This window comes from Amblyomma maculatum, chromosome 1 (genome assembly GCF_055883805.1).
Source record: "Amblyomma maculatum isolate TAMU_Amacu chromosome 1, ASM5588380v1, whole genome shotgun sequence".
Lineage (NCBI taxonomy): Eukaryota > Metazoa > Arthropoda > Arachnida > Ixodida > Ixodidae > Amblyomma > Amblyomma maculatum.
Window position 1 is genome coordinate 147,661,562 of NC_139344.1, and position 72,089 is coordinate 147,733,650.

Genomic DNA, 72,089 nt, shown 5'->3' on the forward strand with positions numbered 1-72,089 from the left:
AACAAGGGCCATTATAAACAGGCGCCTCAAGTGCAATATTTCCACTCACCACCTGCCACCTCGGACGCAGAACAAACGATCGTGCTCAACACCCGGCCGCTCACGCGCCTGGTCACGGCGCGCCGGCTCCGGCACCACTGTTCATTGTCTGGCCACACGGAACCATGAATGGAGGCAGCGTCCGTCAGAGTGCCTCGTTCAATTATACGCATGGACTTATCGCGAATCATCCGTTACATGCGCGCCCCTCAGGCGATTCATTATACAAGCGGGTTGCACGCCCTTGTTGCCCGAAGTGCGCTCGGCTGCCGCGTTGCTTGTACGACACGCCGGCGCACATGCGAGGCGTTCCGCCTGTGGTCACCGCGGCGCGTGGCTTTTTAACCCCCGAACGACGCCGCCCGTAATCGCCGCTTTAACATAACGGGAAGGACGGAGTGATTTACTCCGCCGTAATTGCCCGCTCCGCGATCTTACTCGGGTGCGCGGGGCTCCGCCGAACGCTCCAGCAGCGGAGGTTGCCCGGTTGAACCTCACGACGGATGAGCGGCGACGCGAAAAGCCACCGCTATCCTGCGTAAGCGGTTTTCTTTTTTCGATTGCAAAGGCGTCCCTTTGTCGTTTGCGTGCAACGACCGAAAGCCTTTTGTCTTCGCTTGATCTCTTCATTGAATACGAGCTCGCTCGCATAGCTCTTCACCAGGTATGATGGTTGCAATTATTGAGGGTGTTTCGCTTATCGGAGAAGCTGGTCTAATTGAGGGGAGGCAATGAAGAGCTCGGTAGAAACGGAGTGCTTAGATAATTACTGGCTAGATGACCACAGTAAGTTCCTGAAGCAACTCGCTTCCTGCTAATTGCGCCTTGCAGTTTCATGAGTGCACCTGCGCTGCTGGGCTTAAACCTGTTTGTATTATATTCAGAAGAGGATGCGAACTTGTTCAGAGATTTAAAGGGCATCAGACCGCATTGTTCGGCTAACTTGAACGGATGCTAAGAAATGGGTTGATAGCTCTCCTGAATACTTTGTATTTTCTTTCAGCCCATATAACGTGTTCGGAAAGGTCCGTTTTCGCGTCCCTTTGATGTCATATCTAGCAGCTGAATCGCTCAAATATCAGGCTAAGCCATTCATGTTTACTATTTCTCTCTCCTTTCTTCTTGATTCCCTCCCCTTCCCTTGATGGTGTAAGAAGATGAAGGCATGCTCCTCCGGCCAACCTTTCCCCTTGGACTTATAGTAAAGCCTTTCTCTTATTCAGGCGACCTCCCTGCCATTTTCTTAAAAAAAAAAAAAAAAAAAAAAGACTCTCCCCTCTCTCGCTTTTTCTCTCGCTCTGACAGCATCCGCCTCTCATTGTGTTGGGTGTACAAAGAAAACACACACCATATTGATTTCATACATATTTTATCATCTGACGGCCACTCGATCGTAACATCAGAAAACGGGTACTCCGTGCGTATTCTCGAACTTATCGCAAACATCAGCCGTGCTATCGAATTCAATGGAGCTACTAGAATTTAAAAAGTGATAGCTTCCAGGCCACTGTGTGCGGTGCTTCCACTGCCGGCTAAAAAGAGTTGTAGCGAGTCCTGGCATGTGATGCCTGTCTAAAGGGCCACGGACACATATCCAGAGTGTTTGTCATTCTCGTTTGTAGTATGTTGCCGACTGTGCGCTGAGAAGATTACAACCTCTAAGCGCAATTTTTCCTTCAACACATTCCTATATTTGAAATTTGCCATATCCGTGCACTACATTGATTCCTTGCTCTCAATTAGAGTCATTTAGCGGAATTCTACTCGTTTGTTGATTGAGCGTTGTCATTTTATTGAGTCACTTCCTAGTATACTCGTAGGCTCTCGTATCTGTAGCCGGCGACGATTTGCGTTCTTTTTTTTTTTTCTTTAATGGTGGTTGACAGTGGACACAACCTTCCTAGCTTATTACCCAGAAAGTGAATCCGTGTTTCTTTTTTTGGTTTTTTTTTATACGCGAAATAAATAATTCGCACAATCCCTTTCATACTGACGTTTATTAATTATCGAAAGGTATTTGTTTTAGTTTTATGAAAGTAACTAAAGTTGATGCTAAAGTGCAGTGCAACGGCTGGAAACGCGGCCTATTCGCTTTTCTTTCCTCTTCGTTTGTTCCAACAAAGCGAACTGGAAAATTCAGTTCCATACTGGCTGGCTTCAATAGTTGGTCAATCTTCGTGTCTCTTAGCTATTTTACAGCCCCCCCTCCCCCTCTTCCCACCAGCGGCTCGTCAAATTCTGCTCCATTTGTGCAGTCGGCATTGTAATAAAAAAGATATGGTGATGAACTAGGGAAGTTTTGTGCCAGTGGAAATGAAACGCTCGCTTGTGCACGAGGTTTTTCCCCTTTTCCGACTAATGAACTCCTGACCCCAATACCGTTCTGGACAAACACCTGCGCCTTCACGCACGAGCGTGCTTCTCGTCTCGCAGCCTCGTCTGCTTTCGCGACTGCCTAATAGCCCCGTGCACTAACTCAAGCAGTCAACCTACTCGAACGCCGCGCCGAAGTAGCCGGGAGAATCCGGGATGGGGGCAAATATTAAATGAACAGAGCGACGGCGGGGGAGTCAGTTTTCACCTCGGCCACCGTGTCTCGCTTGCACAGTGCCAATGCCCGCCGCTGCCGCCGCGCGGGGCGACTAGACTAGTCGCCTTCCGGGCCGGAAGCCGCCGTCTGTGTGTGCGTACGTGCGCTGGAGCAGTGAAATTTCCGGCTTTCTCTTGTTCTTGTTCCCGTCTCTTCGGCGCGAGACCGAAACCTGCCGGTCGGGTCGTGACCCCGCGAGCGGTGCTGCGCCCGTGCAGTCGTGCGCTACGACCGGTGCGCGCACTCGTGCTCGTCGACGCGTTGTGCAAGCGCGCAGTGTCACATTCGACAGCGGCTCCGCTGCCGCCGCCGCGTCCCGCCCGCAATGATCGCCGCCGGTCGAAACGACTGCGCGGTCGTATTTCGCTCGCCAGCCACAAGGGCCTTTCGAAGGAACGGCCCTTGTCACGCTTGTCTCGCTTCCGGCGTTTTACTTTCGAACTTTCGAGGAAGAAGGTACGGTTGTGCGCGCATAGCACGTCAGCTGGTCCCGAGGTGCGACTCTCACTTGACAACGGCTCAACAGCATCGCGTCCACGTCAATGGCGGCGAATGCGCGGTATTTATTTAGTTATTCGGGCTCAGATGCCCTGCCACTTTTGCTTGCCTTCAAAAGATGCGGCATCAGTCCTCCCAAGTGTTTCCCTTTCTGCACAGGCTCAAAGATACAAAGTATGCATATGAAGCGGCGGTGCACAGTGCTATGACACATTAAACACACGCCGCCGCCACCCTACCAAGATCGATAAGTTTTAGCCAAAATCGGTGCTTCGGAGGCGTTTGTGGTGACCTGCTGCCGAGCATGCGGCCACGGGCTCAAATTCGGTTGGTCGGTCGCATTTTGAGAAAAACAGAATACGAAAAAGTTCGCGGGTTCAGATTTAGTGCGATGTAGACGGAACTACAAGAGGTGAAAATTTATTCGAAACCTTGCACTTGTGGTATAGCAGCCTTTTTGGCTTTGCTTCGTAAGAATCCTCGAAAGAGGAAGACGAACAAGATATGAGACCGCAGGGGACAATGTACAACTGTAAGCTTCACTTGTGGACTGTATATTAGCCACAAGTAAGCTAAGCGTCCTCTCTATCTGCCGATTCATGTTCGCGTCTGCGGCCGGTGTCTGAAGGGAAACAAGTGACTGATTTGAAATTGCTCAATAAGGAAAGTGTCACTACACCACCAAAATAGCACATACTTTCGAAGTCGTTGGTGCACCACAACTAGGCCATTCATAGTGCGACCACCTGGCAAACAGCAAGCTGCTGGCGATGTGGTATCCTTTACACGCGCAAATGATCTGGCGGCTTCGCTCTGTTAGGCAAAGGTGCACCCTCTTAAGAGAGTTTCATGTTCAAAACATCGACTCGTTATTTTAAATGTGTGAACAATGTTCTTCTGATTGAAAAGGCGGAATTTAGTTTCAGACGTAAAAATATGGCCAGTTATCTCAAATATGACCAAGCCGTACGAAAGTTTCAATATTAAATGTAATCCGAGGTCAAATGCCGCGACTCATGTGTGAAATGGGAAATTTCAAGTCTCTGGTTCTTAGGCAGGTGGCATTTGACCACGTGTAGCCGTCGCAAGTGCTGCAGAGAGAGTAAGAGAGAGATTTACAAGCCAGATCGAAATCTCGTTCTACAAATGCGGTCAGCGTCATAAAAACATCAATGCTTCCCTTCCCTCTTATCCTCACCTACTAGGAAGAACACGATTTACGACCGCACGACAAAGCTTCCCGCGCCCAGTTTATCGTGTGACGCTAGCGAAAGCTGCGCGCGCGTCATTAAGCAGGAAAAAGAAAAAAAAAGTCTCTATTGACGCTGCCCCGCGCCGTTAGCTCACGTCCCGGCAAAGCTGTTAGAGGAGCCGCGCAGGAGACGTTTCGGCTAAACGCACGGGGATGTGTCATGATGCGTCCCGAAGAGCTTTCTGCATCCGGTGGCGCCGCCGCGGCGTCGCCGTGGGGTTCGCGCGTTCATTCGAAAGCGCGGGCCGCGAGTGGAGCGTACGTTCCCGGTGGGCGCCGCCGGTCGCCCACGCCCTTGCAATACGTACACGATGTTGACGTGCGTCGGTGGGCGAAAGACGGCTCAGTGTTCTTTCGTTCACGCGAGAAAAACATTTAAATTCTACCCTTGTCAAGGCCGCGCTCTAGAGCGGACCGCTTCCTGGCGACGCGGACGCTTGGGAAACAGCAACCAAATAAGGGAGGGAAACAAAACGAGACAAATGCGCTATTGGCACTACATTGTGCGCCAAAAAGTGTGAGCGAGGATCCCACGGGCACGCCCCGGGCATGTCTGCTGGCCCTGATTCTCACGGAAGACGCGTGGGGAAGGAAAGGGGGGGGGGGGGGGGGGGTGACCAGTTTGCATCCTTCGTGTGTTGTCGGAGTCATCGTGTTACGCTTACTTACTGTAAGCCTGGTTTCGTTAGTTGCCTGTTGCGTGCATGCGCATATAACAGATTTCATTGTCGGAGTCGGTTCCTTATTTATCTCCCTGAGAGAAACGCGAGTTGTTCCTTTCTCTCGGCGGTAATAACAAGTCAATCGTGCTGTCCCAGTCGCGCACGTAGGTAGGCGCAGCTTTGGAAGTGATTGGAACAAGTTTATTGCTCTCTTCGCCAGGATCCGACTGACCTCCTTGGCCGGCAGCCCTCCTGACGCGCATCTCCAGGAACTGCGCCCCTTTGCGGGAGTGTTGAAGACCATGCGTGGTGCGTACATTGAACGAAGTTTCTCGCTGGGTGCCTGCTTTGCGTATTTGCTTCATTACTGAAGAGAAGAGGAAATGGAAAAAAATGACGTTAAGCAGGGCCCCAGACATGGCCAGACATTTCGGAAAATATACCAGCTGATAAACGTTGAACATCATTGAGTATCGGTTGAAACTTGCACGACCTCCTTCCTCTCTTTCTCTCTTTGGCTCGGTGTGTATGTTGTTGCTGCTTTTTTAATGAATTTACGTGTCGCATGGCTAAATCCTCGAAATACATGTGCAGTTTTAGCACGCGCTAGAGCTGACCAAGCACTAAATTTAAGGTAAAGCATCGCCAAGAAGTAAAGTGGACTGCATGCTTGCGTGGAGTACCCACAGCACTTACAACCCTGAATACGAGTGAAACAGGAGAACTGCTTTATGCGTACAAGCCTCTCTGCGGTAGGATTACCACAGAGGAGTTGTCGTTGCTCTCCGTACAGCACGGCACGGCACGGACGCAGTACAAGAAGTTGCATTGAAAGGGTTGTCACTAACTACTCGACGCAACTTCTAAACCATAGCTGTGTTTCAGTAAGATGTCAATTTATCGCCTGGTCTGCCCGCCTGAATGGAACACACGAAACTCAGATAAATCCATAGCACGAGCGCAACTGTGCGGCAAATGACGGCACTATGGTTTTGCTTACACTGGCGAATTGTTTCGGGGCCTTGCCTCACCTTTGTTTGCGCTGCTTCCTCCGGGATACTTTAAGAAATTTCTGGACCGTTTACCACGGAGCGCCGCAGGTCAAGATAAAATTATCGAACACAATGGTTTTGCAAAGGCAGAAATGATTTCTGACACTTCGGTGTCTCTAAGATTAAGTTGTCCAGGCCCGCCAGGGGGTCTCGCGTTTACACATTTCATTCCATTATCATAGCACGAAAGCAGTGTGCACAACACTGGACGATATGCCTTCATTCCTTGATTAATCTTGCCGCCAGTATTATTTGCTAATTTTATTTTAAAAAAAGCATGATTATCGGATAAAGGGGAGGTATATTCTCTATCTCTCTCTCGTTAGCCTAGCCCGCTGCTGAGCCTACTGCAGCGACGCTCGAATAACTGACGGAAAATATTTTATTCATATGCCACTGAAGGAACATTTATAAATGAGCGCTGCCATCCCCCTGGCAAGTTATCTGTGTCAATGGGCCAGCTTCAGTGCAAGCGAATACGGTGCGTTCTTTTATGGATGAAGTCCCGATGCCATTACGTGTCCAGCCGTTTGTTCGTGTATTCGTGTTCGCCTCCTCCCTGAGCGACGGCGCGTGCCCCTCCGCTTTCTTCACATTGGCACGGCACATGTGGGGAATTGTTGAGAGGTCACGTGTGCAGCCACGCATCACAAAACTTTCTCGCCTCGGAGCCAGAGCATCCGTAGGAAGCAGTGTAGGAGGGACAGCGATGGCGTCTGTGACGAAAAGGCTGGAACGTCAAAAATACGTAGCGCCAAGCCCTTCAGTCTCTTCCTTTCCCTTACTACTGTATTGCCGCCCACTGCTCGTTGCTATTCTGTTCACCGTTCAAGAAATGAGGCAACGTGCTCGACGCCGAAAGCCACTGAGGCCCACAGGTGACTTGACTACTGGAGACGAATAACTTTGCTTTGCGCTTGTTTTTTGAACGAACGCCTTATCGAGCGGGTCGGACGCATCTCTTTCCGCCATCACGGCTGTGGAAAGAAGCGGCCGCTGCGCCCTCGATTTCGGTTTCGCCGGCCCCGTCGCCGTCCGTGGCGGCGACAGAGGCGCCGGAGAAAGGCCCGCGAAATCGGCGGCCATTGGTGATCAACGCCCTCGCTCCGCGGCCGGCCGGAAAGGAGACCCCGCAAAGGTTGACTTAATGAAGCACGCTCGAAAACAGGCATGAAAGCCCCGTTCTCCGAATGACCTTCAGACGACCCCTGAACCTGGTTGCCGCAGCATGACCCGGGGATTACGGTAATAGACGAGCGTCACCTTTTGCGGGACCCATGACGGTTAAAGTCCCGCGCCTCAGCGTCCGGCTACCACGTGCGCCGTGGCGTAGCTCGCCTAAAGGCGCCGCGCCGCGGCTTTGAGGGCACCGTGCTCCCTCGCAGCTCTCCCTCCGCGAGCTTTACGCCGGCTGTACCTGTCACATACTGTGCTCAAGCAGGCGCAATTCGCATTTCATTGTTTACCGCGGAACGTCTTTCTCGAGGACTGGTAAAATGCACTGGAAATGTAAAGTCCGTAAAATCAACATCCGTTTGAGCTGCACAAGCTCAATCAACGGAAGAACATTATGCACCTCCATCTCAAGCCCGGGCCACGCGTTACACCTGTTCCTTTCTACCGGGAGTCCGTTCATTAATTTTCATTGGCATGCACCACGTATGCCACTTTGCGATCAGAAACTGCGTGACAGTGACCTTCAAAAATACTTACCTTTGATATCTTCGCAAGCGATGCTCACATGGACAGAGTTGTTAATTTTCCACTGCGCACATGATAGAAACATGATAGAAGCAAGGTAAACCAAGGTTTTTAATTCCCACTAATCCCTTTATCTTGCACCTAATCGCACAAATACGAAAGAAGGTGCAAAGCTGAGGAGGGGAATCACGGATGAAAGCAACTTCCTGTGAACCATTAAACCTCCATCCATGTAGTGACATGCGTGAGTGCGCAGAAGTAGGAATGTATATTTCGCTGATCACGGACACAAGCAGCTCACTTTCAGCGCGGCGCCGAGAAAAGCAACAGTTCGTATCTTCGTGGGCTGGAGACACAGTGGTGCGTACAACCCCCGTGGTCGCCCGCGAACGCCGCATGCTAGCTGCATTCGCCATCTCGTGCAGTGAGCTTGGTCATGCTGAAGTTTCACCCATTCTTACGCCACGTACACCAATACTTAGAAGGACAAGAACAGTGTTTCTACCACCGAAGTAGCTATGTAACCATGTTCATAAACTCATCGATGACATAAATGAATGAATGAATGAATGAATGAATGAATGAATGAATGAATGAATGAATGAATGAATGAATGAATGAATGAATGAATGAATGAATGAATGAATGAATGAATGTTTATTCCGCTTTTGTCGTACAAAAAGCGCGGGTGACGAAAAAAAAGCAGTTCGCAATGACCGCTTGACGGGCTTCGCCACCCGTAAGGTCGACGGTGAACAGCAGAGGCAGTTTGTGCGATATAAAATGAACAACTCACGCGTTACAAACTGAGACAGTGCTTTGAAACAGAAAAAAGTTATACAATGACAAGGAAAAAGTAAAAATGAATTGTCGATAGACGCATTTCTTATCAATACAACCTAATCAGTGAACATTTCTCGGAGGAAAGAAAAAGTCATTTTGTTCATGTTGCTGTAAAGAAAAGTGTTCAAACACATTGGCAGTATATATTTCAACATAACAAAACCATAGTTTGTTCTACATCTGGGTACCTCAAACATTTCAGGGTTTCTTGTAGCATAGGGCGTGTTGTGTGGCACCAGCTGTACAATGCGGGACAAAAATGGGTTATTTCGTGCGGTATGTTTTTTATAAAAACAAGCAAACCTGTACTCGAACAGCTTAAGTACTGGAATTATTTTGTATTTCATCCGTATGGGACGGGTTGGGGCGTCGTAGGAGGAATTTGTTATAACGCGTAGCATGTTCTTCTGCAGAACAAAAAGGTTTTGCAAATTGGACATAGTGGTATTTCCCCACACCAAATAGCAGTATCCTAAGTAGGAGACAAAGAATGCATAGTAGAGGTCAAGCTTCGTTTTCGTTGGTAGAATATATTTATTACGAGAGATAATGCCTATGAATTTAGAAAGCTTAGTGCAGACTTTGTTTATCTGAGTATCCCATGACATTGTGGGTGTAAAATCTATGCCAAGTGATGTGAATGATTGGACATATTCCACTCTTGAGCCGCCGAAAAATATAGATGGCGCATTCCCTACTAGCTTGCCCTTAGCATGAAATATTATTGCCTTTGTTTTTTCTTTGTTTACCGTCAAAGAATTTAAGCATGACCATTCCTTCAAAGAAGCGAGTACCTTGTTCGCAGAGTCCGTTAGTTGATTAATATCAGTAGAGGAGCAGAATAAGCTGGTGTCAGCGTAAAATAATAAATTTTATCTCGTTGCTTATATAAACAATATCATTAATATATGGCGTTTTGTATTTAAGACGACGAAACATTTTGGCACCTGCTGGATACATGGACAACACTGGCCAGCATGGCATCTGTTTCGAGTGAACATATTCCCCATACTATAGCCAAATTTTTCTAAGGACACAAAATATAAAAAGTTGCCGGCAATAAGCGAACATCATCATTTCAATTTACTATATGACGGGGTGTATGGCTGGATGGACTTTGAATCCAATAGTCCAAAGAATGTCACTTAGGTTCAATATATAAGCCGCTACGTTTGCAAGTTCATCTTTGCCTGGGAACGCATAAGCTGTTACACATAAGCACTCGATATACCGAAAAACGTTCACGGGAGCAAGATTACGTCGTTGATTTCTGACTCGAGAGCTGGTAAAAAGAAAAAAATTAGCAGTGGTTTCGCTCGTGGTTAAACCTGCAGTTACTCGAGAGAAATCTGCATGGGTACGACGCTTAGGTTCGGCTTGAAAGTGAAGACATGTCTTTTGCACATAGTAGTTTGCTCTATGGTTTCAGCTTTATTTGTGCCATAGGGGAATCACTTCACGTATGAGTACCTCTTGCCTCTCGTCGTTGACCATTTTCATTCAGGTGTAGGAGACGTCTAAGTGGTATGACATCGTCTCTACATCGAACTCCGGGGCACATCGCCATCACAACGTTCGAAAGAATCTTCTGTCCTAGCAACTCACTGTTATCGTTCGCCCTTACCAACTACCGACCTGTTTTCTTCCTATCTGTTTGTCTTCTTCTTCTACTTCTTCTTCTTAATCTTTATATTCTTTTTCTACTTCTTATTCATATCTTTATTGTTTCTCTTCTTCTCCTTTTGCTTCTTTCCCTTCTTCTTCTCCTTTTTCTTCTCCCTCACGGACTGGCACGGACAGTCACGGCGAAATGACGAGACTGTGGCCAAAGCAGCTCTCGCTACAAAACGCACTGAAATGGTAAGCGAAGTTTGCTTCCTTTTGAATACGGAGCGGTAGATATTTTGTAGGTTTGGCTTGTGGGATTTAACGTCCCAAAGCGACTAAGGCTATGAGAGACGCCGTAGTGGAGGACTCCGGAAATTTCGACCACCTGGGGTAGTGTAACGTGCACTGACATCGTACAGCACACGGACACCACTCCGTTTCGCCTCCATCGAAACGCAGCCGCCGAGGCCGGGTTCGAACCCGGGTACTCCGGCACAGTAGTCGGGCGTCTTACCACTGCACCACCCTGGCGGTGCGGTAGATATCTTGTAGACGCCTGTCCTTTTTTTCACGCGGCGGAACGTACTCAACGCGTGTCTTCCATTAGAAACCCAAATCATAGAAGGTTATATAGATGCTTGAAATCGAGGAAGGCAAAATAAGTTCGAAACATTTCGAAAAAAAAAAACAACTATATCTTATACCTTCGTAATGCTAAGTCAATGCTGAAAATGCTTAAAATATGTCTTGAAATATAGCCGATACACAAATAAATGACAAAATTGAGCTTTTGGCACTAAGCTGGCTACTTGTAATGCAAAGGTGGTCAACTGCTAATAGGCATCAGTAGCCACTGGGCCGAAAACACATTTTTTTGTTTCGGTTTCTGAAACCTTTGCACCGACCCATGGCAAGGCAGTATAGAGCCTAGGAGTTTCATATACGCGCACGCAATGCCTCTCAAGTTTTCAAAGCTTACTGGCGCAAAACCTCTTACCTGAAGCGTCCTAATGTTTCCACCTACGAGATGTACTACATGACGTCGTTTTTAACAGACTAATTCCCTTTCAGCGTGACAACCTAATTTTGTAACTCAGCGCGAAGATCACAAACTCGAGCCTCCGTGATTCATTAATGAAGGATGTTTCCACCTTGCACGCTGGGATAAATTCAGAGCTACCAACATATTTATATATTTGTTTTTTACATGGCCTCGAACTGAGCGTGACTATACTGATGTTGTAGGCCTGCGCCATCCACCTTGCTTGAAATTTATGCGCAAATGAAGCTGTCTTGCACGCTCACGACAGCAGATGATGTGTGGCCATACCCATCAAGAAAGCAGGCAATGGGTAGACCTGTGGCTTTAGCATGAATTCAAGTTAGCCTCCGTGATTAATTAATAAAGGATGTTTCCACCTTGCACGCTGGGATAAATTCAGAGCTACCAACATATTTATATATTTGTTTTTTACATGGCCTCGAACTGAGCGTGACTATATTGATGTTGTAGGCCTGAGCCATCCACCTTGCTTGAAATTTATGCGCAAATGAAACTGTCTTGCACGCTCACGACAGCAGATGATGTGTGGCCATACCCATCAAGAAAGCAGGCAATGGGTAGACCTGTGGCTTTAGCATGAATTCAAGTTAGCCTCACTGCACTCACGTGCTAGCAATTCTCATGCTCGTTGTTCACCTTTAACTGCAGCTCCTTGTTCCGACATGCTTCCGTGACGAGAAATATTTCTGTGTCGTCAGCAACTTCGTGTCGCACTTAAGAACACGTTGCACCTACGAACACAGACTTGCCTATGGCACCTGTAGACGTGACATTAAGTCAGTAGTCTGAGCATATTTTTTGTGTTTGTGTTTGCCCTCGATTTGTTTGAGAAAGACAAGCGTTGTGTCCACTTCTTAATCACCCTGACAACCGACCTCTGAAGGAGCACAGGGTTCTTGGATGGAACTCGCCGAGCTCATCAACTCTTCTCCCGGTTCTTCGGGGTCGACAGGCTTGAGCGATTTTTCTTTGCCACGTGCTTCTACTTCATTTCGTTTCGTCTTCATATTTGTGTCCCGTCTTTTTTTCTTTTTCTTCCCCCAGTGCAAGGTATCCGCCGTCCCGCTCCTTTTTCTCACTGCTTTCTTATTTTATTCGAAGGCAGCTCTGAAGTGCTTGCAAACAGTCCTGCGTTACGAAACCTCATAAACAAGCTATACTCGGAAACGTCCAAATTTACCACCATGCATGTTCGTGAAGGAAATTCACAAAAACTTTTCGATGCTTACTGGAGCAATGTAGCCGCGAGAATCACATGAAAAGAAACATTTTCCTACATACATCACATACTCTGTAAGAAAGTTTCGCAGTCCAGTCTTTCGTCATTATAATGTGCCAGCATTGCTTAGCAAAATTTGAATGAACTACTGCTCTTTCGGAAATCGATCAGCCACATTGAGCGCCCACGTCTGTTGGTTATTTGCAGCTGCATACGTCGAGCACGTCTTTCTCTTCACTTTCTTTTCCTTCCGTATCCCGTGCCCCTCCCGCCAGCTTAGATAGTGAAGCGGATGTTCACCTGGTCAACCTCCATGTGTTTCAACCCTTCTACACTCTTCTTTCCTGCGAACGCAAGAAAAAAGTGCGAGGTGGGAAAAGTAATAAGTTGCAGTGCTTTCGGCTTGATTTTCGAAGCGAAAAAAACAAGACAAAATAATGGCCTCGAAAAACTTGCTTTCGCGGTTCCAGTAGTGGGGAAAACGGTGGAATAGCTCATGCGTATGCCGCTTCTCTGGTTGGCCGTTTTCTGGTTCAGTAGCCTTGCCGTCACGGAGCAACCAGTTCAGGAGCAAGCGGAGCAGTATCTATCATTTATAAAAGCAGAAATCTGCTCAAGGTGCATCCACGCCGCGTAAAAATGCGCCAAGAAACATGAGCTAGTCGATAATATCGTGTTCGAACGTTTTATTTCCCGAGGACTAAGCAGGGCCACCTACGCTAGGACAAGGCCGCTACATATGATTGATGACTTCGCAACACCGCAGGCAAACGGAGCTTCGAAGTTAGCGCTGTTGAAGAAAGAAGCACGCGGAAAGGGGAAAAGGACAGGTCGTGTGCCCCACGCTCATATTCTTAACCTAACTGTCAAAACAAAAAAATACAAATAATGTTGACAAGGATGGATATGCCCGCGTGACGAGTGGTTTCAGCGTAAGGCTACGGGAGCCTCGCGAAACATGGGAATGAGAAAAAAAAAAAAAAAGGAATGAGCCCGACGTGCTAGATTTTCTGCAAGACCAGTAAACTGCGCCATCCGTACGTGTCTAATATGCATATGTATACGCATATGCATATGCATATGAGCATGCGAGACCTGGTTGGTCAGTCACGATACCATGAAGCAATACCGAGTAATCACATACATTTCACACAGGGCCTCAGTACCAAAAATTCGTAATTGCAGTTGCCTAAATTTGTTTAATACCGCGTTGCATACTTTGTGTACCTTTCTGATGTATGTGCAGATGCTCCCGGCACTTGTTGAGAGTTCTCGAACGGCGTATTGCGTTGTGCGTTGACAGCTTTACGAAAGCTATAGGGGTTCAAAACAATATCCTTCCGAGCATTAGCTACCCTGTGGTCCACGACTGCTTACCATGCCTCAAAGCGCTCCATTGAGCAGTGACGGAGACAGAATCTTTATACCTGAATGCGTCAGGTTTAAGGGATACGTGATGCCGCTGTAGAATTGCTTCGCATAAAGATGAAACCATCTCATACGAAAATATCTGCAGGACTGAGTTAAAAATACGACAAAATTCTGCAGTTCTGTCGCAAACGGCAGAATTTTATGTAATTCTGCAGAACTTTTCTGTTTGAACTCTAGAAAATTCTGCATTTACTACAGAAATCTCTATTTTCACAACAGGTTACCTGCCAAAAACCGCACAGAAATTTTGTCGTGACAACAAAAAATTTTCTGTAGTTTTTTTCCGACTGCAATAAAATGAACAAATTAAATACGGCACCGATAGCTCCAGATATACCAGCTTATCAGCGGATGATCAGCGGAGAGGCCAATATAAACCCCGAAGAAAAAGCTTGGCTTTTTTTCTTTTTTTTATAAGGGTAGGCAACATTGGGTGTTGCACTCGCCTGCCCTCGCCACCATTTGGTGCCTTCACGTGCTATTGAGCCGGTAAGAAATAGGCAAAGGCCATCAAAACGCACGTGAACGCAATATTCCTGCGCTCTATAGGCAACCATGTTCAAAACTTTCCCGCTATACAGAAATTTTGTATGGCCCCGCCGCGACGGTGCAGTGGGGGCCGCGGCGGCCGTTTTTCGAGGGATGCGGAAAGCAAGCCACCCGTGTGCTGTGCGATGTTAGTGCATGTTAAAAAACCCCCGAGTAGTCGAAATTTCTAGAGTCCTCCAGAACGGCGTCTTTCATACCCTACACTCTCTTTAGGACGTAAAACCCCACAAATCAAACGAAACCAGAAGTGTGATACGGTATGGTGCTGTACGCTGTGATATGGTATGGTACGCTATGATATAGTATGGTATGATATGGTATCACAGAACCGGGTTAATTGGAGAAATATGGGAGAGGCCTTCGCCCTGCAGTGGGTATAGTCGGGCTGATGATGATGATGATGATGATGATGATGATGATGATGATGATGATGATGATGATGATGATGATGATGATGATGATGATGATGGTATGGTATGGTATGGTATGGTATGGGTACGGTACGGTATGGTATGGGTATGGTATGGTATGGTATGGTATGGGTACGGTATGGTATGGTGTGGTATTGGTATGGTATGGTATGGTATGGTATGGTATGGTATGGTATGGTATGGTATGGTATGGTATGGTATGGTACGGACACGGTACGGTACGGTGCGGCGAATAGTGTTTAAAGTACGTCCCTAAATAACGTCTGCTATGCGGTACGCCGTAGCGGAGGGCTATGGTAATTGCGATCACCCACACACAGTACGCGGGCACAGGCGCCGGCGCAGTATCGCACAATACGCGAGCGCTTTGCGTTTCGCCACCATCGAAAGGCGGCCGTCACAGCCAGCCAGGATCGACCCTGAGTTCTCGAGTTCAGAAATCAAGCGCCTTAACGTCTAAGCCACCGCGGCGGGTGGTCGCAGTGCGATCCACCATCTTTTCACAGAAGTTCACAGGACAAAGCGCTCACAGAAACAGGTGAAGCGCACGAGTCTTTTGGTGAAACAGGTGCGCAAATCTGTTCAAGAATATGCCAGTGATAGTGAAATATTCCCTCGCTATAATTTAGGAACAGGCTGGGGAGCTGATCCGGTCAGCGCGTCGTTTTTCGACTTTGATCCTCCCACGCCATTCCGGTCATGATAACAGTGGCCTTGGAAGTTTTGCGACTGATAATGCATGAACTGCCCCATTGCGACTGAGGAATGGGACGATGAGCTACTGAAAAAGCAAGCAGATATGCTAAAAGAAATAATCATCCCATAAGCTTCCTCCCCCTTTCACTCCAGTGTATAAACTGTCCCACACCCATTTTCAGTTGAGTTTTTGTAGGACTGCAACCCATTCACTCCTCTCCCCATTTCAGGTAGCAGAGAGTTCATATTATCTCTTGTAGGCCTTGCCTGCTACCTTGGAAAACAACCATGTCAGTTGTTGTGGTGAATGTGACGACTCAACTGCATGGATGTTAGGAAATCATGGACAATAAACCATAAACTTAATGTATTCGAGAAATTATTCTCTTTAATTCAGTGCATTTTTTTCTCTTTTTAAACCCTTTGGTGCACAACTTGATCCCGAAATGACGTTCCGGCTGCTGACTGGACTGCAACGACAGCACACTCGTCTCGCTTATACTATTACTGGGCGTTGCATTTACGTGGCGGTACCCGCACATCATCTGCCGCACTGACCATTCCAGAATAGGATTAGTTCCAGCCCCTTGAATAATAGATACCCGATACTTTGCGCCTGCCTCAGGTGCGCGCGCGAATGGGATGTGGTAGCTGCTGCCTGGTCAACCGGCTGCTAACTGACAACGTCATAACATTACGGCCGTGGCCTGACTCGAAATCGTTTTCTTTTTTTCTTTTTTTTTTTCAAGTTACTCGGGAGCGTTCTTATGTAGCACAAGCATTGACAAAACCCATGCAGGGGCTTGCTGACGTCACAGACTCACACGCCTTCCATGCATACCCAAAGAGGTTCGAGAAGTCCTGAGAAATAGTTCGTAAACTCATTTTTATGCGTTATATGACGGCGCCATAAGAATCAATATACCCGAAGATCTTTCCTCAACAGAGGTATAGTTTTTACGATTCATATTTAAAGATGCACACCACTGGTCTTCTATCAGCGTTTTAATTACTGTTTGTGAGCGCAAGGCAAACTTTAAAAATGTATTTTTGCACGCATAGGAAGTTTATACCATTCCCGTCAACGTGCACATAAAAGTATAATATCCCACGGTTGCCTCACATTCAAATGGTTTTCCAGCAGGCAGGATTCTCTATATTTCTGTTGATCGTCACCCAACACGACTCTCCTTCCATCACGCTCTCAGAACTTCTCGTGATGTGAAAGGTTGGAGCAGAGTTGAACGTGACGCGTTACAGGTAATTGACTGCGTGTAATCAATGAAATGTTAGAGTTACTTTGCAATTAACAGATCACTTTTTCAAACGGTAATGTTCTTGACAGACACTCGTGCTAGAGGGAATATTCCTGCTAGGAAACACCGCCGTCTCAGATCGCGTCCCGAATATCAAGCGACCGTGTTATTTAGGGAGCCTCCACTGTGAAACAGCGCTATAAATTACTTACAGTTGCACTGAACTCGACAGTTCGAAAAAAAAAAAAAAAAAAACACGACGACCCAGCTATAAACCTAGAAGGCGCACAAAACAAGGATTCTGCTGAAGCCAGCACTACTGTTTTGCAGTATCAAAAGGAAGAGTATTCAGACCATGTGCTCGGAGAAGTATGCCTTTTAGTCCTTGCCTTCCTTGGGCTTATATTTTTTCTTCGTGTACGTGAAACTAGGTGCCACTAGGGTCCTATAGTAGAGGCGCTTTATAATGCAGAAAAATAAAATCAAGATCACGCAAAGGGCCGCCCTCCAAAAAGGGATATTTCTACAGACAGAGTGATCTTTCCCTTCGACGTCAAGTTCATGAGACAAAACTTTTAGTCTGCTTCCTTTGTCAATCTACTTTTCTTGTGTCGGTTACCCATATATGTGCGGAACGAAAAGTATTGATTTTAAATCTGATTAGGCACGGATCAATCACAGCCGCGCTCCACTCTATGGTGGCAGGTAAAGTTACTAGTTTTTTGCCACTGAGGTTGCGTTGGCAAAACATCCTTCTCTGAAGCACTTCACCCCAGAAAAGCGAACGCTAAGGCACCCCCGCCGGGGCGGCTCAGTGGTTATGGCGCTCGACTACTGTGCCCAAGGATACGGGATCGAATTCCGGCCTCGGCAGCTGCTTTTCGGTTTAGGCGAAAAGCTAGGCGCCTGTGTGCTGCGCGATGTCAGTGCACGTTAAAGAACCCCAGGGGGTCGAAATTTCCGGAATCCTCCACTACGGCATCTCTCATAGCCTGAGTTGTTTTGGGACTTTCAACCCCATAAACTAAACCAAACCGTACGATAAGGCGGAAGTATTCTTGTACGCAATAGAAATCTCGTAGGTGCCAAGAGGCACTGGGGATCGAGCCCAGCACCTCTCGAATGGGAGGCGGATGCTGTGATCACTAGGCCACCGGTCCGGCACTCCATGTCCCCAGTAACCACCGGTTTCTTCAAATAGGCACAAGCCGAGCGGCGAAGCCTGCTGCTGAGCTATCTTGGCTAAGTTGCTTGGGTAAGGAGCCCACTACTGTGAGCGACCCTCGTGCCTGACGTCTGTTTCCGCTATTGGCTCACTGTCAGATTTTCAAGATAGTTTTTGACACCACCGGTTCATCTCGGTCGGTCAGATATACCTCGAGAATAAGATTTGAAGTTCGCATGACCGACTGGGTGTTCGGCTCGTAGAGCGGAAATCGGTAGCAAAAATACCGTTCGACAGGACTACTTCAAAAATGTTAAGCTCCTTCATGAGTTTGGAGCCAACTGCCGCAACCCACACGTGAAGTACTAGCATTAAATCACTGCGTAACTACGAGCTGATGCGTACGGTGTTCATGCGTCGCGCAATATTGAGAGAGGGCTCAGTGTGGCTTCTAATCTCTCCTCGAGGAATTAGGTGTGGATAAATTTGCGATGACAATTTCGAAGTACAACTCCTCGGGAAAATTGACAACGCATAACAAAATATCAAGCAAGCTACAGTAGTTCATTGTACTCTGAATAAATTTGTGTTATGGCAACGAAACCTTCAACGCAAGTAACGAAATAGTAATCGATTACTTTCGTGTGACACTTCAGCTACTTTTTAGGGGATGCAATTGACCACTGTAACTAGTGGCATTTCAAAAAAAGCAATTGTATTACCATCGGCTAATTATTTTCTGTAGCATGTGCAAGATTGCATTAAAGCAATCTGTGTCGAACCAACCTTTTTCCCTTTCTTGTTACAATTTCCCCCTCTTCTCTCTTCCTCTAAGAGCACAAAACTCGCTCAGCTCTTTACACTGAAACCGGCTTAGAAACGAAGAATAAATTAAAAAGCCGTTACGCTTTCCACATCCATTGTTTTCCTTTGAAGCTTGTTTAAGCAGCAGTGTAGTGACGTTCGAGAGAGAGAGAGAGAGAAAGAGACAAAGCAGTCCTGCAGTAAAAGTAAATACAAGATATTCAAACATAAGTGCGCAGTCCTCTCCAGAATGCACTCCTTACGTTCACGCCACCTTCGTATAGTCGAGGCGTGGGCGGAGAAATGCGAGATGGGTCTTCATTTCATTAGCCTTCTTATCCACGGGGCGAAGTAACGAGGAAGAGATGGGTGTTTCAGGGGGCACCCCTAGAAATGTCTTGATTAATGATCCAGAGCTGTACCACTTGTTACATTCGCAACGCCAACGCTGCCAGTGGGGTCGTATGTCTATTAGAAACGGTTGCTGAGAGGTCTAGACGTGTAATGGGCGCGTTCGCGCGAGAAAGGCTTGGTGTTTCAGTGCGTACAAACCTACAGCAAGTTTTGTAGTTGCTGGCGAAACTAATGAAGGCTGACGTTTTTGTGACCAGAGGAGTCCCCTAGACATCAAACATGACAGCTGCCAACGCAGAAACTCTCAACCAGCATGATTTTATGGCGATGACGCTGAGGTTGTCCGTAACATGGTTTCGGCGCTGCACCTGACTAGAAGGCATACTGTTTGAGGCTAGATATTTGTGGAAAGAAACTCGCGTTACAATTTGATGTATAAAACACTTATGCAAAGAGATCGAGGAATGGTGCTGTGTTAGTATCTTCATCGAATCTTTATGCTAAAAACATTGAGCTTCGCCAGGCTTAGTACATGTTTCGATTTTGTATAAACAAATTTTTAACTTCCCTGCTCTTATCTGCGTTGTAATCGCAAATGGGCTGCAACTTTGTCTCTTACTGCGTGCCTCTTTTTTTTATACCACTGCCTTAATTTCTCCTGTTACCCTCAGGAACACTGCATGTTTTAATGTTTTCTCAGCAATCCCAAAACCGCTCCCATTTCCCCGTTATCCAGAGTGCAGTTTACTCTCTGCATATTGATAAGGTTTGACAATTACATTTCTGCATTATGTGTGGATTGAGAGTCTCAAGCTCTGTCGTTTCTTATCATTACGTCCCTTCTTACCTAGGAGAATTTATCAATGTCGAGCGTATAAGCTTAAATAGCTCCTCTTGGTATCTACTTCAGTTGTGCACGTCATGATTAGTTCGGTAAAGTTCCCTTCACTGCCTAAAAGCCTCGTCATTTTGCTCTGCACATCGACTACGATGAACTGTCATTTCAATCGGCAGATGTTCTTTTGTTGCAGACTGCCTTTTCATGTCTAGCTGGTATAGCAGCGCTTGTATCGAGTACAATGCGAAAACCATAGCGGAAACAAGCAATAATTGAGCATAACCCCTCAGAAAACATTCTTAAGGTGAAAACATTTTTCTCTCTTTCAGTTGTCGAAAGTTTGTTTCCTTTCCCGCATGGAATTCATGACCTTCTGATAACACCGGAAAAGCGTTCCCCCCTTATAGCGAAAGAGCTAATCTTGACTCCCGGGTTCTGATAAGGACAGGTTCTTGCCAAGGAATAGCGAAAAGCAGTGAAACAAATCAAACAGTCGGACATGACATTTCTATCCAATCGGTTATGCTGACCTCTGCGATGCTCGAATATGTCATCCAGCTATCACGACGCACGTGCCTACGTTTCAAGAATGCTTGTTTCAAGAAGCTGGTGGAGGGGGAGCCAGTGAGGAAGTATATTAATGTCGCATATGAAAATAAAACGAATGTACACAAGCATACGCATCGTGTCGTTGTATCGCAGAGGAAACGAACCGCAACGACACTCGTGGCTTTTTGGGAGCTGCTTTCGCTTTCTTTAAAGAGCCCGATACAGAGGATGGCGAAACAGCCGCGCACTGTGCTGCGCGCGGGTAACCTGTGACCCAGATTCGTCCGCGGAGGCCTGGTGAGGTGGTACTGCGTCGATCAAGATCGAGCCGTCCACCGTCCGACAGCCTGATAAGTGAGCCGACGTTCTCGCCGCCGCATAGCCGCGCATTAAGACGGCCGCCCGAACCTCCAGTGAAGCGCGACGACGTGCCTGAGGGCTTCGGGGTTCCTGATAATCCTACAACTTGAATATGTCAGCCGAGATGCACCGGCTATGACTTCAGTCTACCCGCGGCTATTGGAAGCCACTTCAATATCTGAAGGGGCTCGTAAGAAGAAAAAAAGTAGGAATAGCATATACGCTCACACATGGCGCGCAAAGTTATAGTGGGCTCAAGCCGACGTTCATGTAGTTTGTATTCGTTATTTTGTTTTTCCTTGAGTAGTGCGCACCTCAGCGATAAACAAAAAAAAAATGTAGACCGGATAACAAGTCGGTGCGGAGCAAAGAAAATTAATCACAGTGAACGGGGCAGTGAGCGAGGCCGCCCAGCCACATCGTCTGTCACGGTCGGGCCGGAGAAGACGACAGTGCGCGCTACCTTTGTGGCTGGATGCTTTATTGGCCGCAGCAACGGATAGAGTCGGCGGAGCGGGAGCCTCAGCGTGCAAGGTCGCCACATCCGGAATGTCACGATGGCCCACACGGCTGGACGCCCACGGAGACGAGCCGCTGACGAAGCCTCCCAGGCAGCCGCATCTCTCTGCTCCTTCTCTTTACAGCTCGGGCTACGTTTGAGCGCGCAGTGAAACTGTTTCGCTCTGCCCGAGGATGATTTGTGTGGCTGCTAACGTGCTCCAGGCACGATCTCGCGCCGCTAATGCGGGCGCCCTCCGCGCAGGAAGTGCACGGCTGAATGTGATTCCACCCTCCCAGTCATGCGAGGTTGTAAAAGGCGCTGTGTGCTGCTGCCCGTGAACTGCCAGCATTGCTCCTCTTAAATGAATATATACGTCGGAGGTGGCACACGCAATGGCCTTCCCACTTTTTTGCCGCGCCATCATTAGATTCCCTCAAACAGCCTGAAATCTGGTATAGAAAGAAAGAAAGAAAGAAAGAAAGAAAGAAAGAAAGAAAGAAAGAAAGAAAGAAAGAAAGAAAGAAAGAAAGAAAGAAAGAAAGAAAGAAAGAAAGAAAGAAAGAAAGAAAGAAAGAAAGAAAGAAAGAAAGAAAGAAAGAAAGAAAGAAAGAAAGAAAGAAAGAAAGAAAGAAAGAAAGAAAGAAATGTTCACTCAGCTGCGACGGAGCACCCAGTGCCGATTTCATGCTCGATTTGTTTCTTCTCAGAATGCATATGCTTAGAACAAATGATATTGATGTGTTCTGTTTTGACGCGACAGCGGTGAGGATCCAGTTCGGCGAAAAAACCGGGCGTTTACCGTCTGCTTTGTGACAGTGAGATCCTAATTGGCCGAGATGGGTCGTGACGTAGCCTGGAATTGAATTTCCGAACCTTAGGCCGCGAGCCAGGCATGCACACTACATCTATGCCACAGGGTCACGTTCACCTGAGTTAAAAAGCAGCATGTGATTACAACAAGCACGTCGCGCTGCAGGGGCCCCCCGAGAGGCCGTGTGGCTCGATTGGTTAGGGAGTTCAATTGCGAAACCCAAGGAAGCGGGATCAAATCCAAGCCGCTGGGGCGTCTTCTCGATGGAGATGAAAATACTGTGTGTTATGTGCACGTTCAAGAATTCCAGATGGTCGATATTTCTGGAGCCTTCAATTACGGCGTCCCACACATCCTGAGTCACTTTGAGACGTCAAGGTATATAAACGAATTAAAACCGTTAACGAAGGGAGTAGAGATAAAAACAAAAAATAAGGCTGTGGTGAAGTTTAATTTCGAGTTCTACAATTTCAAAACAGTTAGCTCTCACGCCTCAAAGCAAAGAACGCCCTGTAGAGCCCAAAACGCATGGTAGCCTTTGAAATTCAGTACTGTGTCACCCTCCCCGGAGATTTTTTTCTTCATTTCCTTTTTGCATTGCGGTTTGTATATATGTCGCTTTCTTAGCGATTGTGACGTTGTTAACAGCGTCAAGGTATAATATGATGCAGAACGTCCGGTTGGGCCGCAAGATAACTTAAACCGGGGTCAACTGAGCTCCTTTCTCATGGGTTATTAGTGTTGGATAATATATCCAGAATGCGCATTTCAGTGTGTTGGCGAAACATGTCTGGTTGCACAGAGTCAAAAGAACTGTTTAAAAAAGACGAAATATTTATTGCTGTGAAGACATTTGCATTCCATGAATCAACTACAATTGTGAAATAACATTGGCCTAGGTCGTGCGAAGGGCGCACTCATCTTTTGTTTCACCGGCTTACATTTGCATCCCTCGGCGTGCTAAGGACTTTACAACCGACCATTTGCTCAGGTGATCAAGAAAGAGAAGAGATACATCCCGCATAAAAGAATTCTGCTTAGCGGCGAAGCATGTGAAAGGTAACCAATGTATCCTTTCTACACATTCAGGAACTGTTCGTGTGCATATATAGGCAGTGCAGTTCATATTGTTTCCTTCAAAATGCAACCAAGAGGTGGCTGTACAGGGTAACCAAGAGAGAAAATACCACCCCAAGCTATCCGTGAGTAAAATCGAAAGCGTCCTGAGCGGATCGAATCCTTCACCCCAACAGTCAAGCGGCCACGGCGTACGGAAACACACGCAGGGACGGTGAGAGCAGGAAGAGCCCGAGCACTATTCGTCCTTTTGCGTCGTACTTTGCGCAGATGGCGTCGTTGGCGGCGCCGTAACCGTGACTTCCTTAAGTTCAGAAGCCGCGCCGCGGCCCAGCCCGCGGGCCGGCGTTCTGGGGATCCCTACAGGAGGCACCCTGATGAGTCCCGGGGCCGGGCCTACCGGGCCTGCCGGGCCTGCAGGAGGAGCTTGGGCCGGACCGGCCGTCAGGGCTGCGCCATGCGCCTTCACCGACGGCACCAGCGGCGCCGCGCGCTGGATGTCGTTGTCGGTAAGAAAATCTGCCTTAGGGTCACCAATGTTGGCATTCAGGTAGTAGAAGTCCTTGGCGTTTTCGCACGGCACCGCGTCGTCCTCGTAGGCGCACGTCAGGCTAAGCTGGTTGAACATGGTCTGGTTGCCGCACAGGAAGCTGAACTGCTGCATCTCGTGGCCGGCGGCCCCCTCCGGACCGAAGGCGTCGTGGCAGACGTGAAACACCTTGCAGTCGTTGTCCACGTCCGCGAAGTAGCCATCGCCGGGACACTTGAAGGTCGTCTTGACGGTGCCCAGCAGCAGCTCCGCGCCGTCCGGCAGCACGTAGGCCTCGCGGCGGTGCTGCGGGCCGGTGATATAGTTAGCGATGAAGGTGAGCAGAGAGCCATCGTTCCACAAATAAGCACAGAAAAGGAGCATAATGAAAGGCAGAGACACTACGCCAGAGAGTCCATATATTTCGACAGTAGAGTTAAGAGCAGCACAGTTTAACTGAATTATTAAGTACCAAAGTGAACGGTGCATATAATTCCCGCAAGCAATTTTGCAAAGCAACCTTTAGGAGACTACCTCGCGCAAGAAAACAGAAACAGCCAGCGGATAATGTGCTAAAAAAGGCTAGGTACATGAATTAAATCGAATAAGGTGTTATAAAACGGTGATACCCTACCAATAATAGCGAGTAGCCATTGCAATCTTGGCTGGTTGTTAACAAGACTTTGCTACAAAAATAAATGAGGTTTTCTGTAGAAGGAAAAAATAAAGCGTTTTAAGGCTGCCCGAAGCTACCGAAATGCTTACCCTTGAACCAGGACGAGCCGTGGCCACCGCGAGCAACGCTGCGTGAACAAGAAGGCACACAATGCATTGAAATGAACATGTGAAAGTGAAACTGAACGGTGATGGTAAGACAGCGCGTAATACGAAGGACAAAGAAGGAACATACAGACGAGACGAGCGCCCGTCTCGTCTGTGTGTTCCTTCTTTGTCCTTCGTATTACGCGCTGTCTTACCATCATGAACCACCAACTCGCCCAACAAGCATCACTTCTTGAAACTGAAGGGGTTACCCTTACGTTTATTAGTTCACAGTAAGAGTAACAGACAAACCGACGTCGTCAAATGCGTTTAATTTAAAGCGGCAGCTGTTAGTGGCTCAGCCGACGGGATCTCGGCTATAGCGATATCCTCATCCCGAGCAGCTGGAGCGGAGGCACGTGCAGACATGGGATGACCTGCGCGCGCGCACCTCTTACGCGGGGAACGCGCAGGCAACTCAAAAGTGAGGATTCAAATGCCCCTCGAAAGAATACCTCCTAGTTTTCCGGCTGTAGTGGTCGATCCTCTCTTACCCGTTGGCTTCACATAGCAGGGGTGGTTGATAAAATGGCGTGTGTGTGTGTGTGTGTGTGTGGGGGGGGGGGGGGGGGGGGGGGGGCTAATATGATTAGCCGGGGAGTCACGAAAATCGGTTGAGCTCATTGACTGCAGTGCCTTCCCTGAGGAGCATCTGCCGCTTCATTCTATAGTTTTATCCTACTATAGCAAGCTCACACAGGCTGGACTCTTCCCATTCAATGTCGCCATAGGAGTACCATTTTAAAGTAATGATATAGATACTTGAGAAAGAGAGGAATTAAGTAATGCGTTCTGGGACCTGTTGAACAAGCACTGCAGAGTGAGAGAGGGATAAAAATGTAGAAGCTGAAGGGACTGACGTCACTGATCCGAAATGAACCTTCAAGTTCTCGGTGGGTGACAAATAAACCATCTGCGTAGGGTTCCCTCTCCCAGATGCGACTGGGAACCCGGCGATAGCAGATCCTGCTCACGCATACAGACTCCTCTAACTGTGGCTGAATCTCGAGTTACATTGGCGTAACCGTGCAGTCAGGTTGTGTTATATTCTCGACGTTCCAAAATGTTCAGTATAAGCGTATTTAATGCAATTACTAATCAGAAGAAGGAAATACTTTTATCCGTTTAGATCACTCTTATTTTTATTGCTTCCACACAAGGCATACCACTTTTGTAAGGCCCCTGAAAGTAATTTACGAAGCTCCAAATCATTAAGACTGGCGCAGCGTCTATTCTTTCGACACCTGGAGCGATACCTTTTTATAATCACGTAGTTACATTGTCAACGACATAACGTGTGCCTGCACAGACTACGGGCAGTGTGCGCCCGTCCATCTTTTCTGGGGCAAGTGCGTGGTAAAGTCAGCAGCGCCGCTAGGAGCTGACGCCGCAGGAAGAACAAACAAAAATGAAGGCATGGTGACTGAGAGTAGTACAAGATGAAGTAAACTGCGATCATTTGATGCAAAACCTTCAGTTTTCTTGTTACTATTGTTCATCGACAGCTGTTATGCAATGAGTGTAACTCGCTCCTTGCTCCTGAAAAGCGCGTTGGCAAGAACGTCTAATTAGCGCTGCCAGGAACGAGCTCCGGAAGTATTTAACCTCTCCAATAGCACCGGAGACTAACTACCACAAAATGGCAGTGCTGGTTCCACCTCGCCACATTCCTATTAAAAGGACACTGAGGACAAACTGCTGTTTTTGTGGACAGACAGACCACAAAATTCTAACCGTTATAAGCTAGAATACAGATGTCGCCATTGCCGGTCGATTTCACAACTGCGTGCGGCGACCCCGAATTTTTAGTCGCAGATCTAAGAGGCTATGCTATATCACCGTTCCCCTCAGTACGGCGGAAACCTGTCCATCTCAGCGTGGACGTCACAAGTTTATTTATTTATTTATTTATTTATTTATTTATTTATTTATTTATTTATTTATTTATTTATTTATTTATTTATTTATTTATTTATTTATTTATTTATTTATTTATTTGTTTGTTTGTTTGTTTGTTTGTTTGTTTGTTTGTTTGTTTATTTATTTATTTATTTATTTATTTATTTATTTATTTATTTATTTATTTATTTATTTATTTATTTATTTATTTATTTATTTATTTATTTATTTATTTATTTATTTATTTATTTATTTATTTATTTATTTATTTACGATACCTCAAATGTCCTATTGAAGAGGACATGAGATCAGGGATGAGATTTATGATGAGTCTGTATCAAGCGGCAGGCAATGCTAAAATTAAATTTTCTCAAGCATATTTCTTTATCTGCAGAAAAATATCACAATACCGACACAGGGCCATAAAATCAATTTTCGCTGTTCAGGAATAATTTCTTTTTCAGCGTTGCAGTACCTACACAGGGCCACTAAATTAATTTTTCCCGAAAACAGTTATTGAATGGCACTGTCCTCAGTGTCGTTTCAAAGCTTTAGAACACATCACAACACAGAACAAATTTTGAAGATAAAGGCCTTCAAGAACTATAAAGAAACTGAAACTTTATTTATTCGTTTCTTTTTGCAATGGAGAATATACGCATGCAGCCATAATTTTTGCTAGAAGCAATACGGTTCTCCTGTCGGACTGATGCGACCTTATATGTGTTTATGGCAAGGAAATGGTTCTGCCTTCATTAAAACCAAGATAGCAATGTTGAATAAAGCAGGATGCAGGTCTACTACTTTTCTCTTATGGTTAATTCCACTCGTCGATCTGGAGCAGCTTTTTCATCTCCGCGGTTGTGAATGTGTGTTCGATCTGCAGTGGGTCAGGAGAAGAGGCGTATTTAACCGGAACACCGGGTAGCGGTCAATTCCGGTATAGACCGATCGCGTTTTCCCGTTTCTAGCGCGGTTAGCCCTGAGCGTTTGTGTACCTTCCTGACTGTGTCGTCGTACATCTTCAGATTAAGTACTTACGATTTTCGCCTCTGTTAATTAAGAAATCGCTTGAAGAAGCTCAGAATCCAGCACCAGCAGCGATGGAGAATCTGATTTCCCCTGAATGATGTTCATTAAAGAGATATTTCCTGAATTTCCTCGCAGACAGTCGAAAATCAACAACTAGGTCGACGCCAGCAGCGTTCAACTATTCAACGAAGAGAGAGATATGCGCGCACATGCAGTGCGTAGACTCATTCTCGGTGTTAATCAGCCCTAGCTGTCGTTGGCCAATGTTCATACCAAAATTCGATGCTCTTCCCAACATAAGTACGCTTTACGACCGAAGTGTGCCATTATGGCTAGTCATCGTCAATCGAGTATATGCGGACGGATACCAAGCCAAAAATCCTAAAATGGTTGCGCATGAGAGCCTTTGTCAGGGTACCTCTTCGAATTAGGGGACCCAGTCGCCCTGTGGTAGGTCGGGTCGTTCTGGCGCGCATTCAACACCACGTTCTAAGTCAGCGAGTGGAATTCGCCATTAGTCGACATGGCTAACCTGACCAGCAACCGAATATTGAAATCCGTCAAATAAGCAAGCCGAAATCCTGTGCATTCACCAAAGACAAGAAAGGCAGTCGTGCTAATACTCACCGATTACTACAAGGATCTTCATAGCTGCTTCGATTTTATGAGGTAGAACACTTGCTGCAAAATAAAATTTCAAATTACATTCAATTCCGGGTCATTGTGTTGGCCCACGGTCCACAGGGCAATGGGCAAAATGCACACGAAAGGCCGTCTGGGTGGGAGCTGTTGTTTTGAATTATCAACAAAACTCTCCGCCGCTCCATTTTTGTTGATTGCACCCTTCTCGATCTCACCTGGGCACAATGGGACCTTACATCGTACATTATCCGCCTTGAACTTTTTGAAGCCACGTATATTGCATTTATTACTAATTAATACAGGGCCAAAGAAGAGTAATCCATAATTATTTGTTTGTGTACTTTCTCGCGCTAATAATGATATTGGTGCATGAAATATAACGTATAGCTTTCAGAACGACCCTCAGGGTAAACAAATGTAAGAACAATATACACGATCCTGAAAGCACGCCTCCTGGTCGCGTCCGGTTTTTGAAGCAACAAATTTATATTCGCTTCGATAACCGAACAATGTCCACTCAGAAAGAAGCGTTGATAGCTTTGTTAGTTTCAAGTTAAACACTGAAACACACACACACACACACACACACACACACACACACACACACACACACACACACACACACACACACACACACACACACACACACACACACACACACACACACACACACACACACACACACACACACACACACACACACACACACACACACACACACACACACACACACACACACACACACACACACACACACACACACACACACACACACACACACGCACGCACGCACGCACACACCTTTCAATTCGAATGCGTGAAGAGTACAGAAGGTAAGCATAATTATTGGCATTGCGATCCATATTATTTATTTTTCATATGGATTCGTGTACCAAAGTCGCAAGCTTGTTTCTGGTAGGTCTTTCCTAAGGAACAAAAGTCGAAATGTTTGCATAACAGTCATTTTGGAAGGCTAGCTCGATTGTGGGTACTCAACTGAGAGGCGCAGAGCGGGGAAATTGTTCACCTGAAGGGCACAGTATTTTTTTTTTTTTTGCCGCTTGCTGGAACCTCCAGAGCTCTCCATCATTATCGCCTTGCACATTCAAGTTAAAAACGAAAAAAAAAATTAATGTCAAGCTGTGAAAATTAAGGAAGTTTTCCACTTTCCAAGGCGGATATAACATATTCTAGAGGTCTGTAGGAACCGATTAGACTGGGTCGAACAGTTAAAAAGTACTAAGGCGCAATAAACTTAGGGTTCTGGCTATTCAGCGCTAATTTTTTTTTTTTTTTAACTCGGCTAAATTTTTTCTGCGTTTTACCCAGACTGCAACTTTCGTTGCTTTTTGGTCAATCCGCGTATATATTTTCGCTGAATGAATTACTGACTTTTTTCGATGATTCAGTGTGGCAATCCTACGTGAGGTAAATGTTAATTCGGCGCTTTTTTTTTTTTCGTGAACAGTTTATACACCAGTAGTTAGGGTGCAAGTGGGAGTACTTAGCACTGGGCTTGTAAAAAGAATTGTTATCATCATTAAAATGCCGTAAAAGGAGTAGACGGCAAACAAGAACGCAAGTGTAAGTATGCTCCTAAGAACTGGGTTGTCACGTTATCTTTGGATGTCATGTTGGATCGATCGAGAGGGCGGGACTCCACGTGGTCTGTGTGGTGATGACAGCCGTGGAACCTATGGTAAATCGTCGCGGTAGCGAGAACATGATATTAGTCACGATGCCTATGCCCGCTTGCGTGTCTGTCCATACATGAAGCTGATAAACCTACTTAACCGAATAACTTGTCTAAGATATTGGCCAGACTAGGCTCTTCCTGGTCTGCAATGCCGAAGCCATTTGTTTTGAGGCGATCAGTTGGTGAAGCAAACATTGCACTATTTTATAACAGAGAAAGGAAGCGATCAGTTTGCATGAGATAAATGTCGAAGGTTGTCTGGGGTTTTGTGTAAGCTAGCTAGGGGAACAGCAACTGAAATATCACACCGATGCGCTGCTCATTCAACAGTTGACCAGTGCACTGGCTTCAATACTGAATTCATTTTCAACTTATGCAGAGCGTAACTCGTACTATAAAGAACCAGCTAGCTATGCTTCGCATACCAAGAATGCTTTTTAGGAATACCTTTGTCGGCTAAAACCTAATTTTGAAGAACGATTTCGACGTACTTTTACCGTTTCCTTTTTCGGTTTAAAACGAAAAATCCGACACCTAGATATAATCATACAAAATTTCCCCGGCAACCTTCGGCATTTATCTAATGCAATCTGATCGCTCTGTTATAAGATATTTTAAGGTTAGCTTCACTAATTTATCGCCTGAAAACAAATGGATTCGGCTTTATACCTCTGGCTTTCACACTACTTCTAACAAAAAAGTTTTCTGATTACAATATGGTCTTCCTGACCGTGTTTTTAAACCTTGCTAAGCAAGTAGCACTGCCTGGAACTTTCTGCTCTTTATCCACACAATACGGTATTCCTCAAGGTCATTTAAAAGTTGAGAATACGCAACTAGTTTGTTAATGAACCGTAATATTTAACATATGTGCTCTTTGCTCTTCATTCATTTTTTTTATGTATTCGTATATTCGTATCTGCTGTGTTCCTTCTCATCTAAGTTAATTGCTTCGCCTCTTCTAAGATCAATCGGTGATGCAATCTGCATTTCATTATGTATTATTATATTAAGTTTGGTTCGAAGTTTCTGGGATATCTCCGGGGTGGAATAGATTTGCAGTATGGGATATGTTCCAGTTTAACATTTGCCCAAGCGCAGCGACACGGCTACAAAGGAAAGATATGCAGCTTTCAGAAAAACTTCTCAGATAAAGAAAAGAAAACATTCTAATCCGGAATTGGAACCCAGTGCCCCCAGGGCAATTGCTCTACCAACTAAGCTAACCGAGATGGCTAGCAAATGATAGGGCGGCAGCAAATTGGTGAATTGAGAACATAACCACGTTTAATACACCTTAGTCTCGTTTGCAACGCAACTTCTCTGGATACACGGTGTTTCTGGGTTCGAACATGGTACAGGACCATTCTTTTTAATTATGAACAGTTCAATAAACCTGTACAGGTTTCCTTTATAGACATATGGTTGCCACCGCTTGGGTGGATGTCAATGAATTATTTCTCCCTTATTATATCTAGTGTTTGCAATTTTGCTTTTGATGGCATTTAATCTCAGCGAACTTCGTCACGATTCCACTACATAGTATGTTACAGGTTATCTCTCTCCCTCTCTCGTAGTTCTCAATTTTAGGATCTCCTCAAAAATAAAACCAAATCTGCAGTTCTTCTACCATAGCGCCAAAAATAAATCTCACCTGCACCTCCCTGGGCTGCATCTTTACGCTTTTGAAAACTACAAGACAGAGGGAACACATCTGTCATTCCGCATCACCGTAGAGTAGCATAGAAGGAAAGAAAGGGAGGGTGACGAATGTTTACGCATTTCTTTTACCGTCTCTCAAATATAAATGGCATGAGGCTGTTTCATGCAGGCAAATTGATCATCAAGTAATCAATTTGAAAGCACGCCACATTTTGCAGAGCCAGTCACGGAACAGTCGAACGGTACAAATAGATCCAAAGTTAACGTCATATTGAAAGAGCCACTTAGTTGGCGTCGTAATACCCGCAATTTGCGTATGCCTACACGGCCACATAGGCAGCTGTAAAAGGCACCTCTTCCTATGCTCCGCAGCTCACCGGTTTAGGCACGTGCGAGAGGGTTTGTATGCCTGAGCGAAAACGAGCACATGCTCTAACTACAAAAGCCGACGATTTATTATCTTCCTCAAGACACCCTCAAGGCAAGAAAAAGCTGTTTTGCCTTGGTGTGGTACGTCTCGCAGCTGTTAAGCTGACGCTTTTTCTGAACCCCCAAACCTGAGGCTGATCTGGAGATTTACATTTCAGTAAATAAAAAGGCGGGTGGCATAAGTTGCCAATTTAAATCCAGCCCGTTAAGGCGCTCGACTACTAGACCGAGGTACACTGGTTCGATACCACCTCGCCGGCCTCGTTTCGATGGAAGCGACACGCAAGGCGCCCGTGTGTTGTGCTATGTCACATGCACGTTAAAGGACCATAGGAAACTGAATTTACTCGAAGCATTCCACTAAGACGTCCCTCATAGCCTGGATCGTTTTGGGGCGTCATACCCCATAAACCATAAATTATAATCTGAGCGCCATCGCTGTTTGTACGAGCTAACCAATGAACATCACAGAAAGTTATAATCTGACGTTAACCATGAAGGTTCGCTTGGGTTTCTTCGCATGTCAGTAATGAGGTGTGAACAGACGCGTACCCACAACCAGCAAACATGCAAAAACATCCCAGGTATTTCATGAATGCAGCTCCGAGACTGTTCGCGCCTTGTGTAGAATATACATAGTATGTTCAATACGCTTTGATTGGACCAAGAAGGAGAAAAAATGAAACTAAATAATCTTTTGCTGATTGTTCCTTGGGTCAAAAGCAAGATTCTTAAAAAGGGCAGCGCTGCGAGATCAATAACCTTCCTTTGCACATACCACAATTCTGCTTTTTCTCGCATACACTTAGCTCTACTCGCCAATGAGTTACAACCTTCGCAGTGTGCTCCCGAAATTCATTAATGGAACGAACACCCTTTGCAAGGTCTTACCGGTATCATATTAGAGATCTCAGATTTGCAAAGCAAAGCACGTCGTGACGTCAGTAAACGTGCCTTCTGTGCTCGGAACGAAGAGCACCGAATGCCAGGTCTCTCTACCGGTAGGCGCACGCTTTTAACCATGCGGAGCACGTCCCGCGGCAAGCAAGCGCGTTTACGTGTATGCACCCGGCCCGACACCTGTCGACAGTGGCGTGAATACGCAGCCGTCTTCTCCGATTCCAACCGCGACGCTTTCGAAGGCGCCGTCGGCATGAGGACGCGTCGGCGAAATGCTCGCTCATTCTCCATGATCGATCGCAAGCTGAGAACGCCGAGGACGGCGTAGGACCCCTCACCTCAATGAACCCCCCCGCAATCCCTATGTTTTCTTTGCTACTTTTGCTTCAAGTTGCCCGCTCGGGACACTTTGCAGACGGAAGCTGACGTAAGAGTCACGCGCGCACCATCGCTGGCGCTGAAAAGCCTTCGAGGCTCCCACCTCCGCGGGCAACAATGAAACAAGATGTCATTACGTCACTGCGGCCTGCCGGAAATCCCCTTTGCCTTAGGGGCCGCACCATACGACGAGCGAAAATTGCGCCCGTCTCTTGTCGACGACCAGGAATGCAACTTCGTGGTGCCCTAGTCCACTTTTTTTTTTTTATGTGTGTGTGTGTCGTTTTCTCCTTTTCTCTATTTCTTTCAGCGCTTAATTTGTGGGCCTTGCGGTGACAAACGCTTTGACTGCAAGTACATACGCTACCTCTTTAGCAGCTGTCTGAGCGCAACCGGCAAGCTTGGCCCGCTGGTCCGAAATTGTTCAGTGCTATCGTTTGCGAGCCTTGAGGACCTGAATCATTCCATTTCGTCTGACATGCTATCGTCGACTCTTTCTGTCACAATTATGCTCAACAATATAGCACTGACTCAATTTTGGTAATAATTAGGCTTGTGACTTTCTGTGACGCCTTGAAGTCGCACAAAAGAGCAGCGCGGTCTTAACATCGCAGCTGTGCCATTTTGGGTGCTGAATAGCCACTAAATTTGACGAAACAACAGGCCCCTTTCGTGCCTAAAAGACGTCGTTTAAGGCGCCTAAAATAAACTTGGTCCGCGAGTAAGTGCCCCCCCCTCCCTCCCCCCTTTAAAAAAAATCATTCTGAGCTTCATTGCCTCCTCAGTTCGTTTCTTTTACCTGATTCCACCTTGATGACCCTTGACACATAACCTCGACGTAAGGCCATCGCGGGATTCCATCGGTGAAATCATGCCGCTATGCTCATAAAATGACAGAAAACGGCGCCACCTTTGACACGGGACAGCCAGGCTTTCTGTCTTCATAAGGTTCTTTGGAATGTGGCACGCAGTTTCCACAGTAAGCGCAGATTAGTTATGTTATCAAGCGGCGATATCTGCACTTCGCGCTCAACAAAACCATCTGACCAATGCATTCGTAAGTGCATACTTGGCCCGCTATGCTTTTACCTGAGAAGCCAAATTTATGGTTCGGGAAGCCTAAACCGAATTGTCTCGTCGAGCTACAAGACGTCTGCCGCGATATTTCGAGCAGGGGTGCGATGAAAAATGTTCGCCACACGTGAAACCATGGGTACCAATGATCGGATTAAAGGTTACAGTCGTCTCGCCGGCGATTACAAACAGCCTTCATTATTGATATTGCGTGGCTTTCCTTAAACACATAGCTCATTTTCGTTTTTAAATAGGACTTCCTTGGGTGAAGTGTGTGAATGCGAGAAAATGAATAGAAGGGCCTGAGGCTCCTCACGTATCAAAAACGCCTTCGAGGATGAAACGGAGACTATGCTAACGCTCACTTTCGAACAGTCTTTCTTTTTCATGCTCCACTTGTATCACAGAATGGAGCGCCTCATTTTCTTGAACAACAGCATTTTTTTTCCCCCGTTTTAATTAAATAAACGAAGTGTTTATTTTTATTTTTCAGCCGGCATGGTCATCTTTCTAGAATTGTTAGGCAGCATTTGATCCTCACTATATGAACTTGGCGCTGTTATCAACTGGGCGAGTTTCTTTTATTTTCGTTAGCGCACTTTTGACACCTCAGAAGCTTTTTATATATTTTTTTTTTATTTTGTCACACTCTTCTGTTTTCTTAACGCGCATCACTGCATATATAACCCGCTTAAATCGCAAATAAGTCCGTCTTCCCACCACGCGCATAAAAATAACGACTGCATATGCATGCGTCCCGCCCAGTTACTGTGTTTCCTGCTGCGAGCTGGTAACGCTGTTGGTACAACAATTTGCGTACGCACATCCTCACTTGTACCGCGCTCCATTAGCGTCCACATTTTAAGGCCTCAGTGGCCCTGGGCTGAACGTAACTGAACAAATGCGCGGCGAAACAAATGACCGCATAGCAAGCAGAGCCAGTACCCCCCGCCCTCCCCCTCCCCCCACTTCCGTGCGGTCGAGCGAAGGCAGTCGAGGTGGGCCCTGCTGGGGAAACAAGCCGCCCAGAGAGCACGCGGCAACTTTCTCGAGGGCGCCGTTCAATTAGGCCCAGCTTTAACCTCTGCCGTGTTGACCCCACGGTGCCCGACTCGGGGTCGCCCGCTGCCCGTCGTCTCGGAGCAGTCCGGCGCGCTCTTTTCGCCCCCTCGGCTGACGCATGGATGCCGCCTGGCACGGGGGGCACCCGAATCGAGGACGTGACATGATTGGTCAGCGTCGCCGATGGCAAGACGCGTGGTGCAGGTAGTTTTTCTCTTTAGACTGCCGCGTCGTTACGAGAGGCCGCGCCGAGGGGACACCTGAGGCTGCTGTTTCCGAACGGTCGCCACGGTGTCGCCGGTCGAAGTGGCTACGTTGACAGGGGAGCGTGCGTCGCGCCAGCGTAGGCTTTTCGGATGGCTGCGACAGCTCGCTTAATTGATATCGGCCCCTGTCAGTGGGAACATGCGTCCCGTCGTTGTTTAGATAGCTGCAGATTGAGAATTCCTTCGTCTCGACAACAGTGAGAAAGCTACGTGCACAAGGGCTTCGCATCACGAATGGGGAAGTATAGAAAGCGAAAGGTGTCCAAAAAGGCAATTTTGGTTGGTTGGTTGGTTTGTGGGGTTTAACGTCCCAAAGCAACTCAGGCTATGAGAGACGCCGTAGTGGAGGACTCCGGAAATTTCGACCACCTGGGGTTCTTTAACGTGCACTGACATCGCACAGCACACGGACGCCTTGCTTTTCGCCTCCACCGAAAAGCGGCCGCCGAGGCCGGGATTCGATCCCGCGTCCTTGGGAACAGTAGTCGAGCGTCGTAACCACTGCGCCACCCCGGCGGGGTGGCAATTTTGGAGAAAGTTCTTCGGATCTTCTCCGGATCTTCTCGAAAACAGGCGGGTTTCGGCAATGTGCTATCTTTGTGGACACCAAAAGTGCGAAACTCTGTGAGAGAAAAGGAGGGAGTTTACTCTATGGTCGCGTACAACTCACAGTCAAAACGAGATTAGATTACAAATCAGCTGCTAAAAGTTGGACCCCCGATACTACTAATGCACTTTTACAAACAAAATATACCTCAGCATTCAGCACATTTCCGAACTGAGTCCGGCAAGGTGTGAAGCCCTCACCCATAGCTCCTGGGGACTTCGTGCATGGCAAATGTCATCCCTTAAATGTCATGTGCAATTAGGTCACCTAATGTTTCATCGTACGCATTGTGAACAATGTTCTGGAGGCACCTTATTCCAGCATTTCCAACTAGGCGTCATGTGTTTTGACATTAGAGTTGTCGAAACGCTTTGCCACATCCGTCACACCTGTTCTGCACCAGGGCGCTTGCTTGCCCAAAGTGGCCGCAGCCCGGCAGGAAGGGCATCCTTCAGTGGACCGAACTGGGACCGCAACACTTTACAAGAACATGACGCGCCGCGTGCAATGTCTCTGAACTGTTTAACATTGTTCTCGAGTTTGTGTCCCAACTTCTTGTCGTGTGGCCTTCACTTCATTGGGGCTCCGAATGCATGCCCTAACAAAGGGTCGAAAATGCCATCGCACCTTATGTAGCGCCATCTCCGGTGCCACCTTCAGCAGCCATACTTGTGCCGAAGGTGCTGCGTAGTTCGTAAGCGTTGCCTCCATATATAGTCACCGCGAGCTGTACATCTCATGCATGAACTATCTTCACTCTCTGGTTTCTGCACACTTTGACATGGGATGTTTAGCAGAACGCCGATGATACGTGTCAATGCTGTCATCGCTACTCCTCGCAGCTTTTTACGTCCGCGTTCTTTTGGCTAATTAGGCTGCTGGTGACGGCGTGCAGACTTTCGTACAACAGGTGCCCTGGAATTTCCGGGTGAAACTTTCTTGGCAAACTTTTGCTACCCAACCAACTAACTGGACATAAATGGATCATTTTGCCTATAAGGACATGTGAAGAATTTGAGCCTAGGTGGACCGCAAAAGATGCATGAAAAGCCATTTACTATAATTATAAAACGCACACTACCAATAGGTATCCCATCAATGTTCTCTGCAAAGCAAAAAATTGTTAAGCTGGCTTCATTAGCATCAAACGTATGGGTGATCGAAAAGGATGCTCCTCCTCTTTCCCCTCAACTCAACCCACGCCGGCGCGCGTTTTTGCAACATATAAAGAATTCAAAGTTTAGGAGAAAGAAAGAGGCAGCCGCAAGCAGCGGGCAAAACAACAGCTCACATGGCGTCCTCTATCATTGCCCGCAGGATACATTGTCATTTCTTTCCTGCCCTTATCGCAGTTTCCTTTTCCTTTTTTGTAGATTGAAGTCAGAATTCATCAATATGTCCAGGGTAGAATCAGCTGAAGAAGATAGGGGCACACAGTCAGAGGACTCTGTCTGTACCGGAGAATGTCACAGGATCACACGGATGGTCATTCATGACCGATGATGGGGCCAGTGTTATTCCCTGCGCGGTTTCTTCTGGCATCGCTGTGCGTTGAATCTGGCGTCCACCGTGGAGCTCCGTCTGGCGGAGTCCTCCCCGCAACTGCTCCAATTACGAGGAGATAACCAAAAGAAACCGAACTAAATTTTTGGTGGCCAGCGCTTTCGTAGTACCGTGTTTTGCCGCAAGGAGCACATAGAGTGAACATTCCACAGTCAGTCAGTCGAGTGGCGTCGCTGAAGGTCAGACGTACTAGCTTCAGCAGAGTTTATAGTGGCAACTGTTTGCTGTGAGTGTCATTTTTGCAATGGCTGATTTTCGTGAACATTGTGCGGCGGTGAAATTTTACTTTCTGCTTCGAAAAAATGAAACAGAAACTCTTGAAATGTTAAAAACGGCTTACAAGGATGATGCTATGGGGAAAACGCAAGTGTTTGAGTGGTTCTCCCGTTTCAAAATTGGTGAAATGTCAATTGATGACCAATCTCGTTCTGGTCGTCCTTCCATGGCCCGAACACATGAAAGTGTTGAAACAATTTGCGCAATCATCAATATTTGACCAAGAATGGTATGCCCCCAGTTCGTCACCCCCCATACTTCCCGGACCTACCTTGTCTCGTGTGACGTTTTTTGTTTCCCAGAATGAAAAATATACATGAAAGGAAATCGTTTGGCTGATGTTGCGGAGGCAAACAAACAAAAAAAAAAAAAAACGACGCAGGCGCTGTCAAGCATCACAAAAGATGAATTTAAACATTTTTTTGAAAACTGGAATCAAATATTAGACAAGTATAGTGCAAGTGGGGAGTACTTTGAAGGAGACTGAAGGTTTGGGCTTGAAATGTGAATAAATAGGTTCAAAAGGAAATGAGTTTAGTTTCTTTTGGATACCCCTTCGTATGTTACTGGAATTGTTAGGTTAATACAGTTATAGGCATTTATAGAGAGCAATGACAGTGCAGATAGCTGCGAGTAGCGCCGAGAAAAAAAAAGATCGTCGCCGTCCATCCTCCACTCCTAGCATGGCACTGTTCTTCGTCATCCCGCTGCAATAACGCTCAGTGCGCGCGTCTCTGTGCGCGTGTGAGCCTCATTATTGCCCCATTTTATATCGTTGCATGTCGAAAACAGTGGATACGATTTAAGCCCTGCTGTCACCTGAAGCTGCTGCTGTAGTTTTCTGTCATTCTGTGTACAGTGTCTGTAAGTGTAGTATCTGCCGTAGGATTTCGATATATTTCCTCTTCTCTTCTTCTCCTGCTTCTTATGCAGAAAATATCAAAACGCACTATTCCAGGTTATGACAGTTTTATTAGGTTATCGTACTACCAGAGGCGACTAATCGCAGCAGCCCCGTGCCTGTGGCGTTCGACTGACGAGCATGAGTTTGCAGATTCTAACTCGGCCTCACTTCCATGGAGGCGAAATATGGCGATTTTGCCTCTTAAGCATCCTATACATGTCATAATGAGACCTGAGAGGTAAAAAAACACCCGTGGGGAATTTGTAAATTTTTGTGGCGGCAATTGCTGTTTGAAAGGGGAAAAAAAACGCGTGAAAAAATCCTTTTCTTTCTTAAAGGCCAATTTTCGATTAAAGGCTTCTCAAAACGTAACACACTCTAAGGAAGAAATGACCGATGATTTTTAAGTGATTCGCCTGCGTACCAAACAAATGGTCTTTATGTTTTTGCTTGTGGACCTCAATAATTTCTACCTTATTTGTAATACCTACACTTATTTTTTTTTTTTTTTTTTTGAATAAGCACCTTTCTTAAGACATCCAACCTGCGGTTATGATCGCGGGCTTTGAGCAGCGTACCGATAGATTTTCACTCTGCATGAATGACGCAGGGACCTCTGTTTACTGATGTGCAAGGCACAGGCGCCACCATTACCTTGCGTGTGGCTTCACGTTAAGGCAAAACTCGGCGAAATTGGCGCACGGTTTGAACTTAGAGGCTGACTTTGTGATGTTTATATACGTAATCTTACGTGCATATTATACTGCAGTGATCAAATATTGCCTACAGATAATAGGAAGCCCGAGATCTTATCGGCATCTTCGTACGAAAGTTTCTTTCCGCGCGCCTTTTATCATTGCTTTAGCAGCAAATGCTTTCAAAAATATTACGCTATCCTTATTGCAGGAACGCCGCAAGCGTACTGACTGCTTTTTGTAAAACTAGCCTTGTAGCGCAACTACTGAGAACATTGTCATATTGGATCGCTCGCAGCATTAGTTTTCCAGAGCGCTCAAGCCTGTTTGGGAATCAAAGTCAATTTTTTAGACAAAACAGAACTTTCGTGCTCCCCAGCAAACATAAGAACGCTTTTTTTTTCCTGTATGTTTTGCGTCCTCTCGCGGTATTTACAGCGTCGGTGTATGAAAGGTTGGCACGCTGTCTTTCCTATGCTATGCGGCCCTGTGTTGAAATCTATTGTTCGCACAATGCGCTGTTTGCTCAACGGGACGAACCAAGGAAACGATTATTGCAGATGAACTAGCGCTTGCAAGCAACCACTGCGTTCGCAAAGCACGCGCAAGCCCTCATCACGCGCACAATACACTGGTCTTTTCTCGTTCCGCGCGCACGCATTCAGCGCCCGTAATTGTAGAAGGCCTCAATTTTCAAGCTTGCTTTCCGGCTCAGTCTTCCTTTTTTTTTTTTTTGGCTTGTTTGTTTGTTTGTTTTTCATGCCATACTCCAACGCATGCTCCTGTCCGAAGCCCAAGTCATGCCGTGTGCTTATATATTTACAAAAGCGAGGGCATAGCTTATACTTCTATGGAATATATTTAGCGTACAAATGTAGGTTGGAGAGGGGGGGGGGGGGGGGGGGGGACATTAGCTCCCTGTCGTAGCGGTTTCTGTAGAACATGCCAGATATATTTCTACACTAGGTTACCTTGGGAGCAGCATAGGGTCAAAACCTCAGCTTTATTAATTATGGCTATATTTCCGACGATATATATGATGGTATTAAAAGGTCAATAGTATTGTTATGCGCTTCTAAGCGTTCAATACGTAGCTTTAAGCTTATAAGTTCCTATGCTCTAAGCTTCTAAGCTGATAAGCTTCTATGCTCTAAGCTTCCAATACGTAGCAAAACTCTGCTTCTGAAGTTTATCCAGCGATCACAACGAGTAAATAATAATGTCATAAAAGAACGTCACTGGGGTTGTTCCTAAATAATTGTACAGCTGTGGAATACTCCAAGATGCTTTTATGGACATACTAATGGAAATGCTCTAAGCTTCGGATGCGTAGCGCAATTTTTTACTGACGCCTGTCTTGCGCCGACAATGAGTAATTAGACTGTTATAAAGGACCGACGGAATGTTTTTTTTTTTTTTTTTTTAAATAAGTACCAAAAAACTACGGCCTACTGAAAGAAGATGATTACTATGCTGAAGTTGTGCAATATTCGAAAAACAAAATTAAATGTCAAATCTCTTTCACATAATTTGTTTAAAATTTCTGGGAATACTAGCCTGGAGAAGCGTGTTATCTCATTGACTCTGGGTTGAGTTATTTTTTTCTGGCCCTATTTTGTGGAAGTGCAATATTCGTGGCAGCAGCTGAGGTGTCAGGAGTGAGGTGGTTTTCATTTGAATCACTAGTCGCGAATACGAAAGGCCGGGAAGGGTATGCATAATTTTAAAATTCGTTATATGCTTAAAAGAGATTGTGCGCGTTTACCCACTATATTTCCGAATAAAACAACTTTAGGTTCTCAATTTTGAAATTTAGATTTTCAATTCCTTGATGGGCAGGATCGTTTACGCCTTTGTATAAGAAAACCTCTCAAGTACTTCCGGTGATGAAGCTTCAGATTTATACAATATTAAAATTGCAGAGTTGTAGTGGCATTCCTTTTCATTAATGAATGCTCGAACGGAGCAGGTAGTACATGGTATACGCAAGCAAGCACTGCGAAGAAGGAGAGGGAAGCTTCCCTGGCCGGCGTCCACCCCTGCTTCGACTCGTTGCCAGGGTTGCCCCCCGCTCTGGGAGCCGAGGCCCCAGGGCTCTGAGACCCGGTTCATTATTAGGCTTCAGCAGTGTTGGGTAGTGCCGGCGCTCTAGCTGTCAGTGCAGCGGCGGGCCGAGATCTGCCCTTGGCAAACATGTCCGCCATATTGGGCGACACTACATTCCCGCTGCAGCGGTCCACACGCCGGGCCGCGGCGGCGGCCGCCGATGATTCTCTCCTTGACCTAACCAATGTAGGTCGCGCTGAGGACGGCAAGGCGACAATGCCACGGAGAGGACGTGCCAACGCTTCGAGCCTCCTCCTTTGCTTCTGGCCGCCGAAGCGAAGCTGCCATTCTGCGAGCGTTAGGCGCCGCATATTTGGGTCCAGGCCCCGATACAAAAGGAAGACGGCCGAGAGAAGCACCTCGGTGAGATCAAGTACCGATCATCAGCAAAAAGCGTGAAACGATCGGCACAATGGGAGTCGGACCGACAACGAGGCGCGTCGCTCGAGCTATGGGCGAGGTCGCGCAGGGCGCGCTCAAGGCACACCGAGATTCCATTCACGACGCGACCGCCACGTCGGCATTTTGCAGCGTTGCGTTTAAGTATTGCTTGTCACTCGCACTACGCCGCATTGCGACAACCTCTTTAGTCTATGCGCGTACGAACAAGAAGAGTTGTTTCCCTGTCCAAGACAACTGCGTCCTACAGAGCGGTTGCGTCGTCCGCGACCAAGCAAGCGCGTGCGCTTGGTGGCGGTCACTTCCACCACTTGAAAACAAGCGAAGATCGACTACAAAGCAGCGCGCTGAGTGCGCTAGAAGCGCTCTGAAGGGCAGCCTTCAGACGCTTTGCCTATACGCTTGTACTACAGGTGCATTCACTAGAAACAAGAGCAATTTTGTAAAATTGAGAAAATTGTTACCCTATAATTAATTGGAGCCCTCACAATTCTTTCTGCTATATAACCAGGTTTCCTTATGTCATAAATACACAGCAGACATATTCAACATTAGTAGAGTAATACACCAAACAAATCTCCTTCTGCAAACTGGTTGGTACCCTTTTCCATTTAAAATATTTCATAAGCAATGACAGTTTGGAGACAGCATACTATTAAACACGTACAATATTTTTATATCAACGTTTAGCGTACAAAGTTTTTATATCAAAAGCAATGCTGTGTGGCTTAATCGTTCAGACATTACAACAAAGAACAATTTTTTTTTTCAGAACGTCGTAGTTTACTGTGTTGAGAATGTAATCTTCTTGAATCTCAGTAAATAATGAAGAAAGCCATACATTATTGTGGCCCGAAACATACACAAGTTAATACACACAGAAGTGAATGACGTTATCGTTTTTAATTCAGCTTTTCGCTTAGGTGAGTCTTGAGCTCTAACGCACTAGCAGCAGTGTCCTTCTCCAATCAGATTCAAGGTAATTTTTTTAAGCGAAAGCCGTCACTGCACAAGGGCAAATGAACCTTGCTTTACTGTAAATTATAACCTCGCTTGTAGCCTGCTCCTGTGACAACTTCCCTATGCAGAACCCTTCCCTAGGCAGGCTAGGCAGACCGCGGTTTTCTGTCAGTCATCATCCCCATCATCAGCTGGGCTACACCCACTGCAAGGTGAATGCCTCTCCCGCATCTCTTCAATTAACCCGGTCATGTGCTAGTGGCATCCACTTTAAGCCCGTAAATTTCTCGTCCCCACCTAACTGTGGAAGTACTGCCGTGCAATGAGCCGGCTACATCGTAACCCTGTCTGCGGTGCCATCCCTGCGACTCTATCGGCCTCTACCGGCAGCATTCACTTTGAAAAGTGCTTGGAACTCGATGCAGGCTTTCAGGAGTTTCACGCGCCGCCGCAGAGCTGCACATTTTCCAGAGTGCGGGTCATTGAGAACTTTGCGTCAGAAGCTCATTACGGACTCCAAATTAAATTACAGTTCAGTTCAGTTCAGTCGTTCAGTCGTGTCCGACTCTTCGTGACCCTATTGACCATGTGACGCCACGCTTTCCGGTCTCTCACTATCTTCCTAACATCACATAACTTCATCTGCAGTGCCTCGAGGATGCCATCTAACCATCGCGTTCGCTGCCTACCCCTTCTCCGGCAACCCTCAACCTTTCCCAACATCAAATCTTTCTCCAGCGACTCCTCTCTTCTCATCAGATGACCAAAGTAGCTGAGCTTTAACTTTAGAATTTGACCCTCCAATGAGCAGTCAGGGTTTATGGTCGACAATATTGACTGATTTGATCTTCTGGCAGTCCAAGGAACTCTCAAGAGTCTTCGCCAGCACCACAATTCAAACGCGTCAATTCTTCGGCGGTCAGCCTTTTTCACAGTCCAACTCTCGCATCCATACATCACAACTGGAAAGACCATAGCACGAGTTATACGGATCTTGGTTGGCAGACTAATGTCTCTGCTCTTTACTAGGCGGTCAAGGCTAACCATTGCTCTCTTTCCCAGAAGCAGGCGTCTCCTAATTTCATGGCTGCAGTCTCCTTCCGAGGTAATCTTGGAGCCCAAGAAGAGAAAATCTGTCACTGCTTCCACTTCTTGTCCCTTGATGCTCCAGGACTTGATAGGGCAAGACGCCATGATCTTTGTCTTTTTAACGTTTAGTTTAAGCCCAAACTTCTCACTCTCTTCTTGTACGCGCATCAGAAGTCTCTTGAGTTCCGCTTCACTTTCTGCAATTAAAGTGGTATCATCCGCATATCTAAGGTTGTTGATACGTTTTCCAGCAATCTTCACTCCAGCTGAAGACTCGTCCAGACCGGCCTTCCTCATGATGCACTCTGCATATAGGTTAAATAGGCAGGGCGACAGTATGCAGCCTTGCCTCACTCCTTTCTCAATCGGAAACCAATCAGTAAGACCATGCTCAGTTCTGACTGTGGCCTCTTGCCCTTCATACAGGTTCCTGAGGAGACAGATGAGGTGAATTGGAACTCCCATCTCTTGGAGAGCTTGCCACAATCTGCTGTGATCTACGCAGTCAAACGCTTTCGCATAATCAATAAAGCAGAAGTAGATGGGTTTCTGGAACTCTCTTGCTTTTTCCATGATCCAGCGAAGGTTGGCAACTTGGTCTCTAGTTCCTCTGCCCTTGCGAAACCCAGCTTGCACGTCCGGAAGCTCCCGATCCACATACTGCTGCAGCCTACCTTGGAGGATTTTCAACATCACCTTGCTAGCATGCGAAATAAGCGCGATCGTGCGGTAGTTGGAACAATCCTTGGCACTGCCTTTCTTTGGAATGGGGATGTAAACTGACCTCCTCCAATCCTGTGGCCACTGCAGGGTTGTCCAAATCTTCTGACATAATGTATGCAGAATGTTAACAGCGTCATGGTTGAGGTTTTGAAGCAACTCAGCTGGAATGCTATCAATTCCGCTAGCTTTGTTCTTAGCAAGGCTGGCTAAGGCCCATTCAACTTCACTCTTCAGGATGCCCGGCTCAAGATCAGTTATCACAACCGTCTTATGTTGGGTTTGCACATTCGAGTCCTTCTTGTACAGTTCTTCTGTGTATTCCTGCCACCTCTTCTTTATCTCTGCGGCTTCAGTGAGGTCCTTGCCTCGTTTGTCCTTTATCACGCCCATCTTAGCACAGAAGTTACCTTTGATATCTTTGATTGTCTTATACAGAGCTCTTGTGTTCCTTAATTGGCTGTTGTCCTCAACTGCTTGGCACTGTATGTTCAAGAAGGCATTCTTATCTCTCCTTGCTATTTTCTGAAAATCCGCATTGAGAACCTTGTATCTTTCTTTTTCCCCCATAACTTTTGCCATCCTCCTTTCCTCAGCTATTTGCAAAGCCTCTTCAGATAACCAGTTTGCTTTCTTGCATTTCTTTTGCTTTGGAACTACCTTAGTAGCAACTTCTTGTATTATATCACGAACATCAGACCACATCTCTTCGGGCTCTTTGTCTTCTAGATCTAATTCTTGAAATCGATTCCTCACTTCCACAGCATATTCTAATGGAACTTGATCCAGATTATACCTGAAAGGCCTTCTAGTTTCCTGCGTTTTCCTCAATCGAAGCTTAATCTTGGCAACAAGAAGCTGATGATCGGTGCCACAATCGGCCCCAGGCCTTGTTTTTACTGCTTGTATAGCGCTTCTCCATCTCTGCCGGCAAATAATATAATCGATCTGATTCCTGTACAGACCGTCCGGTGAAGTCCATGTGTACAGGCGCCTCTTGTGCTGTTGAAAATGAGTATTCGCTATGGTCAGGTTGTTTTCTTGACAAAACTCTACTAACCTCTGCCCAGCTTCATTTGGCTCACCAAGACCGAACTTGCCTGTAATTCCGGATATTTCTTCACTCCCTACCTTGGCATTCCAATCTCCTATGAGAAAAACGACGTCTGATGATGGGGTGCGGTCTAAAAGGCATTGTAGGTCCGCATAAAATCTCTCAACGTCAGCTTCTTCAGCAGTAGTGGTCGGTGCATAGACTTGGATAACTGTTATGTTGAAAGGGTGACCTTGGATCCGAAGTGAAATCATTCGGTCGTTTTTGGGGTTGTACCCTAGCACTGCTTTGCCCATTCTTCTGTTTACTATGAGAGCGACCCCATTCCTTCTCTTGGATTCGTGCCCACAATAAAAGACATAATGGTCGCCGGAGTTAAATTCTCCCATTCCGGTCCACTTGAGCTCGCTGATACCCAAGATATCAATGTTCAATCTGTCCATTTCTCGCTTGACGATATCCAGTTTACCTTGCGTCATAGATCTTACATTCCATGTTGCTATGTGATACATCTCCTTGCAACATCGGACTTTCCGGTCGCTTCCCGACACATCCACAACTGAGCGTCCTTTTGGCTTTAGCCCAGCCGCTTCATTCGTCCTGGAGCTACTAGGAATCGCCCTTTGTTCATCCCCAGTAACATGTGGGACGCCTTCCAACCTGGGGGGCTAATCTTCCGGCGCCATATCATTAATGGTATTGTGACTGGCCATAGGGTTTACACCATGGCCAGTCATTACACCATGTATGAATTACTATTGCGACTTCTTGATTTTTTAAATCTAATTACTACACCTAATTAAATTACCTCGCTTAGTAGTACTGCACTACAGCCTAAGTACGCACTGAAAAGAGCCTCAAAACACGATTTCAATAAGGTTCGCTCCTGGAATACGAGACTTCAGGAACAGTGCGGTTTTATAGTTTTTTGTTTGTGAAGGCCAGTCAGAGAAAGATCCTAGAAAACTGTAAATGAGTAGTCAAAGTGCTTCGTAAACAGTGGTCATGAATAAAAATTGGCTGTTACAAAAGACCAAAATTACGAACAGATTGCATCTTCTTAAAACTTAGCGTTTTCTGCCATGTGTTGCTTTAGAGGAGATGCATTGTGCACCTTTAAAAATACCTGCATGTTTCTCACTTACTGCGCCTCGCCACCCTCTTAGCCGCCTATATTACTGCCATTAACCTCCCTGCCTTTTGCTTCTATTTTTTCTTTCTATTGCGGCCATTTTTTCGCAAACGGCTGCCGAAACACAGCAATACAAGTTTCGATTTGTAACAATAAGCGCCTTGAACGCAAAATTAAAAGGCTGCCCCGCTCGTAATCTCCATCACATTCTTGTCTACGCACGGCACCATTTCTCCATTTACACACACACACACACACACACACACACACACACACACACACACACACACACACACACACACACACACACACACACACACACATAGACATATATATATATATATATATATATATATATATATATATATATATATATATATATATATATATATATATATATATATATATATATATACTTACAAGCCTAGCCCAAGAAGGCATCACAGAATGACTCATGCCGCAGATGTGACCATAAATGCGAGATGGGAGACAGCTGGAATTTTAAATAGGTTGCTCGACCGTGTTTGCAGGGTACGGCTGACTCCATCGCGCAAAGTGATGTCATCGCCGGGTCAGCAGCATCTTGAGCGCGAACTTGTTCACCCCGAGAACGCGCGCACTTTAAACGCGAGACCCTTAATTGCGCCGCTCGAACGAGGAAATCACGCTGGGCTAATTGCGCCGTTACGCGAGTGCTGCAACTTGGCACGCCCGTCAGAGCCCACCGGCAGAGGCTGGTCGCTTTCTTCCTAGTCCCGCGCAAGCGCCGTGTGTACGCAGAGCGCGCCAGAAGTTACCTCATGCGATGATCGCACTGGGAAAAGACTTTCTTGAGTTTAATAACTTTCACCTTGCTGACCGCACCGAGGGTGAAATGTTGATTTCGAGAAGAGATATGACTGGTATAGCCTTAGACTTCGACGCAAGGGTGACGGGGTACGCTGTTGAGAAGATCGCAGTGGGACCCTTTATTCTCCTGGGAAATCATGAAATCGTATTTGATTCACAGAGCTATTTTAGTTAATCGATGAGGTGTGTTTTCAACTAAACTTTGCAGGCCAGTTGAGTAGAACCCTACGCATATTAGAAGCAATAATTCGCACTGGACGACTCCTTCTTGAATGTGTGGCAACGGGCAAGCTTGCGAAGTTCGCGCCATTTTTTGTTTGTTCGTAAATATTTTTTTCGCAGTTTTTTTTACGTAAGATCTCTTAGTGATTCGTTGGCGCCTTTCTTATTCTTTCATTCTCTGTCGATTCCAGTTAGCGCATAGGTGCTCGACAAATCCCCTTACGTACGGTACTAACAGTATACTTTCGCGAGCCCTGCCCCACGTTCTCGATATCCGCTAACTCCCTTCAGTAAATTTTGTTCATATTAGCCGACAACCTCAAGCGTTATTTTTTATCTTTTCTTTTTCATTCGCAGTGTTCATTTGCAGTGTATAGTAGCGGTAGAATGGACTCACATGTGGAAGCACTCCCCAAAAAGCAAACTTTATGCTTAAGATGTCCAAGTAATTCGTAACCGCCGAGGACACGTGACATTGTCTGTGTCTCCTTCCAGCCGGATATACAGCAAGCTACTCCGCCACGCTCATGCACAATCTGTACCAAATAAAGAATTGCCCCGCCCGATTCATTCGCTTCTAGGCGTTCGTACTATATTAGAGCTCCATCCTATTATAGCAAGGATGGAACATTCCAACGTTCATTGTTAGCGTTCTGTCCTGGTGGCATAGTGGTGAGAACCTCGTATGCTGGTGGTTAGGGGTTCAATTCCCAGTGCCGCTAGGCACTCACTGGGAATACAGTGGGTACGGGTTTCCCTAGGTATGAGGAATTTCTTCCCTGGAGTGAAATGCTTGAAAATAGGGTGTTTGATCGCACCCTGTGTATAGCGATAAAGCACCTTGTAGCATGGTGCTCTTTGGCGAAAAGCTTCCATTGATCCAAAAAGTACAGCCTTAAAACAGGAACAGCAGCGTTCCATACTTGGAGACAAAATCCAGAACCCGCCTGCCCTCTTTCGTCACTGAACAGCTAGCGTACACGTTGCGTCACATATTCAGTCACATATTATACGCGCTACGCGCTTCAAGTTTCCAGTCTGCATGTTTGGCCATCAATTGTTTCACGTATTTTGCACTGTCCATCAAAAGATTGGAACGCATTGGCCATTTAGTCGCCACCATGACCCACCTAGCATCTTTTCTCGAAAGGATACCAAGTCAATCTTAGACTCACGTCGTTGAAGGCAAAATTGTTTCTAACTCCTTGCAAATACCACACTCGTAAAATACGCCTTGCCTGGTTCTTAAGGAAATCGAGTGGAATGGAGCGTCGGAACAGAACCAACCTTCCGTGACCATCAGCGACTTATATCTCGAACAAAAGGCATTCCTTGCGTCGTTACATCAAAAAGAATGAATAGCAGAAAGTAGTGGGCGTTTTTGAGTGCACTAGGCAAGCAATAAGAAATGCTTGGTAAATCTCTGCCACTGGTGATTGTGATCCGGCGTATGCGCGTGTCAACGACCATAGATAAAAAGGCGGGAAACGCTTTGATAGCTCCTTTCTTCATGAAATGGGAGGGCGTTTGTGACAAACTCTAGTTGTTTAGCTTCAACTGAAGCGGTTAAACCACTTGAGACAAGACATCTGCGCTTTGCAAGCCATCGTGGTGGTCTTTTTGATGATTAAAGACAGGGACAAACCTTTGTGTGGTAGGTAGACTTCCTCTGAATGGAAATCTTTCCTTATGGCACAAAGTAAAAGCTACAAAAAAAAAAGAAAAAAAAGCCAACGTATAGATCTCTCACTGTCGTTAGCTGCGTCTCCGGGCGCTTGGCTGGAAAAGCTCTTTGGAATACGGTTGTATTGACTAGCCTATTGCAGCTCCACCGTGGTGGCGCGGTGGTTAGGGCACTCGACTGCTGTACTTTTCGACGGAGGCGAAAAGAAAGGCGCCCGTGTGCTGTGTGATGTCAGTGCACGTTAAAGAACCCCCAGTGGTCGAAATTTTTGGAACCATCCACTGCGGCGTCTCTCATAGCCTGAGACTATTTGGTCGGGGTTGTTTTTTCTCGATTGCGGTCTTTTTGAGAGTCAAATTTCGTGGCACTCTCAAGCATCTTCCACAGTTGAGCAGGTATGGAAGGTATATGTTACTAACTTTACGCCCAATGAATGCTGTGGAAGTCGTGAAAGTACCTTTAAAGACGAAATAACACTCCTAACTCAACTCAAGACGCTCCCAATGACTGATTCTGGAAACCAGACCCGTATCTCACCCGTATCTAAGCAAAGAAAACAGAGGGGAGAAGCAGACGTTCAGTGAATGTGAACTTTCAGTAAGGTTTACTCAAATCTCTGATGAAAGTTTCCCAAGGAATAGCGAATGCGTATGCTGTTTTGTATAACGCAATCAAGCGTGTTCACTACACTCAAAGCGTTGGGACTGGTACCTCAGTCGTATCCCATAGTAGATTATCTAGTGCCTATAAGGTGCCCTTCAATAAGGAGAGTTATTCCTTAGGAGAATAGTCCTTTTTCGACCGACGGAGAGCCTGTGCGAGTGACAACTCCATACTGTGGAAGCGACCGTCTGTAGAGTCACCTTCGGCTACCCTCTCTAATCACGTTGCTGCTCGCTGTGCCTTTCGCGCAGCAATTCTTTCTCACGTTCTATTAAAAGGAAGGGTTGCTTCCCGTCACGGCCATCTCGGCTCCGCTCGCTCAGACGTCTATGCCACCGCAGGTGGAGGCGGAGGTTCATCACATCTTTCACCCTCAAGAAGTTCACCCACCACCCACTCACCCACCTCCACTCTCCTCCAAAACACCGGCTCCGATCAGTCATTCGCCCACCCAACATTACACACCTGAAGCCCGTGGAAAAAAAGAAAGAAAAAGAAACGACGGCAAGGTCAAATTCAAAGACGCAATGGGAGGCAGTCATTGTGAACGCGAGAGTGATAAAGCTAAAACCAATAGCGCTAAAGCGGATTTGTCGCATCGCAGTATGTATAATCGCACTTCTTTTTTCGGCATTAATGCGTTGGCTGACGCAGATAGGCGATATCCCGCCGGGGTGGTGCAGTGATTAGGGCGCTCGGCTACTGCGCCCAAAGATGCGGGATCGAATCCCGGCCGCGGCAGCCGCTTTTCGGTGGAGGAGAAAAGAAAGGTGCCCGTGTGCTGTGCGATGTCAGTGCACGTTAAAGAACCCCAGGTGGTCGAAATTTCCGGAGCCCTCCACTACTGCGTCTCTCATAGCCTGAGTTGCTTTGGGACGTTAGACCCCACAAACCAAATCAAACCAAGCAGAAAGGCGATAAAATTCTCTGTCTTGTGGCGGGGGTTGTCAGGCGAACTGTTCGAGGCACTTTCATCTAAATGTTCTGTGAAGGCTCATAGATATTGCTAGCCGCGCACTCTCTGAACCGGTCTCAACTGGGTCGTTTAAGTATCATCACCCCGAACTATGCGGCTTTGAGGCCCGCCGTCATGGTGGAGCAGAAGCACACATAACACGCTATGAGACAAAACAAAGGAAATGCAGCATGTGAAATTTTACTGATCTTCCTGAAATCTTAAGAAAATAATGCTTACGGCTCACGTTTTTTTTTTTTTTTTTTTTTTTTTTTTACAAACTGCGCTATCTGAAGCTAATCGTCTTCTCGACCTACCACAACTACTTTCAGAAAAGCGTTACATGTGCCTTAATTCCCCTATTTCGCCATAAACTTTTGTCAGACAGTGATGACTCTGTGGTACGTCCTTCGCCACAACTCAGCATGTCACACGGTGTGCTTTTGAGCCATCTAGTGGAGCTCACAAAAGACCTTGAAAGCAGAGGCCGAGATACTTCCTCCCTCTTTCTTTCACTTTATCTCTGTCTCTCCATCTCTTACGCACGCACGCACGCACGCACACAGACACACACACACGCGTGCACTCATGTGCGTACGCACACGCACGCACGCGCACACATACACACACGCGCGTGCACACACACACACACACACACACACACACACACACACACACACACACACACACACACACACACACACACACACACACACACACACACACACACACACACACACACACACACACACACACACACACACACACACACACACACACACACACACACACACACACACACACACACACACACACACACACACACACAAAGCAGTTGGACCTTTATGACTGCCATAAGTGACCCACTGCACGACTGAAAGGCAAACTACGTAAATGCGTGGCCTCAGGCCTTTTAACCAAGGATGTACACAGTTCAGACCTTTTTCCTGTCTTATATTAATAGAGGCAATGCTCCAAGCTGTGTTTCGCGTGTACCAAATGCGCCACAACCAAACACTCGACACGAGCTTTAACTAGGGCTTCCATTAATACTTTCGTTTGAGTGGCCTGGCTCACTTCTAATAAGGTATTTACTTGTGCGAATAAGACAGGACAAAACAAAGAAACACGTATGACAGGTACAGAGCCAAGTGCTCTGTATATGCCGCATGTGTTTCTCCGTTGCCTTCTTCGAGCCAGTACGTACCTTATTAGTAATAACCAGTACTTGCAGAGACGTGATCATCACCAACGTAAAGACGTTCCAGGAAGCTGATGGTTAAAGCGTGCTCAGTTGTATCCACATATTTCCCTCGAGCATTCTGCGATATTCACTTGGCAGATCAAGGATTATGCCATTCTCAGCGTAATGCAGCGGCTTCGATCCTGTCCGAGGCGGTCACGTTTAAATGCAGTCCAAATACATAAGCACTCTCACAAAGATTTCAGCGGATATTAAAGCAAACCGTATAGTCGAATATATTCCAAAGTATTCCACTAAGACGTCGCTCATGGGTCTCAGCGAAATTTTGTCACGTAAAAGTCCAGTAGTAATTTTATTAACACGCATTATCTGCGCTTGCTGATTGATAGCGGCAGAGAATCCGCTCCGTCCAGTGAGATGACATAAGCTCGCTGCAGAGCATTCAGTTCCTGCACACTATGCAGTTTTCGCACTGGCATATGCTTCCCGTTTTTCGCGTACATCCCTGTAGTTCGTAAACGCACCACGCGTTCTATAACAGAAGCATTACCGAGTATCAAACAAAAACAATGGGGGAACTTGCCGACAGAAATTGCTTTCTATTAACCCTGGTGTTCACGCACCACTACATATATCATTGGTACGGAAAAGAATGAGTCCAGCTCCTCTTGTAAGTGGAGACATCTCCTTACAGGGGGACACTGGGGACGAGCATCATCACCGAGAGACGGCTTTTGAAATCATTCAAATTACAGAGAGACAGCTCTTACCAGAAACGGGGCTGCGAAATGAAAGAAAAGATAAAAATATAAATTACAACGGTCGCCATCAATGAAGGGCGTCACTAATTTGAGTCGACTGGCGGAAAGGTTTTTAAATCCAAAATTTTCAGCAATAAATGAATCTTTTGCTGCTGGACAAACACAACCAGGAAAACCTGTGTATTCTGTTTCTGCCAAGAAAAATAATTCGATGTAGTAGTCTTCACTGTTCCTTTATGCGTCATTTCGTGCAGCGCACATAATAACGAATATCAGGTAATTCTTTATTTGCAAATCACCGAAAGAAATCATGGCTGTGAACGGGCTGTTTACCGCTGTTAGCTAAGATATCGCATAATTTCGTCGGTGGAGAAAAGGCAACAAACCCTGCGGAAGCCACTAGTGTGCAGGCAATATTTCATGCAGTATTACCCAATGATATCTTCTCTGTAACATAGTCAGCTATACCTCAGAGAAAATGTCAAGAAAAGTTGATAACATATTCAGAGTAGGCACCTTGGGTAACGTTTCTGCACAGTGACTTTTTCATTTAAGTGGTTTTGGTGGTAACGGAAGGAAACTTAATTATTCCAAATACATTCATGTTCAGGGTTTCTGAGTGTAGCTACTTGCGAGCCTTGCGCCATAAATTTGCGTAACGTGTGGAAGTTACCTGCGAGTCTACGTGGATATACATAGCGTACATTATGACAAAGGTTAGCTTTGCTCCATTTCAATTGCTCTTACATGATACTGCGCACAAGTCACAAATGACCATTTGAAGGCTCTTTTTACCTCTGTAAAATCAGGCCAGTTATTTTATATTCTTGTATTTCAAAAAGCCACCACCTCATCTTCCGTCTACCACATACAGCATCAGTTTGAGCCTTCCAATTTTAAGGGCAAAGCCTTTAATGGCTCATTGTGTCGGCGTTCATTCTGTCGCACTATAGCTGTCAATCAAATGACGTCATCACCCGAAACCGAAACTATCGTCATCAGCCTAGAGCTTTAACCAACTGCGCCACACCCAGGAACCTGAAACGCACATCATAATTCTTCTTGTCTACAGAGAGGATGATAGCAGCGATGACAATGACGCTGCAGTTAGTGATTATGACTATGATAGCATTAGCAGTGATAATGAATGTGCATTTAGTTGATAATGATGATGAGAACAAACGTGTTGCACCGTGTGGACGAGCAACGTTTAGTCTTTCGCATTTCTGCAGTGTAGAACAGTGCCCTCGAAACTTTTGCTTCAAATGGCAAATCATAAAGCCATTTTCATTCCTCTATATGAATTTAGTCACACGTTTTGATTGTAAGAGAAGAATGAAACTTGTTCCTAAGTGTAGACAAATGAAGTGGGAGTCGCTGCAGTGCACCAGCGTTAAAAAGAAATGTTTTCCGATCATTTTTAGCTGAGCCATACTTTGCACATAATCAATGATAAATCACAAATTGCTAAATTTTCCTGAATTTTAAGGTACGTGTAGAATTCCTTATTGAAAGTAGGTTATTTATGAGTGATGCGAGGACTGATATTAAACGGCAATATCAAATGTCATTAGCGAAAGCTTCAGTGTCGCTGCAAACATTTTTTCGAACTGAAGAAACACCTTGACAACATCCCGACGAACCGAAGCTGCGAAACCTCGTCGCTGAACCTCCCGCGAGGTAAAGAGTGAGCATGAGTTCATCGCCCTCAGGCTCAAGCTTTTCCTCCAAGCGCCTATTTTCTTCCTTCCCACTTCGAACAGCGCGAACAGCTGAAAGAGGAGGAGGAGGAAGATGAGGAGCAAAGGCAGGGAGATTAACCCGTAAAAGAAACCGGTTTGCTACCCTGCACTGGGGGAAATGATGAGTGGATATAAAAGTTGTGAGAGAGGGATGGGTGAAGTTAGTACAGTCACATCACAGACATGTCACATCACATCACGTCCCAGTAATATCACGTAACATAACAGCAAAATCATAGTCTTTCGATTAGGCCTGTGCTTTTCATAAAGCGTAGTAGTGCCTGGCAGGCCTTCACCGCAGTCGATAGCCGTGGCCAGGGACCTAAAATCTCAATTTCAGTCGCTTCTAGAAGGTGCAGTATCCCGACAGTGGACAAATAATGTGCCACGTTCGCAGCTAATTTCTTGATAAGCTTCGCTTACTCGGGGAAGTGACCCGTCACGTCACTCCTGCTCTCATTTTGCTCCCTCTGGTCCAGAAAACAGTGCGACGTTAGGACCCCACCTATCGCTCATGAGTGGCGGACGAAGTCGTGGGGCTAAGCGTACTCACTTTTGAGTGTCACGCGCAGGTGGTCCGTGTACGTGAAGGCGTCCGTTACAAGGTGGGGACAGGAGCCAAGATTCCCTATCCGCGAGCGAATGCCAACGGAGAGGTGTCTGCGTGCGCCCTTTTATAGTGACCGCTCGGATCTTTCCGGGCACCGTTGCGGCGCTGACGCAAGCAATTTGCGGTTCTGGCTTCTCATAGGGGCGAGAGGCCACACCGCTTCTTGTGGACATAGAAAAATAGGTAGAAATATAAAAAAAGCTGCCCGCTGCATGAGTTCATGTTTAAGAGTGCCGGTGCCCGGTGGATGAGTTAAAAAAAAAACGGCGAGTTGTGCATGGCCTTTCAGCTTCTAATAATATTTTCAATCATCGCACTGAACAGAGCCAAACCTAATCGAGTCATCGTTTTACCTGGAAGTATTGCGCGAATTCTTACACAGAGGCCATTTAGTATGGGAGCCATATCATCAGCGTGGCAGAAGGAGAAAAGGGGAATGTCAGAAACAGTGCACCCTATACAAAATTACAAGATACAGAAAAAGCAAATACGTGTTCATTACTGTGGCATATAGAGTATTGGTAAAAAAAATAAGTAGTCGGTAGAAAAACCCCTGAATAAACAAAAAAGGTATGTTGACTTAACAGGCAGATTATTGCTAGTCATAAAGTTAAAATTTGAACAATACATTGCAGACATCGACGCCACACAAAGGTGAATTTCCAGGCCTTTACGTCACACTTCCTACGAATCGCCTTCAATCACTTTTCAATCTACTCCGAAGATTCAACACTGAAAACTCGGAACTTCATCCATAGCTTAAGCGTAGAATTACACATAAAAACGCCGTATTAGACTTAATATTGTTTCCTACCATCTTGACTGCCTTGGCGTCTCTGGGTAGTGGTGGATAACTCAGTCTAGATGAACAATATGTACGCAGGCAAGTCCAGCAGTTAAAAGGGTGTAACATATGGCTCTTTCGTAATGGCTTGATTAGACAGCTAAAACAGCTATATGCATTTATGCGGGTAGGCCGCTGTTTCTGCGACGTTGGTATACCCAGACAAAAAGGTCAGATCATATTTTCTGCCGTTGGCCAAGAGGACCAAATTTCAAAAGGAAAGGAGCGCTCCAGTGGACGATTTGGAAAAGAATGCCCCCGGACTGAAGTTCTGTGTTAGCAGTCCATATATCGAAAAATTGCAGTGAATCCAGGCATGGCTAGCCAGATGCAAGTTATTATATAAGTGCTGGTTCACATTTTCGCAATGACTTGAAGCCGCAAGCAACCGTTACTATGTGCCCCGCCAGTTACACGGCCACACCTATCAATTTTATTGACCCCTGAACACTGCGGAACACACTAGTTTCACTCGGCTCTGAGCTTTGGTACAATTCCAAATCGGCCAGGCCAAAATACGCCATAGTTAACGGGGAGCCGCGTCCCCACAGCTTTGTACTAAAGTGTGCCTGCGAAGTCTAGCTCTAGCGCAGCACAGGACATGTATCACTCGAAAGGAATTCAGACGCATGCATGGTGATTTTCGAAGGCTGGAAAGGCTTCGATGTGAGCGTAAAGATCTCGGAAACAACACGCCTTGACAATTCATCAAGGCACTGCGGTAAAGGCGCATTCTGCGACTGTTCAGAGCTTTTTTTTTATATATATGTATTCATGTCCCGACTAGCATACGTATTAGTTATGCAAACTCAGTTATCAACCATTTTATGGATTGCCGCAAAGCTACAGCTCGGCTATAGTGTCTTTATTTGCGGTGTTTATTTTCGGACTTATTCGTAAGGTGCTCGCCGGAATGGCCGCTTAGCGAAACCCGAGTATTTCGTAACTGTCATTTCTCGCCGCGCGAAATTCTTTATCTCACTATTCATTTACTATGTTCCGATATGCTCTCGAATGGAGTATCAACAATGGGATGCGCAGAAGTGTGAAAGCGGCGCAGCACGAAGAACGGCTCTTAACAAGTTCTGGCACTAACAGCGTGTTCTGCGATTCACCGCTGCTCTTCATTCCATGTTGTCTGTTGACGCTATCACCTTAAAATAAAACTTGCTTGATGAAACCAAAATATTTTTAATTTCTATGCATGACTGTTTTTTGTCTATTGTGGTTCCGTGGCAAAACCTTCCGAAAATCCAACACACGGAGTACCTGCTGGAATTTTCAGCCCAGACCCGCCAAAAATATCTGTTCTCCGGATAAATATATATTAAGGGGGAAAAAAAGCGCCCAGTAAGTTGTTACTAGATGTTTCGAGATTAATCCAAAAGTTCAATACTCTCTAAGGGGCATGCCTGGAAGGACGACATTTTACAGCCCTATCGCGGTGCCGGTAACGTCGTAAGAAGTATATAGTATGGTACAATACAAGCTGTACCATAAATCAATATAAAGCAACAGTACTCAAATTGACAGTGAAATCCAAGCAAAATCAAAGTAAACAAAAGACAAAAAAATTGTGTCCGGGGGCAGATTACAGGAAGGACAGTAATGCGGTTTGGAATCTGTTTTAGGTTGGTAATGCTGACTCAGGTGTCAAGTAAAGAAATGCATTCTATTGAAAATAGGAATACTTTTTTTGTATTTTTGAGCCTTGCGAAAATTAAAGATATCTTTTGCACGCTGCCCACGCGACTGACTATACGTGACGTGCCGGATAGGGAGAAAACAAATGTGGAATCACTGTTGTACAGCGAGTGAAAGAACGACGGGCGAGAGAATATCCTTCGCGTGCTGAGACATGAAATAGCAGGATACGTTTTTGTTTTTCAGTTGCAACATATTCTAATGTTGCTCTGTAAGCGCAATCTGGTGCCAGCGTCCGCAAGACACAAACGACGCTTAAGAAGATCAGGGCCGGCTTGCACGATAAAGTCCGAGCTAAGTCCAGACTTAAATGGTGTCTTTAGAAAGACCAAGCTTATTTAAGACGGCTCGTGTTCTGAACGTCGAACGCTTCGGGTTCATGTTCCCCAGAGTGGCTTCCCAGAACGGCCTCAGCAACCACTTGGGGCATTTTTCCTCGTAACACAATCTTAAGCCGCAAAAAGCAATGGCACGGATTTTACACAACGCAAAATTGACGGAATGTGTACATCTTACAGCAGGGACAGTGCCAGCGCATCCCTGTATTTCCCTAATTTCTCTACTTAGACACCTGGCGTCCTTGTGTCTTAACCAAGACAGCACTAGAGTCGTAATTATACAAGCGACTTATTCAAGTCAGGACTGAAGCCCAGTCTTGACTCCAGTCTTAAGCGGCCGTGCTAGTGGCCTATTCTTTAGACTCCAGTTAAGTCTGGACTTAGCTAAGACAGTCTTAAGATTGTTTTGTGCAAGCGGGCCCTGGTTTCCAAACTACCTTGTGAGTGAGCCAAAAGAGAACAGGGGCAATAAATATGCACAAATGCTTAAAAAATGCGGCAAAACGCTATGGTATAGCGGTTCTTTTTTCTGCACCTAAGAAGCTTAAAAGCGTTTTTGCTCTTTTGGAAAGAAAGGCTGAGCACCAAAAAGAACCTGAAATAACATATGGGGTTAAGCATGAAGCTAAATATGTGCCATGCGCTGAAGGTGTAGTTTATAAAATCCCAATGTCATGTGGACTTGTATATCGGGCAGACGGGGGGGGGGGGCATTAATAAACGTTTCAAAGAGCATGCAAATTACTCGGACGCTAACAAATCTACTAATCTCGTTGACCACGTCCGTGACTGCGAATCTTGTTATCCTTCATTACAATATTGTGGCATCATGTACAAGTGCCCAGCCCGCTTAATACGTGAGATAATGGAGGCCTACCATGTGAAGAAAAAAAAAAACAAGGTTGTGCGTTAGTAAGCCATCCATTTTTCTACATGCAAGTGAAATTGCGTGCCTTCATCCTAGGCAGCAACACGTGTTTTTGCCTTGTCCTCTTCTTGATAGAGTGGTCAATTTTTTCATATATTCTGTTTCGCCTTTGAATAAACTTTCAGTTGTGAGTCAGCGCTCGTGCTGTGGTTCTCTGCTTTTGTGTTCGTTTCTTGCGCTGTTTTCTGTTCAAAAAAGTATACGAGTTTCGCTGCTTAAATTGTTTTGAATGCAGGGGACAAATCATTGTAATAGCAGCCAATCATGTGACATGATAGTCATGTTGGTTTTTCTGCACACTTTTTTCTTTTATAAGATCGTTTTTTTTTTTCTTGTTAAAAGAAATAATTATTTAACCACGCAGCACCGATTCTAAGTGTGAAAGACTTCGGAATGCATACATATTCAATTTCTTTCATCTTGTTGCGGACAATTAACCCGTTTTCATTTGCCGTGCTAGTGTTAAATTTATGCTGACGTGTAAATTGAATACCTACTAAGATGCGCTGCTGTTCGAAGTTATTTTCTTTTGCATAATTAATTATTGTGTCTGCGGTAAACGATTTATCGCGGAAATGTGATGAAAGTGAGCACTGTACAAAGCGGTGGCCACTTATTTCGTCCAAGAGAATGGTCTGTTGCATTATGAGCGAAGCGCAGCTTTACCTCGTTACATTTTTAAAGGTTATCGGGAAGCATGCGAGGTACGCGGCATACGAAAGCGGCAGGAGGACGGCTAAAAAGTGTAAACTGCTGCTAAGTGTCCCCCCCCCCCCCCCCTCCCCCAGAGCGCCGAACGAGGCAAGCGTCAGGCAACGTTGTTGAACACAACGCTCGCTGCTTCCCTCTTGGACAATGGCACGGGAGGAGCTCGAACAGTCACGGCGTGCCACTCCGGCAGCAACACCAGCCTGAATGCTGCCTGCAACTGCCCCAGTGGGCGGGCAGCACCTTCTCTACAGCGCCGTGTTGCAACCCACAGGCCGTGGTATGCAGGCAGTTATCGTCGCTGACCTCTCACTACAACAGCACGTGCGAAGATTTCAGAGAGTGCAGGGCCGAATCGGCAAACACCGCCCACGCACGAGTTCGAGATCGTATGAACGAAATCTGAGCGCGCTGCATCCAGTTACGTAGAAGGGGTGGAGGTCTTATGGCCGCGCGCGGCTGAAATGGTACTTGCGCGTACGCAGAATTATAGACCTAGACACACACTGCATCTACCGGGATGCAGTTACCGTGTGCATGCGAAAGCAGATGAGCTCACGTTACACGCAAACCGGAATCTAAGATTCAGCAATTGTTTTCCTGCAATTACTCATTTGTTTACGTTGCGTTGCCGTTTGATATGCGTAATCTTTAAAGCGACTATAAGGATTCTCTCTCTCTCCCCCCCCCCCCCCCCCATCACACCATGAATATCATCTTTTCGACTGGCCAGCATTGACCACGAACCTAGCTAAACTGTTGAGACGGAGCCTTACAACCACCGCGCAAATATAACCCGACAGGCTTTAATGGGTACGACCGCACGCACTGGCTACAACCCCCAGTTTGCTGAGAATCAAGGTGAACAAACAGTAAACTCGCCCAATGGCTTCATTTTAAAGAAATACACTTCACTGGGATGTGATGCACCCTCTTCGCAAAAAAAAAAAAAAAAAAAAATGCGTAACAATTAGTTTTGTCAAGAAGGTAGAAAAAAAGGCATTCATTAAGAAACATTAGCCTGATTCAAAATATGTCTGCATACAACTTAAATTCTTCAAGCTGAGTTCCGTGAGATGATCTACCACCAGTATAAAACAGCAGCGATCTCCATATTGCTTCGAGTGCAACAAAAAGTATAAGTGCCCTTGCACAAGAAGGCGATCTTCCGCAGCTGAGATTTGTCGAAAATTGCTTACTGCGCAGCTCCAAAGACTAGGGACTGTTATGAAATGAAGTTATTTTTCCCAACCAAAAAAGCGACTAAATGTGACTAAATATAAACGGATATCCTATACTGGCAACAGTCGCTGCTGTGGCCTAAACGTGCACGCCTAACTGCAAGCAACGTATGCTGCACATACGCATCAATTCTGCTCTTTTGCTGCATTATGTAAGTGCGCGTCTCTATTTCAAGTACACCACTGTTTCGGAATTATGACCTTATAACGCGCATTCTGACATTGCGTGCGTGATATCTATACTCCTAAGTAACAATGTTTTGTATCGCATTACAATTCTGTTTTCTTTTCCCTGCTTTTCTCCCACCTACAGGTATGTATCAAAGCCGGCAGGACGCCTGATCACACTGTTCCTTTCTGCTTTTAATACATGGTTCCGCCATTTCGCATTTTCTCATAGCAACTTCAATGCGTATCGTATTGAATTCACTTCGCCACTGAACAGCATCTTCACTTCGAAGTTGACTTCGAATTGCTGAAAACTGAAGGATGTTGCAGCTGTGATGAACTCGGAAGAAAGGGTCGGAGGTGTTTCACTTCTAAAAACCCCCAAAGGTCCACTGCACAAGGCTGAGATACAGATGATGATGCGGTATGTAGAGCACGCCAGGGTAAAGGCTACGCGGGGGGAGCGTGACGCATCGAAGTTATAGTATGTAATACATGGGAGAGGCCTGCTTAATTATCCTGCCGTTCAGACGATATGTCTTATAAATGACTACCAGGTATCATCCTGATTCATCGGCCTGTGTTTCCAGACTCAGGCCGATGAGTCTGGATGGTGGTCGTCCGGGTCTGGAGGCCCGGACGTCTGCGGCAGAGGCCCACGTCTGGTAACTCGAGTCGCCAGCAAACACACCCATGTTATGACTGGGGTCCCAGCCGAGGCTCACGCGGCTGGAACACAGAAATAAAGCGGGTCCGGTGAACGGCAGCCATTGAAGACGGCCAGTCCGCGGCTGCAACGAAGGGAGTTTCATCGCCACCACGTGCTGGCAGTCAACCACATCGCCGGTTCGGAAAGGTGTGGGGCGACACATTCACGTGTCATTACTCTCGCAGGGGTAACCACTAGGAAGTTTTCCCTATTTTTGGTGAAAGCAAAAGCTCGCAGCTTTTCGCCGAACGGGAGTGCTAGCAACATTCCAAGAATTAAGTCCCGTGGGAAAGTTGCCCTTGCCAGGGGCGGACTTCTCGTGATTCTCGACTGTCTCAATTAATTTCGTGCCTCATTTCCACCGCCAGCTCAAGATCGCCATCGCCACCAAGGAAGTGCGAGAACGCTCAAGTACCACCGTCAGCCGTGGGCGGCACCTCGGGTGTTCGCACGCTTCTCCCTGATGGAACTTCCCGACATGCCCTATATAGGACATGAGTTGCAGCCAACGTCAGCTCAGCTTGAACTTCTGTTCTTTTCTCTCGGCTTGTACATACTTTCATTATATAGGAAGTGTACATAAACGTCTTTCCTCGCTATCCTCCCTGACTGCTCTTGCCTCGATGTCTCCTCTACCCCTGGCAAGTCTGCAGTGAAGCCTAGGCCCCCGAACCCCGATCACATCACCCAGCAGAATCTCCTGTCCCCGACCGCTGTCTTCATGTTCTCTCTCCTGCCATATGCGCTCCCTTCTACACGTGGCACGTTCTCCATGCGCCACGCGTTAGTTTTTCCCGCTCCGTGCTCCTTGTGCGTCGCTGGCTCATCACAACCAGGCAGACACTTTGTTAATAAATAAAAAAAGCATGTGCGTGGATATAAGGTGGAGATCGACATAAAATTTACAAATGGTTTTTATGTCGATAGCCACAAACATTTCGGTCCGGATAAACGGGTTTGTGCCGTAATGGTCCGCAGCCAAAAAAATTTGCGCTCGTCCTCTGGCCACTTATGACGTCGCATGGTCGCGTTGTCAACGTGGGCCTTACGAGGCCGCTCTCCAGGGATGAAGAGAGAAGTGGGAGGTAGAGAGTGGTAGACTCCCCGGAAAAGAGCAAGAATCACGGAAGCCTTTATTCTTATTTTATTTGCACTAAATGGCGCAGAATAGAAAACGACAAATAATATACCATTTCATGTCGTGGGCGCCAGCCAAGCCTTCGTTTGGCGCCGTCTTGGGGGATCGCCCGTCAGCAACAGACGCATGGAGGTGGTGTTTTGCTTTTTTCTTTAAAGCGACGAGCTGCTGGGGACTCCAGCGATGTGTCAAGATGCGACGGTGTGATAACCGAGTCCACTATGACTCACGTCCGTGCTGCGTTGCATTAGTTACAGGTATATACTTGTTTCAAGCATTGTCTAGCTGCGCTATATATGGACTGATCATCCGTGCATTAAATCCATAAAGCTTACCGCTTCGTAGTATCGCTACATGGTGCCAAATTTTGTTTGATTTGGAAAAGATAGCCTGAATAAACAGCAAATTTAGGCTCCTATTTATCCTGCTACAAAGATTGGAGTCTATGTCTTAGCTTTTTTCTTAACGATTTCGTGCCTAAACACTGCTAGCAGCCCTCGTTCCAAAACCACGCGCATTCAGTCTAATAATAATTCAGCGCAGTTGAAATTTAAAATAGACAGCGTTATCGCCCAACAAAGACAAAAGAAAGGTTTCATCTCTCACGGAGCAACCTTTAATAAAGGATTAATGTGGCACACTCTGGTCTAGGTACCACAAGATGCCGTATTTAGACGCATATAAACCGACATTTAAAATATTTTTATTTTTTAAATATCGCGCTCTCCAAACTCAGGAGTCGACTAAGACGCAAACCACCATCAGGGCAAGGTGGAAACTCGGCTATAAAACAGAAGTGAACAGAGGACGATGCCAATGACGCTACTGCAGAAAGTCGTGGGTCATTACCGCATCTAGGGCTACACAAACTATGGTACTTTCTACCACCATTACAGCGGAACCGTTTCGCACGGCCTCTTTTCTTTGCATGACAATAGTGCAAAATGTTATTAAATAAAGTCGGTACGAAGCTAGACATCTATTCCAACCGCGTCATCAGTGCGTCAGCCATACACGTTAGTACGTATAATAAGGAAGTCAGTAAGTAAGCAAATAAATAAATAAATAAATAAATAAAATTACAAGGGTTCAACGCCGCTGAACAAAATATTGAGCGAAAGCATTAGCTGCGGGTGACCGAGCGTTCTTCTTCTTCCTCAGCCCATATATAAAGCCCCGCTTTAACCAAGCCGTATGAACGTACCTTAGTGGCCTATAGGGGTAACGTGAATGCCAGGGTCCTGGCAGGCTGATTCTGACACAACCGTCCCATGTGAAACGAAAGACCCAAGTTGGCAGCTCCTGCCAGCCCGTGTGTCACATGGGGTGTGACGTCACAGCGTCACGTGGGTAAGACGTGACTACCGCCGCGCTACGCTGAAGGCTCGAAACCTAGGGTAGTATTGCTTTCGCAATAATAAATAATATCCAGTCTCTCAGCGGCGCGGAGAGTCATCCCCTCCAAACGCGGAGGATCATTATCGGCAGTATTTAAGCAAGTCGTCGTCTTACGCGCGGTGCGTCATAAAACTGAGCAATAATAGCACAGGATTTCAACGCCTCCTGAAAGGCACCAGAAACTTTAGGAAACAACGGGAGCGCTACTCCGGTGGTGGCTACCTCACGGCGCTACCGTACCTTCTTTATGCATGGTGCGTTTGCCCGCCCCTTTAGGTGCACGTCGGTAGCTTCGAACGTCTGTTGATTGACCCGTAATATATTTCGACTTTCTTTTTTCATTACTGCTGTTCAGAAAGTGAGGGCGCCGACGTATATGACGTATCGAACAAGTTCCGAGTAAGGATGATTTTTTTTTCTTTGTATATTCACGACGAAAGTTTCGAAGTACCGCACTGCATGTAGAAAATCGCTTGCAGTACCTTTCCATCCTTCTGAAAATATCTGACGTCATGTTCAAGTCTTTCGTTTCTCTCTGCCTATTGCAATGATTAAGTCTTGTTAATGCACTCGTTTGTTGTTGTTGGCAATAAACACTGTTTTCGCCTTACAATTCTCACTATAACAAATCTCATAGTTGTAGTCAGTGTCGTTATACAGAAAAATCTTCCTCCATTTCTTTCCATCTTCACGGCTCTCGGAAACGGATAGGTAAGAGATTGCAGCAGCTTAGAAGTGAAGAAACATTTGCCAGGGAAGTCATTGAATTGGACAGTGCACGAGAGGAAATAGAATTTGTTTTTCTGAAGAAAGGAATGGCACCGTAGCTGTCGCACTTCTAGCTGAACCCCTCAACCGCACCATGATGGAAGGGTGGGGGTGGGGTGAAGGCGGAAAGCAAAAAAGAAAAAGGGGTGCCATAGTGGGCTCCGGAATAATCTCGACCACCTGTGTATTTTAACGTGCGCACGGAGGCCTTTTGCGCTGCGCCTTCGTCGAAACGAAGTCGGGTTCAAACACGGGTACTCCGGGCAGAAAAACCTCGGAAGGAGGCGGCATTTTGGAAGTACCACAGGCCTGCATCATCAGGCTACCCACAGCATGAATACTCAACGGCTTAAGCGGTCACGCGATGCAGCCAAAGCGGCGAAGAGTTGCACGGCCGCGCGTGTAACACGCAGCAATACAAGCAGGAACATGCCGAAAACGCTAGAAAACGATTCATCCGTGGAACTATAGCGCTTTTCCATTCATACATCGTGAGCAGTCTTAAGTGTTTCCAGCACAAAAATTACAAGCGTGCACTTGAGTCTCCTTACGGGCGGAAATGCGAAAGCATTGCGAGTTAATTCCGTGCCTATAGTTCCGTGGAGAGTTCTGCGTTTCGTTGCTTAGTACCGTTGCTTAGTTGCGGTTTCTATTCGTCAGGTTCGGACGAAGTCAAATTTTGGGGCTCAAGGAACGAAATTTGAATTTGGAAGCCATCACTGTGTTGCTCATACTCAGGTTAGGTACCAGTTTTGGTCAAATCCGGACACAAATTTCTGGGGCCCAGAGAGATGAACTTTTGGGCATGACCCACCTGAATTTGGTGGTCGCCACTGAATTGGCCATGCTAGAATTAGGTTAGACATCAATATTTCTCAAATTCTGGCGAGGTCAAATTTTAGGTGTGGCCCATTTAAATTTGGAGGTCACTACAGAACGGGCATTACTCGATTAGGTTAGGCATTAATTTTCATCCAATTCTGACAAGGTAAAATTTTGATCATCCAGGGGGTCCAAATTTCTAGGTTGACCAATCCAGATTTGGAGGTCACGATCCAGTTAGTCATACTCGAATTAGGTTGGACACCAAATTTGGTCAGATTATCGTTTTATCCTTAGTTATCGTCGCTCTTGCTGTCGTTATCTACTGTACACATCTAGTGGTCACCCACTCATGTCACTCCAACCATGAGCCAAGAAATATTTTCGCATAAAAAAAAAATCAATCGGTCAGCGAACGCAAGACAAAAATGAAAAATGGAGGAGGCTGTTGCATTAACCGAGGGTTCAAACTACATTCAACATGGTGTTCGTTTGTTTGTTTCTTTGTTTGTTTGTTTGTTTGTTTTTATTGCGCACGTATGCCCTTCGGCATAAGAGTCTAAATATATTGATGCAGGCCTGTGGCCCCAATGAATGCCAACAGCTCTCGGTGGTGTGACCCATGTGTCCATACTCTTGTGTCAGGAGGTCTGGCAGGATGGTAAGCGTGGCTTCTAAGGTGTACCTTGCGGGCCACGCGAAGACCAGGACAAGTTGTTAGGAAGTGGTGTAGTGTGGCCTCCATAGCAGGAGCTGGGCAGAAAGGGCAGTTCAGGGGAGCAGTCTGGGTGGTCCAGGAAGATTTGACAGCAGGCGTTAACGCAGCACCCACGCGGATTCTTCTCAGCGCCACCTCCTCACGGCGAGTTAAACCGCCTGGAAGGTTTGATCCACACGGTGGAATTAAAGCATGTGTGGAGCGGCGAAGAAACTTTTTCACAGGCAATACGTCATCTCCTGTGGATAACTTTAACATAGGCAGAGAATATGTCACCCTCTGGGAACAGGACGCATCATCAGTTTCTGTGAGACGACGGGGTGTAGTTTGTTTATTGACGCGACCCCATGGATATAAGTCCAGACTACTCTAGATGTACTGCGTAGTATTGCACTACTACATCTACCCCAGTGGCCAGTGATATGAAAGCACTGCTGCTCCAGGCAACCGTCAAGGCATCTTAACATTTATTTTCCTCACAGAACACCAAGGACGGGACGAAAGAGGAGCCCTGCTCATTTAGTCCCGTCTTTCGAGCACTGTGAGCAAAAAAAATATGTACCAACTTGCCAAAATATCCGCTTTACTCAGGGCATGTGGTATTCGGCCTAATATTCTGTAAATTCAGTTAAGAAAAGGAAGGAGTGAAGCTAGATACTTATCCGCCAAGCAGTACAGCTGCAGCATGAAGTGCATGGGTTCTCAGCTCAATGTGGTAACAGGATTCATGATGGGCTGTACGTCTCAGAACAGCGTGTGAGGTATATAGAAAAGCCGCCTCGGCTCCAGAACTGCCTGGGATACCTGGAATGATTCATGATACGCGCTGTCCTTGGAGTGTTGTCGTATCTTTCGTTAGTCTACACTGATGGCAGCAAAAATGGGTTCCTTGAGCGCAGAAGAGCATTTTAGCCCTGAGGCTCCACAGGGGGCAACGATAGATGCAACGGAACTATTACTGCAATACTGGGTTCATGGCGCGTAGTTGTCTTGCAGAGCAATGTTTCTATTCATACGTAAGTTTTAACATCTCAAACCAATAGGCAGGATTCGACATAGCGCATTGAAATGAGCGACGATCGCATTATTCCCCGGTAGCATGGCCGAAATAGGGACAGAGTGAGTGAGCGCTCGAAAATGGTGTTATGCAATTTTGAATGAGAGTGCCTGCGCCGCGTGACTGAAAAGGACAGCTTGAGAAAGCAATAGAAAGTTTGAGCGAGGGTATAGATTTGCATATGCAGAGTCCCCATGAATCAAAACGTATAGACACTGACTGCCATTAGCGGTAGATTACCTCAGGGCAGGTACTACATCATAATGTTGACAGGTCGTTTAGTATATTTTACCGCATCAAACCTAGACACGAACCAAGGTCCAGAAAGAACAGCAGGCGCTATTCTTACGAACTAACGCTGTCGGCTGTTATGTAATGGGGTAAATTGCGACATGTTCTTGAGCGGTTTGAATTTATGTGGATGAATTAAGTTTGTCCTTAAAGCTGTCGCATTAAATACTGCACCAATATTACAGCACTATAACTATGCTACCCTAGCCTAGTTACGCCAATTTCCGTTGTAATCATCGTATAGACCTCCTTCACTCCGGCTACGTCACGAAGACGCGGTGGCGCTGTCGTCGTCAGTGACTTTCGCGTAGTAAGCAAGACATTTCAGTCGCTTTTGTCTACTGTTGTTGTGGGGTGGTTTGCTGGTTTGTTGCTGCCGAAAAACCAACAACAACACCATGCCGACTAGTTGCGTCGCCGTGGCATGTGCCGAAAGGAACAGAAAGGGAAGTTTAGTAGGCTTGCACGGATTTCTTGCCGACGAAGGTTGCCGTAAACAGTGGGCTGCCTCGATGAAGCGCGAAGACCGCATACCGACGCTGGCTCATCGAATATGCGACATACACTTTGCCACGGCTAATCTAGAGCTTATTCACCTTTACGCTATAGAGCGGTCTACCTGTACAAAGGCCACGAATAACTCGAGTTTGGCCTTCTTTACAGCGCATAATGAGATCTTTGTTTTGGTGCGGGCTCGACTGCGCACGTAACGAACGTAGACGAGGCAGGTAGTATAATGTAATGCATAGGCTTGTTTCTTTGTTGGAGCATGCGTAGATGTGTTTACCTATATAAACAATTCCTCAAACGTTGTTTTTTTTTTTTTCTCACTTTGGTTATTGTAGGTATGCGTAGTGAGCTGCTGCGAGAGCGATATGTGTTGAACTCCTCCGTGGTTATGTTGCATGCCTAACCTCTCAAATTATTTTAATCTATTTCGCGATGGAAGATTGCCACTGCATGTCGACAGTCGCTGATTTGCTCGATTGGAGCAGCATTTTTGCATACCAAGCAATTTTAGTTGTATTCACAGCTGCTCACTGTGAATGCGAGTTGTGGGGTTCAGCATCGCCGATCGACATATGGGCTCGTGATTCAGACTCTCTGAGGATCTTTACATCAGCTATGTACAGTCTTTGTGAAAAGTGTAGAGCCCATGGGGTCTGCTTCTGAGCCGCTTCGTGCGGCTTGTAATGCGTGTTCAGCGTTCCGAAGCTCTTGATGGTAAGAAGATTTATTGTTCTACCCTCTCCATTTGGAATGACCTCCACTAACGCTAGATCAGCGCCGTTACACGGCTCAAAAGCAGACCCCCCGAGATCTACACTTTTGGCAAAGGCTGTACATACTGCATAGCCCACTGTCGTATTATGAGTTGTCGTACATTGAATTACGCGGCCACGGTGGCTGGTACTGAATGACCGCCCTAATTACGAAACCACCGCGACAGCTGCAGTAAGCTTATAATTTTATTGCAAGCTAAAAGCGAGAGTACCCATGATGAAATTGTGAACGTTACCACCGACAGCCGCCCACATACAAAACAGATACAACAAACGCGCAACGTGGTGTTATCAACGAATAACGCAAGGATAATCAAATCCGTACGGTGCCAAGGTGCGATGCCCTTGCTGCTGTTGCCATGGTTACCTAAAAGCCGCTCGACGCTAGCTATAGGGGCTTCGTGCTTACCAACAACGCTCATTTTCCACTGGATGAGAAGAATCATCCGAGAGTGTAAGGATGTTTCCAGTGGATTACTTCGTACCTCGTTTGCGCGCGCTGTTTACGAACGAGAAAAATCATTGTTTACTTACTGGACTGAAAGCAGTTTTAAGCATTCGAAACTTTGCGATTCTCGACGCATTCCGCGGTTAATTCGCTCGGCGAAAACAGTTAATAAATAACAATGGTGCACATTTCCCCTGCCGGGCAGCAAAGCTTCGCCTGTGCGCCTTGAACGCCCTCTCCTACCCGTCGGGGTGGCGCAGTGGTTAAGGCGCTCGACTACTTTTCCCAAGGATGCGGGATCGAATCCCGGCCTCGGCGGCAGCTGTTCGTTGGGGGTGAAAACCAAGGCACCCGTGTGCTGTGCGATGTCAGTGCATGTTAAAGAACCCTAGGTGGTCGAAATTTCCGGAGCACTCCTGAGTCGCTCTGGGACGTTAAACCCCGTCAACCAACCAACCAACGCACTCTCCGTCTGCATGGTACGGCGTGCGAGACCGTACGCTGCACACCGTTTATATAGAGTTTTTCCATGTATCGTTTTTGTCCTCACCACTGAGGCTGACGTCTTGTGTACATGAATTCGTCAGAATGCGGGTCGAGTCGATTGTTCAAGAGAAAGCGCGAGTTTTGAATAGAAAATGCGTGTCTGGTGTTTTGCTCTCTTCATCTGCGTTGTGCCCTTTCCCTCTAAGAGGGGACCCGGCTCAACATTCTTAAGGTTCATGTAAACCCCCGAGCACATGGTTATTTCGTCTGCCAAGAAGGCTCCTGCACATCATAATAACACGCTCTTGACAAGCTTCTTCGCAGTTCCGCTCCAGTGCTTTTTGCCTACCGACGACTGCAGCGCCACCTCGATCATTTTGTCTTTTTGTAAACATGGAGGAGGTCTATAGGAATACCCTGGTCAAAGCTGACTGCTGCTGCATGGTCTCCAGTCTCTGGCAAAGACCAACGTGAGTAGCCGAATTGGAACCAGAGGCTCTAACCCGGACTGTTACGCGATAGTATCAGTCAAGGATCTGCCTAATTACTCATGGAAGACTGCGACTATTTGTGTTTACATGGTCGAGTTCAGTGGCATTAACAGTAACCCAAAGCAAAAACAGTCGTTGGAGCTTCATGCGCGGCTTCATGATTGCGTTATTTATAGTGCGAACTGGTGAGCGCTGATCGCTCATGATATACCCTGAGTGCAAGCGGCTTTAATTTATTTAGTTAAGAATTTATTTCTGACTAAATCCTTCTATCCCTCTACCCCAAACGCTGATAGCCAGCAAACTGTCTGTCGGTATCTTCGGCACCAATAGATGAGGTTCACTTACTGGAGAGAAGTACAAGCATCGCCTCGCAAAACAATGTATACACAACATGGTCCATCGATTGGCATTATACTTCTATTCTTTTCTTTTTGCTCTTCTGCGGCCCTTGAGACAGCGACGAACAGCGAAATGAAGGGAATCCGAATTAAGTTGTTCCATTATTCCTGACCTGTTTTGGCAGCACCGGGCTTCTCACATGAAAATAACCGATTTTTAGAAAGTGCACTGGACCGTTCTGGGAAATATGAAACTTTAGTAGTAATCATGG

The 72,089-nt window shown here is 46.3% G+C and overlaps 2 protein-coding genes across 2 annotated transcripts; both read right to left on the reverse strand.

Annotated features, from left to right (window-relative positions):
- Positions 1–8,693: 8,693 nt before the first annotated feature.
- On the reverse strand, positions 8,694–9,287 carry LOC146204283 (uncharacterized). The gene has a single exon (XM_084604670.1). The coding sequence runs from the start codon at positions 9,243–9,245 to the stop codon at positions 8,694–8,696; it is 552 nt and encodes a 183-aa protein (XP_084460796.1). The 5' UTR covers positions 9,246–9,287.
- Positions 9,288–23,126: 13,839 nt separating this feature from the next.
- On the reverse strand, positions 23,127–28,281 carry LOC146204284 (uncharacterized). The gene is made up of 3 exons (XM_084586383.1): positions 28,260–28,281; positions 24,645–24,682; positions 23,127–24,185 (listed from the first exon to the last, which is right to left on the reverse strand). Exons 1-3 carry the CDS (start codon positions 28,279–28,281, stop codon positions 23,589–23,591), a joined length of 657 nt encoding a protein of 218 aa, XP_084442509.1. The 3' UTR covers positions 23,127–23,588.
- Between the last annotated feature and the right edge of the window lie 43,808 nt (positions 28,282–72,089).

What these genes read in the sequence shown, in the direction of transcription:
- LOC146204283 (XM_084604670.1), bottom strand. Translation starts at nt 9,245, where the DNA reads ATGTCATGGGATACTCAGATAAACAAAGTCTGCACTAAGCTTTCTAAA.
- LOC146204284 (XM_084586383.1), bottom strand. Translation starts at nt 28,281, where the DNA reads ATGAAGATCCTTGTAGTAATCG. An exon ending in GAAGATCCTTGTAGTAATCG is followed by an intron (nt 24,683 to 28,259) that starts GTGAGTATTAGC and finishes TTGTTCACGCAG; the next exon opens with CGTTGCTCGCGGTGGCCACG. An exon ending in CGGCTCGTCCTGGTTCAAGG is followed by an intron (nt 24,186 to 24,644) that starts GTAAGCATTTCG and finishes ACCGGCCCGCAG; the next exon opens with CACCGCCGCGAGGCCTACGT.